This window comes from Eucalyptus grandis, chromosome 2, assembly GCF_016545825.1.
Source record: "Eucalyptus grandis isolate ANBG69807.140 chromosome 2, ASM1654582v1, whole genome shotgun sequence".
NCBI classification, from domain to species: Eukaryota; Viridiplantae; Streptophyta; class Magnoliopsida; order Myrtales; family Myrtaceae; genus Eucalyptus; species Eucalyptus grandis.
The window spans coordinates 20,026,233-20,098,321 of NC_052613.1; the positions used below are offsets into that span (position 1 = coordinate 20,026,233).

The 72,089-nt window shown below is 39.3% G+C and overlaps 1 protein-coding gene across 1 annotated transcript; it reads right to left on the reverse strand.

The window, feature by feature from the left end:
• Positions 1-12,933: 12,933 nt before the first annotated feature.
• Positions 12,934-38,009, reverse strand: LOC108957467. The gene is made up of 3 exons (XM_039306862.1): positions 37,628-38,009; positions 37,496-37,543; positions 12,934-13,614 (listed from the first exon to the last, which is right to left on the reverse strand). The coding sequence occupies exons 1-3, from the start codon at positions 37,967-37,969 to the stop codon at positions 12,934-12,936; spliced, it is 1,071 nt and encodes a 356-aa protein (XP_039162796.1). The 5' UTR covers positions 37,970-38,009.
• Between the last annotated feature and the right edge of the window lie 34,080 nt (positions 38,010-72,089).

The following is a 72,089-nucleotide window of genomic DNA, read 5'->3' on the forward strand; positions in this document are numbered from 1 at the left end:
CTGACATCTCTGCTAGTTTGTGCTTAGCCCGATCCACTAAAGGTCGAATCTCCCAACTCAGGGTATTTGAAGTGAAAACCCCATTTACCAGCGTACTACAATCGGAGTAGATATGCATCTCTTTTTCAGATCTATTCGGGGCTAGCTTCGAGGAAATAAAATCAAGGGTTTCGACCAGAGCTGTTGCCTCTGCTTGCTTAGCTGATCTTGCCTCTATATTTTTAGTAAATCCATCAACAACTCTACCAAGATCATCTCTGCAAATACAAGCTATAGATCGTGCAAGGGGAGGGGTCTCTATTGGGTGTGGGAAGAGTAGATGGCATTCTCGCAACCCAGATCTGGGTCCACGCTTTGCTCCTGGCCACCAGCCATCTTCCCTCTCCGCTGATCTCTACTTTCCCTTTGGTCGTCTGCTGAGTTTTTGGGCAAAGGACTCTGCTGTGGAGTTTCATTGTTGTAGCTGGGTGGGTCAATGCCGGTTGCATCCGCTCCTCTTTTTGAAATGCTGAAACGAACAGGTAAGTATATGTCCTATTCTTTATTTTTGAGCAAAATCTTTGGCATGAGTCTCTGCAGAGGCACTTTGTTGCTCCACTGTGGTGTGGGTATCGTTACAGGTGCCGAAACATCCCCCTACTTCCACTCTGTTTTGATTTGGGCTTTGAAGTTGATCACATCCTCCATCTGCTTCTCCTCTTCGCAGATCTGGTGATCCTCTGTGGCTGGTGTTGTGTTTGATTTGCGTCCATGGACTCGGTGAAGCTTGTTTGTCGTGTATGGTTCGATCAGGTTGGTTGGGCGACCATGGGAGCGTTAGCGAGGTTGAGGTGTTGTTGTCGTTGCAGACCTTCTCTCTAATGAGATCTGAGCCCGTGGGTAGATGTGGGTTGTTGGATGCCACTTCTTGTTGCAAATCTGTTACTGCTCTGTAACCTTCTCCCGATATGGTTGGCGTTGGAGAGGAGGCCGGGGATTGTGTGTTTTGGGTATAGTGGAGTTGTTGACTTGTTCCGTGCAGGTGAGGGCAACCGCGACTTCGAGGAGTGTACCCTGTGTCGTTGGTTCGATCGTCCTCAGCTTCACTCCAGTTTGGATCGGATCTTGGGGAAGTGGAATTTGGGGGATAGGTAGGCATGACTGGTAGCGCGTCGCTCGTTGACATTAGCTCCGTGGGTAAGTTTGAAAAACTATCGGTATTGTGCAATGTAGTCTGTCTGCTTGAGGTTGACGATGTATTGTGCATGAAGGCCGGCCCGAATGATGCATCTATGTTAATCTTGAGGACACCGGGCTGCGGGGGTTGCCATTTTTCAAGTAAGTTAGCGGCTTGCTTCTGTTTTTTCAATTTAGGATTCCATGTGGCAAAGCTGTCTTTTAAGTTGATGGCGCTAAACAGGGTGCAATGGAAATTGTGGGGGCTCATCCTAAAGATGAAATGATTTCTATCCTTCCATATGCACCATAATACATTTGCAATCAATTCAAATTTATGTGAGTTCTTTGATCTTGTGTGAATATTACCCAACCATTCATCAAATCTGGTTAACCCCACTCAATTTACTTGAACTTGCAGGCCTGGCTCATTCCAAAGTTGTGTTACCCAAGGGCAAAGAAGAAGTGTATGTTCAATTGTCTTTGGTTCGATGCTGCATAATGGACATATAGGTGCAAGTGCTACCCTTCTTCTGTACATATTATCCAAAGTAGGTAAGGCATTCTGACATGCACTCCAAAGAAAGAACTTTATTTTTGATTGGATAGCTACCTTCCAGATATGTTTCCATAAATCTGGGTTACACTAGTAGGATGTTGTTGGTATTTGATCTCTTGGGTTCATTATGCGCTTTCTATTCATCAGATATCCGCTCTTCATCGTATAATTTCCTGATTTATTGCTTATCCAAACCAATGTGTCTTCTGTAGTTGGTAGGCCGATAAGGGTTGCTAGAATTTCCGACAATATTTGATGATCAAACATTGAGCACAATAGATCCTCTTTCCATGTAGCATTTTCAAAGTCTATCAACTTCGCCACCTTGTGAGGTTCATTTCTTGATGTAGGTCCTCCAATAATTCCCATCTTAAGCCATTTATCTATTCTGATTGAAATTTTGTGTCCATTCCCCACTACCCACATAACTTGAGGGGCTATCGCTTCTCTCTTGGCCAACAAACTTTGCCATCCCCAAGATGGGCGCAATCCTTTTCCTGCTTGCCAAAAGTTACAGTTCGGGAAGTAGAGACCTTTCATAAGTTGGCTCCACAAAGTGTCCGGGTGCTGAGAAAGGCACCGGGCTTGCTTGCCTAACATAGCAACATTAAAGGTCAGGAGGTCCTTAAAACCAAGACCACCTTCCTCTTTTCTTAGCTTGAGAATGTCCCATTTTTTCCAATGTAGACCAATCGCTTTGTTATTGTTTCTCCACCAAAAGTTAGTGATTTTTTTTCTCAATAGCTTTGACAATAGAAACTGGGATTTTAAAAATGGACATTGCATACTGGGGTATGGCTTGCACTACCGACTTGAGAAATGTTTCCTTACCAGCTCTTGATAGCAAGTGTTCCTTCCAACTCTCTAGCTTCATGTTTATTCTAGTGAGAATCCAAGCGAACCCTTCTTTTTTGGAGGCACCCCAATCTGAAGGGATTCCTAGTTATTTCCCCATTTTCATAATTTCTGGAACTCATAGCTCAGATGCCATATTTTTTCATAAACTTTCCGGACAACCCTTGCTGAAAAATATCCCTAATTTGTTTAGATTTATCGCTTGACCTGATGCGTAACAAGACTGGTGTAGGATAGACGCCAAATTTTAACACTCCAATATTGTACCCTCAAGGATAAAGATTGAATTGTCTACAAAAAGTAGATGTGAAAGAGTGGGACAGTTTCGATTCAATCGAATATCGCGTAGTGTACCTGTTTGAAGGGTTTGCTTGATCATGTGGGAGAGGACATTAGCCACAATAATGAATAGATAAGGAGATAATGGATCGCCCTAGTGAATACCCCGAGTTGGCTTGAAGTATGGCAGAGAGACTCCATTGAACTTAATGCTATATGACACAGTTGTAACACACTGCATGACCCATTTTACCCATTCTTCACAGAAACCCATCTTTCTTAGGCATTCCTGAAGGAAGTCCCACTCTATCCTATCATATTCTTTCTGCATGTCTAATTTAAGGACTGCTTGGAACTTTTGATGATGGTCTCGAGTTCTTAATCTATGAAGGACTTCCTTAACAATAAGGATATTATCCTGTATTTGCTGGTCTCCAACAAAGGCGCTCTGTTCTGCTTCAATGATACTTGGTAACAGGGGTTTCAGTCTATTTGTAAGGATTTTGGATATAATTTTGTAGGCAAAGTTACACTGGCTTATTGGCTGATACTGTTCTATTTTTTTCCGGGTTTTGGGTTTTAGGAATGAGTATGATTTGTGTTTGGTTAAGGGTGGGGTTGAGGGTTCCAGTCTCGAAGAAATGTTGCACCTCTTGACATATATCTGCTCCTATGTCATGCCAATGATGCTGAAAAAATAAACCATTTAACCCGTCTCGAAGAAATGTTGCACCTCTTGACATATATCTGCTCCTATGTCATGCCAATGACGCTGAAAAAATAAACCATTTAACCCGTTCGGTCCAGGAGCTTTAGTAGGTCCTAGTTGGTGAGCAGCATCTTTAACTTCTTCCATGGTGATGGGTGCAATTAGAGATTGATTCATAGTTGTATCCACCAAAGTTGGGATATAATCTAGTACGGGCTGAAAGTTCCTTTGTCCTTCCGAAGTATAATGATGTCTGAAAAAGTTGACTATCAAGTCCTGAAGATTTTCTTCATTCCTAACCCACTCCCTATGTTCATTCAACAACATGGATATTCGGTTCCCGTTCCGTCATTGAATAGTTGTTGCATGGAAAAACTTTGTATTTTTGTCGCCCCATTTCAGCCATTTGGTTCGTGATCTCATGCCCTAGAACATCTCCTCTTGTCGCCACAGTGAGTCGATCTCTCTGTTAATGTACTGAACTCTTTGCTGGTCATATGGTATATCTTGGCTGTTCATTAAGGTCTGAAGTTCACTTTTCAGCCCATCTATCCTTTTATGTGCATTGGGAAACATTCTTTAAATCCACACAGCGAGTTGTACAGCCACTAACTTAAATTTGTCGATCATATTTTTGCCTTGAGAAGCTTCCCAAGATTGTTTAACAATTTTCCTACACTCATCATCTTCTACCCAATAGGCTTCATACTTGAAATCTCGAGGTTTGCGACCTGTTTTTGGAAAAAGTGACAGAAGAATAGGACTGTGATCTGAGCCTATCGCTGGTAGGGCTATGGCCTCTGCTGTTGGATAAGCTATCCGCCACTCCATGGTACATAAAGCTCTATCCAACCTTTCTTTAACATTGTATTCACCAGCCCTTCTATTTGTCCATGTGAATGCGCACCCCTTGGACTCTAAGTCCATTGAAGAACACGCATGTAAAAAGTCTCTAAAAGCATTAAGACGAAAATTTTTGGCCATCCTCTTACCTGCCTTTTCCCAATGGTACAAAACTTCATTAAAGTCTCCAATACACATCCAAGGTAGATGATCGATGAAGCTTTGTCGTTGTATATCCTCCTATAAAAGAACTTTGGTATTAAAATTATTTGGAGCATGGAGGAAGGTGATTTTCATGAGTTGCCTTTTGTCGTGAAGACAGCATTGCACATTGATAAGGCAATTTGAAGACGAATCCACTGTTATGGTAAGCGTTTCATCCCAAAAAAGAGCCAGACCCCCAGAAATACCATCTGGATTCACCAAAAACTATTCGGATACTTCATTCTTCTTCGCAAGTGCTGCACCATTTGCTCCTGGTTCTTAGTTTCCATTAAAAATATTAAGTTGGGCTGTTCTTGAGCCATTAGGGCTCGTAGAGCTCGAATTGTCAGGGGTGGGCCCAACCCCGACAATTCCAACTAAGTAGTTTCATGGCGGACCCGATGGCTTATTAGGGTTAGCACCAAAGCCCACTGAGTTGACTTCTCCTCCTCTATAACAAGAATGTCCACTAGCTGTAAATTATCATTTGATGAGGCCTTTGAGGATTGTGCGCCATATGGACAAAATCTCTTCCCTTTTTTCGAAGTAGGAAGTTTGGTACACCTGGATTTACCCTTGTTTAGGGCTCTTTCAGTAGCTGGATGATGCGCTCTGTTAAGTTCTTTTTCTTTAAGCTGTTCATTATAAAGAATCACCATAGATTCATCATCTAGGCAGCTGCCCCCCCTTTTCTGTGTTCCTCTTTCTTCCCTTATAGTGATGGCTAGAGAGTGTTGGAGAGGAGCCATTTTTGGATGCATATCCTCCTCAGAATAGTGTTGACTTTGGCATGCGACCAATTTCCAAAATTACCTGGTAAGTCCTCCTCCAGTCGTGTGGTTTCATAGGGAATTTCTTTGCATGCTGTGGCATAATGTCCAATTCGTCCACAGGAGTAGCAGTAGTGCAGGAGGCACTCGTACTTGAATTCTATCCACAATTTCTTTCTTCCTAAATTGATAACTACGCCTGTTTTGAGGGGGGATCCCAAGTGTATATTAACTCTGGCTTTGCCTACTTTATAGGTAGTATCTCCTTTTCCTTCCAACTTCACCTCAATAACTGCATCGATCTTAGAGGCTATATTTTTGACAATCTCCTTCGTCACTTGACCAAATGGGAGTCCATGTAATTTTTAACCCAAAAGGGACAGTGATCAAAGTCGTAACAAACTTCTGAGATATTTGGATCACATTGTTGGAGAACAAGGAGGTTGCTTCCAAAAGACCACGGGCCGGAGTCTAACACCCTCTGTTTTTCAGCTTCAGACTTGAAGGAGAAAGAGAAATCCTGGTTCAAGCGAGGTGCAGGATGCTTTCTCTGTCTTCCATGCTTTTTTCATAGTGTTGAGAAATGCCTGAAAGTTTACATTAGGTCGAGAATAAAGTTTACCAAACAAAGTTAACCGGCACTCTATTAATTTGTCTTCAGAAATTCCTTGTTGAACGTCTATCACATTATCATCGGACCATAGACTACCCAAGCTTCTGCACAGAGCTTCTACTCTACTATCATCAGAATTTTGTTCAGACATTATTACCTCCCTACTGAACAGATCCAAGTAAGAAAAGGGAGCAGCTTCAGCACGATTAAAAGGGCATACACTATAACCTTACAACGGGTCAGCATAACTTGCGCCCTTGCTGACGAGAATAGAGTATGGTTGGGAACTCTGAAAAGGTTGGAGACGCAGCTCTACTGCCTTCAACCATATTTGTTTTTACTCGACACTTTAATCCAAACAGGAGAGATATGGGGAAAGCGATGGTGGGCCAAGGTGGAGACAGCGAAGAGGCAGAAAACAAAATATAAAGGTAAGTTAAACTGAAACGGGCGGGTGGGTTTTAGAAGGTGGGATCATCGTTGCCTGGGGTTTTTGGATTGCCGACAAAATCAAAAGGGATTGTGATCGAGGGTGTGGAGCTCGACAAACAAAGACAATTTGGGGGTTTTCGTAGTCGATGATGTGGGTTGAGAGACACGGGCTCTTTGAAGAGGTTGTGGTGACTTTTGGAAGGGGCGATGCGGCTTACGAAGAAAAAGCAGGGCCACAAGAACGGAGAGAGTTGTGCGGGATGAGAAGGGGGTTGTAAAAGAGAAACGATGAGGGTCAAACTCAACTAGAACAACGAATCACCAGTACAGGGGAAGCTACCTCGCGGTAGGGAGAAACCCAGAGCGTCTGGGAGAGTACCTATGAAAAGCGTTAGCTTGATTGCACGCATGTCAATTAGATGGCCAACTTTTTGTGGACGATGTGCGACCTACCTTTCCATGAATCTATAGTATACGGTAGACGAACCCTTCTTAAAAGGAGGAATCATCTGATTCCGCTAATCGATTTCTTGCCCCTTTTTGACATATTCCATGAACCCCTTTTCCAACGTCGAGCGTCGAATGTTCAAGATATCACATACACTTGTTGTCTATTGGCTGGTGAAGGTTGGCTCAGAAATTTTAGTACATCAATACGTCATGCTAGTGAAAAAGCTCTCGCGGAGCTTATCCAATAGAGGCTGCGGTCAAATCCACGCTAATTAAAACAAAAAGTATTCTCAGTTGGGTCTTATTTACATGAGTGCCCATGCGCCAAACCCACTATAAGGGTACGCCCGAGGGGCATGACCATCATTTCGAAGGAGCTTGAACGCAAGAAACAACGGGAGGAAAGTTTAATTGGTGTACAGATTTTCTTGGTGGGCTGGAAATCAAAATGATTGCTCAGCAAGAAAAGGCTTTTTAATCCAGATTATATTAATTGGAGTATTCAGAATAGTGTTAGTTTATTCCCATTCGTTCTATCTTGGCTTAATATCTGCACATATATTCCTAATCGCTTGTTCAAGAAGGCAATAAAAGAAAAAGAGAAAATGATCTTGAACAACGACACCTCTCTTATGTCATGGTGGTTGGTGCTAATTTGTTGATCGGTCCACGTATGTGCAATGAAATGATGAGATCATACGAATGGAAAAAGATCTGATTAAGCATGGAAAAAGAAAAGTTTGGAAATCCACCCCGAAAATGATATATTTGACACGGCAGAACTCGTTGAATTTCCTACTTTGGTCCATTGTATGGGCCACAGATGTGGTGACGGCGGCATCGATGGGTGAAGGAGTGACAGTGACGGTCTTGTGGCGGTGATGAACTGGCGGAACACTCCAACCCCGGGGGGGGGTGTCAATGGGATTGGGGAGCAGGGGAGGAGGAAGAAGAACGGTAGTTACACTACAAATATGTGGGAATTTGGAAAGAACGAGGAAAAGAGAAAAAGGGGATAAACCTCAGCCATTTGAAGACGTTATATGCTTTTTAAAGATTCAGGAGCTCTTCTTAAACTAGCTTGACGTTTTTCAACGTGACGAACCACAATATAATTCCCTCACTACAGAGTTTCTTCAGCCGTCGTATAGCTCCTGGAAGTTGGAGTGGATACCAAGAGAGAGGAACAAAGCTGCTCATGAACTTCTTCACTGCCCTTTTCTTGATTCTTGCCCGGTTTGTTTGCCTGAAACTGTTTCTGAGATCATCAGGGAGGAGGCTCCCGCTGTATTGCTTAGAATAGGTTGTAATTTGAGTTTTCGGCAATAATAAGACGTAAATTTGCGCCCTTAATTTAGAGGATCTCGATTTTACATATGCTACAGGCAGTAGCGTGTACGTTTGGTGGTTATGCATGAAAAGAAAGTGTATAGTTTTGTTTTTCTCCGTGAGAAGAAAGTTGGTAGTTATTTCAAGGATGTGATGGTTTCATGGAAGTAACTACTCGTCAACAAACAAAAATAATCTAAATTCCAAAGTTTTATGAACCATATTTATGGTGTCTGAAGGCTAAAAGGGAATCCCTTATATAAGGCTGAGGTAGCCGTATATTTATGGGATAGCAAATCTGTCTCAAGAGGACAATTATGAAAAAAAGTCCTAAACATATTACACTTGTACTAATTTAGTTCTAAATATTTCAATTGTATCAATTGAGTATTAAACATTTTTACATTTTACTAATTGAGTCTATTAGGTCAATTTTGGATGGAAATTACTAACGTAGACTATGGCCATGCTATGTGATCCAGTCGGTGTTGACCTGGGTATTTTTTAATAATTTTTTTGCTCTCTTTTCTTTACTCATTTTTTTTTTAGAGTGAGGACCAACCAGCATTGGTTGAGGATCACAATGCCCTCATAGGTTGCTCTAGGTGAGGGCTCGTGGGCCCTTGCTGTGACATCCCGATTTTCCAATTCTATTTTCGATAAACTAAGACGGGCATTTCGTTGGCACGCAGATAGTTCATTTCCTTGAGTCGGCCACTCATGTGAAAGCTAGTTTATCAGGTGAAGCCGTTAAGAGATTCTAATGCATCAGACTCGAGAATTTGACCAGGAAACGACCTTTCGACCAAGCTAATTTGCAAGGGTCATTACGGCACAAATAAAAATCAATCAAAGACCGGAGATAGGTTGACTCGACAAAGGCATGTGATCAAGTGTGGGTGATTCCACCAGATCGCACAATTCTTATTGATCGGCACTAGACCGACCTTTTTGTCAATTGGGTACCCTGTGTCCGTATTTGAAACCTTGAAATTACCCCGGCAACCGAAAGTCACCAATGTGTCAAATATGTACATTGTGGTTTGAATTGATTAACCACAGGTCAAATGCATGAAAATTTCTAAAAGTTGCCCGGTAGATCAGGTCGTGCTAGTATCGTGCCATAGTGAAATTAACCATGAAATTGGGATCGAATTCTGAAATTGGAAGTCATGGTGTGTCACAAATCTTGTTAGGAACATTGGATTAATTTATGGACTTTAATTATACTCATTTGGAAGAGAATTGAATAGAATTGAAGAAATTAAGGTACAAGATTTTATGTCCCGGCGGAAAATGAAATTGGACCTATTGAAGATTGTTGTGGAGGATGGAGATAGTGGAAGATGATGTCATCCTAGGTCATGGTAATTGGGGCAAAGGAAGGAGGAGATGACAAGTGGAGGGTGGTGATCAAATCCCAAAAAGGTGGGATGTCACCTCCCCCTTATCTCCATCATCTTCTTCATTTGAACTTGGAGGAGAGAGAAGGAGCTGCACCATGCGACAGCCAGCCCAACGCCCCCCTTCCGCCTGTTCGTCGCAGCCATCACCATTCACCGGAGCGGTCACGGTTGTCGCCCATCCATGCAAGGAGGCCTGCTCGCCGCTCTGCCAGTCAGCTTGCCTGCTTGCCGCCTTCGTCCGCCCGTTCCAGCTCGTCGTTCGCCATCCCGCAGCTGCCCGACACCGCTCCACGTCGCCGGAGCTACCGCCAGTCATCGCCTGAGCAGCCGCCAGTCCTCCTCCACAGTTCCTTCGCCCGAACCGCCGCTAAACCACCTCCGTCCGACTCCAACAGCAACTCGTCGAGTGGGTTTTTACAGCCCGGTCGTGGCCCGTTTTGGCCAGCTTCCCGACCCCGAAAGCTCTGCCCGCCTTGAGGAAAGTCGTTCCCCTCGGCGTCTCCATCATTTTGGTCCGCTCGGCTCATCATTTGAGTGAGTTTATCTCACTAAACCTTGATTAGAGGGTTAATGATGCTTTAAGTGTGTTTAACTTAGGTTAATTGAGATTAGGTGGTTATATTAGTTTATTTTAGTTGTGGATTAGATTAAGGTGTTTAATTAAGTTAAAGTATGTTTAGTTTAAAGTTAACTAGGTTTATTTTAATATAAGCCTTGATGTGACTTAAAGGAATTTATTTTCGATTTAAATAAATGTTTGAAATTATTGGTTTATTTAATAATATATTAGATTCCGAAAATTATTCAAATATTATTATTTATAAAAAAAAATTTTGAAAAATTATTTTTGACCTCAATCGCTTTCGAGAATTTCGTGTTAATCACATTTGTGTATTTAGAATTTGAATTTGATGAGTGAATAATGCAAATTGAGTGTTGATTGTGAAAAAAATATGGATTTTATTTAGAAAATCCCAAATGTCGGGTTTGGCATCGAAATTGGATTTTTAAGGATTAATATTGTAATTGGAGTATGTAAGTGATATGCAAAGTGCCTTGTGTTGAGTATGATTGTAGTGTGATAATTAAGAGGAATTGTCTTGAGCTATTGAGCTGGATTTGCCCCTATATGGGATGCCCCATACAACGGATGCGAGTCACAGTTGGTTCTGGGCCCATGCTTTTTCGGGAATGCCGTCGACGTGCTGACGAAGCTGCGCTCCAAGGTGGGGAGGCAATGCTTGGCTATATGTCAGTAGATAGCCGAACTGCGAGTAGACTATGCCCTTGTGTGGCAGTGAATAATAATTGGAACGCTTGCTGTGATTGCGAATTATGTAAAATTGATTGTGCTCCAATGGTTTGAGTTCTTATTACTACTTGTGACTGAGTGATATGAATTGTACTAACATGTAGGAAGGAAATAAGACGAGGTAAGTCTTCTGTGCTATGTGGCTAGACCACTCTTGGGCGTATTTTCGTTCTAATAGGGGTTTAGGAGGGGTGAACTTGTTGAACAATGTCTCACCCCGTTGTGGGAAAATATTACAAGGCCGTAGATGGTAGGACCTCCGGAGAAAAATGGCATTCCAGTGTAGATTATCAAGCAGGTGCACAGTTTTCCTGACCCTGGGAGCCATTTGATCTATGAGCTGATCAGGACCACCGTATGGGTTCAGGAGACCGAGGATGTTAGGGTACCACATAGGTTTAAGGCATGGTTCCATTTTGGGGCCAATGGCTTTAGAATTGGTCCATTCGATAGTTTTGATATTTCACTTGCTATGGTGGATGTTATTTTGGGTGAAGGTGTAGCTGACCTTCCTGATGGTAGGGTCGACAACCCATCGTCTCCAGACCCAGTGCAGTCAGAAGTGGAAGATGTGGGATCGACGAACAAGTCCGACTAGTAGTCATAGGACTGTTCGCCTTTTTGGAGGACCAATCCATGTTGTGTAGACTGACCCTTTTTGATGCACATGAACTCTGGCCCATCTTTGGTGCATATAATCTCTGATTCTGTTGGTGTATGTAAACTCTGGAATGATGATATATGAAAGTATGTTGGTTTGATTTTGAATTGGTTTTTCCTGCTGTCCTATTTCGTAAGTTTTGTTAGGGGTTTCTTAATACGTTCCGCACGCGCATAATAATTGAATGGGGTCGGCGACACTACTTGGGAATGTCGCATTTACATGACCATGGCGGGTTATTCACGCATCTCGGGGTTCGGGGTGTGACACTTGCTATGGCCGACAAGGGTGTGGTGGCTATCGGTTGATGCCCTCTCCAGCCACAGTGAGGACACGTGGCCCCTTTCTTGTTGCTGGAAAAAGTTGGCCAATGACCATTGTTTGGCCCTTAGTCCAAAAAAAGAAAGTAAAGAAAAGAAAAGGAAAGAACAAATTAAAAAAATTAAAAAATGTCCATATCAGTGTTAGTTATGCGACATAAGAGTGTTAGCGACCATGTTAATGATTTTTGACCAAAATTGGCCATATAAATTCCATCGAAAAATGCAAAAAGGTTTATGACTTAAATGACACAATTGAAAATTCAGAATTGAATTTGTACAAGTGCAATAGATTTACTACTTTTTTGGTGATTTCCCCGTCTTTGGGATCCATGGTTCCTTCATGGTATTAGAAATTTTCTAATCCATAAAGTGGCAAGTGGAGAAGATACTCACATAACTAATTCATCTTGTCAAGCTAATAATACCACTTTTAAACTTCAGATATATGATGATGTTTTTCCAAAAAAAATTCAGTAGTTTATAACAAATGTTTGCCTCCTTATTCTGAATGAGTCTGAGGCTAGCTCTTTAGTATGAGTTTAACACTAGTGGTTTTAGACCAAACTAAGTGGAGGAACATCAAAACCATCGGCATAATTTTGGTTGAGATCTTATTGCTTTAATTTTGTTTAGTCGATAGATCTAAACACTAATTAAAAATGTGAAGCTCAATAGGGTGTTTCGGAACTTTCCTGTTCCAATTATGCCCTTCGCCATTTGCACCCTTTGATGTCCCGAAGATTGCGTCCTTTAATATCATGATAGAAAGTCTCTCTTAGTTCAAATATATCAATCAACATTCAAATCCTTTACATGTGAAACAACACAACTCTTACTCATATCCTCACACGTAAAGGAACACAACTCTTACAATCCAAATATATATTTTTCAAACTAAGCATGAAAGTAACATGTATCAGAATTTAAGAATCATAATTATTATGAAAGAAACAACTATTAGTATCCAAATATATTTATCAAACTAAGCATCAGTAACATGATTCATAATTAAAGAGTCATCATTGTATAATCCTCATGACGCTTTGGTCCGAAAGAATTTTGGACTGAAATTGAAGAAGTCCCACCCTCTTTTCTTCCTAGGCTTCAGTGTATGGTAGAGGCGAGGCCAATAGACGGATTTGACCATTTTTACGTACAAGGGAGACTGTATGTATAAGAAAAAACAAATAGGGATGGCAGCCAGCGCGGTCATTAGCATGTAAATCCATTTAAATCTTTCGCTGAGGATGATCGTAAGAGCAGAGCTAAACGCCACCAACGTAAAGGCCAAAGAGAGGAAGAGAGAAAAGATGCCCATTATCATCTTTCTTGGAAGCGAGTGGAGAATATCTTCGAATGTGTAGCATGGAGTAACAATGGTCAAGAACATCAGAGTGGCTGTAACAGAGGAGAAGAGAGCGAGAGTGTCTGCAAATGCGAATATCATGAGTGAGTCCTTCTTTAGAAAAATTGGGATCCCCGTATTGTTGTCGTAGCCCCCAGGAACTGTAAAAAGTGCAGTGATTGCTACTGTAATAATGAGAGTTGCAATGAGGCTACAAGATGATGATGTATTCTTAATCCACTCTCCTGCCTCTTTAAGCAAATCTTGACGCTGCTCTACAAAAATTTCCCAGTATGTTTTCCCTCCCCTTTCTTTCGTTTCTACCAATTTCAGACTTCTAAAAGAAGGATCACCCGTATCTTCCAGTACCTTCAGAAAAATAAAGGATGCCTATCAATGTAAACGTAAATTAAAAAGAACAAAAGTACGGCAATTAAATAAGGTGAACCGACCTTAAATTTCAGAGTTTTAAAAGAAGGATGACTCCTATCTTCCAGTGCCTTAAGAAAAATAACCAACACCTATCAATTTTATTTCAGATAAAAAGAGCACGAAAGGGTGACAAACAAATAAAATGATCAAACCTTGAAACCAAGTTCCTTCGCAAAAGAAAAGCTGCTCCAGAACATCTGCTAATACACATCTTGGTGACCATTCTACTACTGCCTCCATCAGTTCGCGGTTCGTAAAAATGTCATCACTCAGTTTTGGAATTCTGTTGTATGCGTTCACTAGTCTAAATAACTCAACTTGTCGTCCCTTCACAACTTCTTTCATCAATTCTTTTGGGAAATTGTTGTCCCACATTAACTCTGGAAAATAGTCGAGACATAATTCGACAATTTCACGGGTTCCGCGAGAGGCAGAGTCAAGGATAATGCCTGAAGTCAATAAAAACTTGACTTTTTCCGAGGAATTCATATTTTGATTGTTCAGAACAAGTTCTTCTGCAAACTCTCGTGAGCATTTGTGTCTAAACTTTGATTCTCCAATCCTTTTGATGAAAGGTACTGCATGTAACATCAGATAAACATTTTTTCCACAATGAGGAATCAAAAGGGTAAAGAGGCTATCGCATTTCAGCCAGGTTCTCATTTACATATAGTAGTTGAGAAGAAAATCGTGGATTCAAGAAAGCAAACTACATGCGGCTTAAAAATCAAAATGCATGCATTGTCGGATAGATGGATCTATCCACGAATGCACCCAATGTCATGAGAAAAAAAAGAGTTCCTTTCTTTCTTTATGAAAAATGGGTAGATTCAGCGATTGATCAATAAATCTGTTTTCGATTGATAATTTTACAGATTCACCTCATGAATACTTATTTTTAGACTTTGAATTAAATCAAGTTGTATGATAATATAAGAATCAAGAGCCGGTCGATATTAGTAAAACCATGATCTCATAGTAATATTCTGAAAATGTCAATTTTAAACTTTAAGTTTCGAGATCTCTAGCTATGGATAAAATAAGGCGCCTTTGATGTAGAAACCATGGCAGGTTTGAATACCTGGTTTAGTGGCATGATTCCAGTGATGTCCTGAACCACTTAAGAGCTGGTTAGACCACCACGAAGAGGAGAGAAGTGTTGGAGAAATCTTCGTGAAGTGTTTTGAAGTTGACAAAACGTTTCCATCAGTCTAGTCTGAAGGTCAGCAGACTCTGTTAGTTAAAGTCTGAAGACTTCCGGACTGCCAGACTCAAGACTCAAAGTCTATCCTCATTGACAGTCTCTAATCCGTTGAAGAAAGGTTATCCAGAATCGGATGTTTTGTTCAGGATTTAACCTTATCATATGGAGAAGATCTCGTGGTTGGAGAAGACGTATAAGAATCCTTTGATTGATCAAGATTGATTCAATGACTGAAGATTCGATGATTGTCTAAATATTATTGGAAGGTTCTACTTATGGAAACCAAGATCCTGATTGTATGGGCGAACACGATTGATTGATGAGCTATCAACACGTTCCTTTAATAGCTCGAACAATCTTCCTAATTGATTCCGTCCAACGGGTAGATTGGAGGAATTCCTTTGGTAAGTGCCAACGGGTATGATGGCATAAAGGAGTATATAAGGAAGATGTTCTTAGTTGTTCGAGGTATGCGCGATAGAAGAATTCCAAAGTCTGAAGCTCCTATTTGTTTAGATAAATCTCTTGAGCAAATACTTGTATACAAAAGAGAGTCTATATTTGTGAGAGACCTTGAGGAGGTGTGGTAAAACATCTACACTTTGTGGAATCAAGGCAAAGCTGTGCTGTAACTTCTCTTTTAATCATAGTGAAATCCAGCCGGTGGGCTGTCAGTGCGGAAGAGTGGACGTAGGCTTGGAATAAGCCGAACCACTATAAATCCTGTGTTCAATTTTCTCTTCCTCACTCTCTCTACCTCAATCGTATTTCATTTTGTTAATTAAGAGAGAATTTACTTTCCATCATATGTTAAAAATTGCTTTCGTATATCGATAAAGTGTTTAGGCACCTATTCACCCCCCTCTAGGTACTCATACTAGCAATATCAATTGGTATCAGAGCCCGTTTACTCACTTTGTTTGAAGTGTTTTACTTTAGAGTTAAAGATCCATGGCTAGTATGCTAGCACCGGGGCGATGGAAGGGCAAGCAATACCCAGACCACCCTACTTTGATGGAAAGGATTACAACATCCGGAAGAACAAGATGAAAGCTTTCCTTCGATCAAAGGATCCTCGGAATGGGACGTTGTAGAAAAGGAATTACTCCTACCACTGCATCAGTCTCGAAAGAGGAAAAGAAAGCGAAGAAACCAGCGGAATGTCTCGGGGAAGAAATAATCAAGAGACGACACTCGATGCAAAAGCAATTTACTCCTTATATTGTGCTTTATCACCAACTGAATATAATAGAATATCTTCTTGTGGTACAGCAAAAGAAGTTTGGGACAAATTGCATATCACCTATGAAGGAACAGTCGAGTGAAGGAAACAAGAATCAACATTCTTCTCGGTCAATATGAAGCCTTGAGAATGAAACCGGGAGAATCAATATCGACATGTTTAGTCGTTTTACGAGATATTGTGAATGGTCTTGAAAATCAAGGTCAACCAACTTCTGATCCCATGAAGGTAAACAAGCTACTGCGTGGACTCTCCGAGGATTGGAATCACATAAAGACTTCGATAAGAGAGACGCAGAGAATCATGCCACTATCCGTCGACGAGCCGATTGGAACTCTTCAGTCTATGAAGTGGAAAGGATCAATGAAGATGAAGATCCAAAAGGTAAGAAATCCATTGCATTAAAATCAAATGATGATTCGATGTTGCAGATTCTGAAGATGATATGGACGATGAGGAGCTTGCTCTCATGATAAGAAGATTCAGAAAACTGAATAGAAAAGGAAGAAGGTTCAACTCAAAGAAACAAAGCTTTCAAAGACAGAGACCAAGTCTATTGATGATGAGGAACCAAATAAAGATGTAGTCTGCTTTGAATGCAAGAAAAAGGGACACATCGGGCCTAACTGTCCTCTTCGAAGAAGAAGAGAGGAAAAGCTGAAAAATTTCGAAAAGCTCTCAAAGCCGAAACACGGGAGGTAACCGAGTGTGAAGAAAGTGATAATGAATATGCCAATCTATGTCTGATGGCACAATCAGACTCAGACTCTGGATCAGACTTAGGATCAGACTCAGACAGTGAATTTGAGGCAAGTGATTTTAAAATTCCTGTTAAAGTTTCTAAATATATTGATGAACTATGCTTTAGTCTTAAGACTTCTCTCAAAAGAATTTCCGAACTGAAAAAAGAAAACTCAGCTCTAAAACAAAAGGAAAATGTTTTAGCAGAAAGAGTTAAAAGTCTAGACTTGTCTGTTTCCAATCTTAAAGAAAATGAAGATAATCTTTTAAAAGAAAATGTTTTTTTAAAAAACAGACTTATCAAATATATCAAAGAAATTTTCTATAGGGTCTGAAAAACTTGAGAAAATTCTTTCAAAGACAAAGACCTTACTTCAATAAGTCCGGTCTAGGTATGACAGAAGAAACAATTCCCTTGATTGATTTTCCTAAAGTAAAAGAAAGAATTAAGAAAAGACTCTCGAGTGAGGTTTACAAAAATCACTTCAAGAAAGTTTTTGTAAAACCGTAGGTAGAAATGCTCTCGGATGTTCTAAGTGCTTGATCCGGATCACTTTGAAAAAGAGTGTCCTATGGTATGGAAAAACCTGTTAAGAAAGTATGGGCTAATATTGTTTATATTACTAACACCAAAGGACCCAAGAAAATTTGGGTACCAAAGAAAGCTTGAGACTTTATTTTAAATGCAGGTCTCCGTCAAGAAACAGGTAAAGTGGTATCTTGACAGTGGATGCTCAAGACACATGACAGGAGACTCAAATTGCTTCATAAAGCTTGTTCAAGTAAATGATGGAAAATTTTCATTTGGAGGAAACAGCAAAGGAAGTATTGTGGGATTTGGAACCGTGAAAATTGGAACTCTCACAATAAGTAATGTTTCCTTAGTGGAAGGACTCATTACAATCTTCTCAGCATTAGTCAATTGTGTGAGACTGGTTTCAAGATCTTCTTTCAAGAAGGAACATGTTCTGGAATCGGCAAAGACTCTACCAGTCTTTCATGGGTCGAAGACATGGAAATATCTATCTTCGGATGTGAAACCAAATGAATCGCAATGCCTTATCTCAATTCAAGACGAAGCAAGCTTATGGCACAAAAAGCTTGGTCATGTCAACATGAAGCAATTAGCCAAAATCTCTTCAAAATAGCTTGTTCGAGGATTACCCAGATTGCCATACCAAAAGACTGATTCATGCACTCCATGTATTCTGGGAAAGCAAGTAAGAAATTCTTTTAAGCCAATTAATTATGTCTCTACTAATCATGTACTACGGTTGCTGCATATGGATCTCTTCGGACCAACCAGAACTCAAAGTATTGGGGGTAAGAAGTATTGCCTAGTAATTGTTGATGATTACTCCCGTTTACTTGGGTATATTTCCTTGCAAGTAAGTCTGAAACCTTTTCATATTTTGAAAAATTTGCTAAAATGGTTCAAAATGAAAAAGGATGTGTTATATCTAGTATAAGAACAGATCATGGAGGTGAATTTGAAAATCAAGATTTTACAAAATTCTGTGATGAATCGGGCCGTAAGCATGTGTTTTCCTCTCCATATACTCCTCAGCAAAATGGAGTTGTGGAAAGAAAGAACAGATCTCTTCAAGAAATGGCTAGAACTCTTTTAATTGAAAGTAAAATTTCTTCTCGATTTTAAATCGTTTGTTTCAACAGCATGCTATATCATCAATAGAGTCTTCTTAAGATCTATTCTTCAGAAAACCCCTTATGAGTTATTCAAAGAAAAGAAGCCTATTATTTCATACTTTCATGTATTCGGTTGCAAATGTTTTATATTGAAAAATGCAAAAGATCAAGTTGGTAAGTTTGAAGAAAGATCGGATGAAGGTATCTTCCTTGGATATTCTACATCAAGCAAAGCCTACAGAGTCTATAATAAGAAGAGCCGCATTTGTGGAGGAGTCAATGAATGTCAAATTTCAAGACTCAACACAAGATGAATCAAGTCGACTCATCAAGAAGAGTCCGAACCCGCTCCCCACCCTCCAAAGTCTACAACTCAAGAAGCATCTCGGACTGAAAACGGAAAACCGGCTTCAAGATGTTCGTGAAGATCCAAACAAAGAAAGAGATCATCAACCGGACAGATCAACGAGTAACTGGAAGCATAAGTCCAGTCATCCCAAAGATCTTATAATCGGCGAAATTAATGAAGGAATTCGCACCATATCCAAAAGGCGAGAAGAGTCTAGTGCTATGGCACTCGTTTCTGAAACTGAACCAAAGAGCATAGAAGAAGCTTTATCTGATGAAAGTTGGATTGAAGCTATGCAAGAAGAGCTCAGACAGTTCAGCATAAATGATGTCTGGGAATTGACATCCAAACCAAAAGGTAAAACTGCTATTGGAGCTAAATGGGTTTTCAAAAACAAGATGAACGAGAAAGGAAAAGTCGTACCAAATAAAGCAAGACTCGTGGCCAAGGGATATACGCAAGAAGAAGGAATAGACTATGATGAGACTTATGCTCCAGTGGCAAGGTTAGAAGCTATTCGACTATTACTTGCGTTTGCTTGTTATAAGAATTTCAGGTTATTCCAAATGGACGTTAAAAGCGCCTTCCTAAATGGATTTATCCATGAGGAAGTTTATGTGGAACAACCACCTGGGTTTGAAGACCCAAAGAAGCCAGACTCGGTCTTGGATCGAAAAAGGCTTTGTATGGTTTAAAGTAAGCACCTCGGGCTTGGTACGACAGATTAAGTAAGTTCCTAATACAAAATGGTTTTGTCAAAGGTAAAGTAGATACGACTTTATTTATCAAGAAGGAAAACAAAAGTTTCTTACTTGTTCAAATATATGTGGATGACATTATTTTCGGATCCTCTAATGAGAATCAGGCAAGAAATTTTCTAAGTCTATGCGGGATGAATTTGAAATGAGTATGATGGGAGAACTAACATTCTTTCTTGGTCTTCAAGTAAAACAATTGGAGGAAGGAACTTTTATTTATCAAGAAAAATATGCTAATGATCTTGTCAAAAAGTTTGACGGAAAAGTGCAAAAAGGTCGACATTCCAATGTCAAGTTCTTTAAAGATAGACAAAGATGAAGAAGGGAAGAAAGTTGATCAAAAGCTGTACAGAGCATTATTGGATCTCTTCTTTATCTTCGCCTCGTAGACCTGATATTTTGTTGAGTGTTTGCATCTGTGCTAGGTTTCAATCAAATCCTAGAGAATCTCATCTCAGTGCTACGAAACGTATCATTAAATATGTGGCTTCATCATCAAGCATCGGCCTTTGGTATCCTAAGAAGGGAGACTTTAATCTTCGGGGATAGACGCAGATCCGGCCGGTTGCGAGTTGATAGAAAGAGCACTTCGGGGAACTTGCCAATTGCTTGGAAGCAGTGAGTGTCTTGGTTTTCAAGGAAACAAAGCGCCGTGTCTCTTTCAACAACGAAGCGAGTATGTAGCTCTTGGAAGCTACCGTTCGCAAATTCTATGGATAAAACAACAGCTAAGAGACTTTGAAATTGAAGACTCATGCACGGAGATTAATTGCGACAACACTAGCGCTATCAACCTCACCAAAATCCAATTCTCCACTCAAGAGCAAAGCATATAGAGATTCGACATCACTTTATAAGAGACCATGTTCAAAATGGGGATGTTTCAATTCAATTTGTTGACTCAAAAGAATCAACGGCGGATATATTCACAAAGCCTTTGGAGAAAAATCAATTTGAGTCTATACGCTCCAGACTCAACATTTTGAGGTATGAGGATATCAAAGTCTAAAGACTTTCAGACTCAGGCTTACAAGACTTTATCTACAGTCTTGGCTCGACCGTCAGACTGTAAGTCTTTCTCTCTCCAATCTTATCTTGAAAAGGTACGATCATCAGGCTATGTTTAAATTGTTGCTATATTTAATTAACGTAAATATTGCATCGATTCATTTTCAAAAGGGAAGTTATTTTTGAAATAACTATATTTGCGGATAAAGACAGTTATTTTGAAAAGGCATATTTTTATTTCCTTTGTGACGGTTCGTTTACTCTTCTTTTTAACCGATTGTGCACTGTTGATTTCTCTTCATTTTTCTATTCACTTTTCTCTCAAAAACCCTAGAAAGCATTGATCCTCAATTCCCGTTTGTCTTCTTCGCTCAATCTTCAAAAAGTTGTCATCTTTTTCTGGGAAAGTCAAGCAAGGAATCTTCCAAACACTGAGAAATATGTCATCTTCACGAAAGTCCTCAAGAATCGCAAGCAGGGGACCACAAAGAATGAGTGAGGGGCCTACGCACTTCGATCTTACTGAAGATGAAGTTACTCCAGATCAGCAACCGAGCCCACAACATTCTCAGCAGCGTCAGTCTTCTCCATCTAGTCCTCAAGGCGGTGTTCATCAGCATCAAGAAGAAATCATCGAGGATGCAGACCCCGTAAGAGTTCAAAAGCCCGCTTTTATTTACAAGCTATATCGTGCCTTAAAAGGAATTCGCACTCCTTTGAACTATGTTGATGAGTTTCTTAGAGACAAAGGATATAGGAACGAATATATCTTTCTACGAAAAATGGAAAGTTTGGGAATCGCTCGTAAAGGGGTGGCTGAGGAAACCCTTGCGAATATCCCAAGTGATCCTTGTGACTGGGGACCGAATCCTGTAGATGGGAATGACGATGACAATTTGTTTAGTCTATTTCAATCGAAAATGGGTATTGCGGCTGAAATTCAAGGAAAAAGGGGAGATTTGTTCAGATCAAAGGAACAAAAGGATCTGCGTACTCAAAATTGCTGAAGCGTGGGGTAATAAACCTAGGAGTGTGGACTTTGATTTTCTAGATGATGTGAAAGTGAACTTGAGGGAAAAGTTCAGTTATCTTCAACTTGAAAAGTTTTGCTCTAACTCAACTGAGGCTTATGCTGAATTGACTGCATATTTCTATTCAAATCTTAGCTTTTTGGATGCGAATAGATTCTCCTTGATGTTAAAGAACAAGACTATGTTGTGGATATGAATATCTTTGGCGAGATGTGTTAGAAGTTGAGAGGCGAGATATCAACCAATCAAAGTTTCCATTGCTGGGGCCACACTTGAACGGTGAAGGACAGGAGAACGGATGAAAAGATCACCTACTCACGGATGAATGCATTCAACATCTTGCTTCACAAGATTGTGATCAATTGCCTTCGGCCGAAATCAACTTCCAAGCGATGTTTCAAGCTCGAGGCAAAGTTGATGTATGCCATCCTCTGGTGGTAAGTTTTCTCTTCCTCATACTGTTATGTTTCACATGTATAGAGCTGATGAAGGACGAGAGGTCAACTCCCTTACCCAAGCCTTGTTACGAAGTTATTCGGACATCGAATATTCAGCCTCCGCAAATCTTTTGTGTTCGATCATGCGATCATATGGTGGTAGGACTGAAAATGGTGACCAAAATGCGTCTGAAGGAACTGAGCAATGAATTGGAGAAATTCAAGGAGAAGACTCCTGCCAAATCTCATCAACTCTCTTCTGCTGCTAAGAGAAAAAGGGAAGGAGCCCATGGCTACTTCATCAAAGAGAAGAAGAGCTCTCCTCGTTGAGGATGAAGATGATGACGAAGACATCACCATCTCTGCAATGGCCTTGAAGAATTTAGGTCGTCTGTTCCACGAAAGAATCGGAACAAAAGACGAAAGAAGCGAGAGGAGAAGGAAGAAGAAGAAAGAGAAGCGAGAGGAGAAGGAAGAAGAAGAAAGAGAAGCGAGCAAGAAGCGAGAGGAAGAAAGACTCGAAGAAGAAAGAAGAGAAGAAGGAGAACCCGAGGAAATCTCTTCTCCACTCGTAGGCATGGAAACGGGGGAGATCGGGAGAAAGGAATGACGTCTTGATATCCTGATGCAAGTGAAGGAGTCAGTCGCTCGCCTGCAGACCCAAAAGATGTTTATGCATCTCAATTTCCAGAGGAAGGTCATGAAGTGTCATCGCCAAATCTGCAAGATTATGCTGATCTTCCATCTTCTACAGATCGAGCTGAAGCAAGTACTCAGACTGACAATGGAGCAAATTTTCGCAGAATCATGGATACTCTCTTGGAGATGAAAGGTCAGATTTATGCCTTGGGATGTGAGGTTCAAAGTTTGAAGACTGAAAGTCAAGCTTCTTCCTATTCATTGAATGATAAGATGCAAGCCCTCTCTATTCAGAATCAGGCCAATGCCAAGAGTGAGGAGGTTGTACAATTTGAAGGAAGACTTTAAAAGGTGGAAGGCATCGTTCGAGTCTATGGAAGATTTCAGCTTGTCTACGCATTCCCAAGACTTCATCTCATCCTTTTTAATGATGACAAAAAGGGGGAGAGATGCATGATTTGATCAAAAACTTTCAATCATTTTTTAACTGTTTGTTGGATTGTGTTGTTGTTTAACTGTTTTTGACAAACTGTTTTTGACAGACTTTGACTTTGTTTTGTGTCTGGATGAGATCTGAACTAGACTTGGACTTGACTGCTTCTATTAACAAGTATTGATATCTTATGGATGGTTTTATTATATACTAGACTAACCTATTTTCTGTGGTTGCAGATTCTAGTGTTAATCTTTTAGCCATTCATCTCTATAAGATATGCATATGTGTTTGAGAAATGTTTTGCGGAGTCAAAGTTATCCAAATCTGCAGGAAGGTTTTGTCACCATCAAAAAGTGGGAGATTGTTGGAGAAATCTTCGTGAAGTGTTTTGAAGTTGACAAAACGTTTCCATCGAGTCTAGTCGAAGGTCGGCGGACTCGTTAGTTAAAGTTTGAAGACTTCCGGACTGCCGGACTCAAGACTCAAAGTCTATCCTCATTGTGAGTCTCTAATCCGTTGAAGAAAGGTTATCGAGAACCGGATGTTTTGTTGATTTAACCTTATCATATGGAGAAGATCTCGTGGTTGGAGAAGACGTATAAGAATCCTTTGATTGATCAAGATTGATTCAATGACTGAAGATTCGATGATTGTCTAAATATTATTGGAAGGTTCTACTTATGGAAACCAAGATCCGATTGTATGGGCGAACAGGATTGATGGGCTATCAACACGTTCCTTTAATAGCTCGAACAATCTTCCTAATTGATTCCGTCCAACGGGTAGATTGGAGGAATTCCTTTGGTAAGTGCCAACGGGTATGATGGCATAAAGGAGTATATAAGGAAGATGTTCTTAGTTGTTCGAGTGTGCGCGATAGAAGAATTCCAAAGTCGAAGCTCCTATTTGTTTAGATAAATCTCTTGAGCAAATACTTGTATACAAAAGAGAGTCTATATTTGTGAGAGACCTTGAGGAGGTGTGGTAAAACATCTACACTGTGGAATCAAGGCAAAGCTGTGCTGTAACTTCTCTTTTAATCATAGTGAAATCCAGCCGGTGGGGCTGTCGGTGCGAAGAGTGGACGTAGGCTTGGAATAAGCCGAACCACTATAAATCCTGTGTTCAATTTTCTCTTCCTCACTCTCTCTACCTCAATCGTATTTCATTTTGTTAATTAAGAGAGAATTTACTTTCCATCATATGTTAAGAATTGCTTTCGTATATCGATAAAGTGTTTAGGCACCTATTCACCCCCCTCTAGGTACTCATACTAGCAATATCAGTAAGTACCGAGACAGAACAGAGATGAGTTATGTTGTGTTTAAGGTAATAAAATATTGAATTCAAGGTTGCATTTGAGAAGACTTGGAGAAAGTCTTTAGAAAAATATAAAGAATTTGGAGTAAAGGTGTTTTTCAAAATGTAAACTGTTTTTGATAAATTGTATTTTAAAGGCTCTTTATGAACTACTTTAAGTAAAATGGTGTTTGAAAAATTACATTTACAAAGAAGTTTTATAGTAAAAAAATTATCAAAAGAAAAATTAAAAAAATTGACCGGCAAGGGCAGCGGCTGCCGGCAACCTCCAGCGACCTTGGATCTGAGGCGGCAAGGTCGCGCGACGCCATCTCGACCTCCAACTACCTCGGATCGGGCGGCGAGGTCGCATGCATTGCGCGACAACGCCTCGACCTCTAGCAACCTAGATCTAGGGCATCGAGGTCGCGGGAGGACCTCGCCGCCCTGGATCTAGGTCGCGGTGGGGTTGTGCGACTGCACCACCCCCGGATCTGGGTCGCGGCGGCATCGCGCGACCTTGCAACCTAATCTGTGTTTCGATGAGAGAGAGAAGCGAGTGCGTTGGAGGTGGCATTTTGGTGGACCGGCCGCGTCGGTGCCGCTTGATCTAGTCGCCGCAACCCTCACTGCGCTATCACGCGACCCACCGCGCCGCGGAGGTCATCGACACCCACATTTTGGTTGCCACGACCCAGATCCGCAAGACCAGATCTGCACGTAATCTGGGTTGCTGGCGTCCTCCGCACAGTGACCCTTGTCAAAGGGTCGTGGGACCCTAGTCGGACCACCTGTCCTTCGCTGCACTGCTTGCCTTTCACCGAACCCCCTACACTTCACCGACAACTGCGCGTAGATGCTAGTCACGCAGATCTGCAGAGAGAAGCAAAAGACGAAGATGATGAACAATGGTCGGGGTAAAACCGGAAAAACATAAAATTAACGAGGACAATTTCGGAAGAAAATTTTTACTAACCCTCCAAGCCAACATGCCGAAAAAGCCCAAGGCAACCCCCAACTTACCTTAGGCTTTCAGCTTTGAGAAGTGTCTTAAAGGCGAGGGCACTCCGTTGGAGGTCGAGATGGCGTCGCGCGACCTCGCCGCCCCCGGATCCGAGGTAGTTGGAGGTCGAGATGAAATCGCGCGACCATGCTGCCTCGGATCCAGGTTGGAGGTTGCCGGCGGCCGCTGCCCTTGCCGGTCAATTTTTTAATTTTTCTTTTGATAATTTTTTTACTATAAAACTTCTTTGTAAATGTAATTTTTCAAACACCATTTTACTTAAAGTAGTTCATAAAGAGCCTTTAAAATACAATTTATCAAAAACAGTTTACATTTTGGAAAACACCTTTAACTCCAAATTCTTTATATTTTTCTAAAGACTTTCTCCAAGTCTTCTCAAATGCAACCTTGACTTCAATATGTTATTCTGACAACCCCCTCCAAGCCAGCATGCCGAAAAAGCCCAAGGCAACCCCCAACTTACTTTCTTCAATGTTAACAAAGTATAAATAGCAATTCGAACTTTCCGACATACGACCATCGCCCAAACTGAGTATCTCAAATACCTGCGCTCTCAAAAGGCCTTAGAAATAGGAGCCAAAAGACAACTCAAGAAAATACTGAAAAGAAAAAACTGCAGAATTACACAAGTCCGTCTGGTGCGGTGAAATCCCCACGCACCCCTTAGCGAGTTTGGCCTGGCTCTTTGCTTCCACTACAGACTGATTTCACAAAAAATTCTCAATCATGAATTAACTTTGTCAGATTACAATACTAGATCACAATAGCATCTTGGTATTTTCAAAAGGAATTATGCGGATGTAGCCTATCCTTAACAACTTCGCTTGCCATGGCCACATGGCAGAAACAAAACCTATAGTCACATGAGTTATATGGGTCAACCTCAAACTACACCATCTTCAGCACTTTTTTTTATGCAAAATCGATTGTTACGGTTGAAAGCACATTTGCTCTACACACTCCCATGTTTAGATTTGGAATTACCTGACCCAAGCTAGAAATTAGACGCAAACTAGGAATGTACATCGATAATTTTTTGCTTGTTCGTGCGTCAAACCAACAAATCCTATTTTCAACAAAACCAATGTCTCATTATGCAAGCCAAGCCACGAAAGAATATAATTAGAGACAATATAGCCCTCCTTTTGGATGGCAGAATTTCAAGATTGTGAACCACAATAATTATGTTTTAGAGATGCATAAGCAACAGGAGGCAATAGGTGTCATAGGTCTAACAAAGGGTGTCAAAAATATCTGATTCGAATCGAATACATTTTTTGGGTCTTTTGGATTCTGGTATTATATGATTTAGGCAATAAGTAAAGGAATTAGATAGTTTGATGGTTCGATTTGGTTCGGTTCGGGTCAAATTTCAGTTTCATCTTATTTTTTACTTGGGATACGGACGATTGGAACCCACATTTAGCTCCCTCCATTGACGCCAACAATTGCTCAAAACGTCATCATTGCCTAATCATCCACAAGGGATCATGGAGGACTCCTCGTTCTTCAATCTCGTCAATTTCATGAGGAACCCGTATATGACCGAGACATTCGTCGGCGTCTTGCTATGCGCAGTCCTGATTTGGCTCGCCGTCTTGATCGGCCTCCTCATCAGCTGGTGGGCTCCCCCGCTGGAACGGCCTTGTCTACCTCGGCCTCCGCAGCAAGTTCCTGTTCCTCCGGACCGCCCCTCCCTGCTTTGCCGCTTTGCTAGTGGGCTAATGTATGTTTGTGTAGAAGAGTTGGATTTTATGCCCGCATTTGAGCAGCTTGGGAAGGCTCGAAAAGCTGAATCGGAGTGTTGCTTGTTCAAAAGCGAACCCTCTATGTCAGGAATGAGGAAATATCGCCAAAGATGTTTTTTTTTTTTTTTGGAGCTGTTGCTGCTGTGACAAAAGGTGGGAAGGGAAGAAGGAGGAGGGAAAAAAAGAAAGAGATAAGTGTATTAAAAGTCCTAAAATTTATCATAAAAGTGCAATTGTCGCGAAAATTTTCAAATATTGCAATCAAACCATAAAACTCGTTAGCATTTTTTATTTGTTAAGTTGGATGGAGTTAATGGAAGGATTGCATTTTTTGAAAGTTTGCTCAGTTGCATTTTCGTGATAAATTTGAAGACTTAATTGCACTTTTGAAGGTTTAAAGACTCAATTACGCTTTTATGACAAATTGTAGGACCTCCATTATCAAAACATGCACACATCCCATTTGGTTCACTTCAGTTTTGGTATTATGAAAACCTGAACCAAATTGTTGACACCACTTAACAACTCATGTATGTCATTTCCCTGTTATTTATTTATTTAGTGGTCGAAAATTTCCCTTTTAGTTAATGAGCACTTTTAATGATGACAAATCGGTTATCTACAATTGATAGAAATGATCAATTGGACCTCACAGTTAATTCTGACAATAAATTTGGTACATTAACTCTCATGTCCACGAAAATCGTTTGCGGAATTGTGATTCAGCATTGGGTATCAATGTATCATACATTAACGTGGTGTCAAGTTCAGAAAAAAATATTATAGGTTTGACAAATTGCAATTTATCATCGTTAATTCCACATCACAATTTATCAGTCCCTGCTTATACTTGCTACTTTATTTTGGTCCCAAGACTACGAGCATATGGGACTTTCCCTTTTTTCCCCGTCATTGACGTTTAGATTAAGATGAGTTGGGACCCAAAATTACGTCGATGATAGAGGGTGCGAGTTCCATTATAGGAGAAACGTAACTCCGATGGCATTGGAGTTGAGCTCTTTGTGATTATTATTTTATTTTCACGATGGCTCACTTAGGACGCTATCCAGCCACTGTGATGATGATACGAATATGGAAGAAAGCATACAAGCCTAAAATAAAGATTTGTGATTTTGTCAGTTGGAGTTATTAATAACAGAGGTTTGATCTTGAATTTCGAACAAAAATGAGGAGCCACCGTGAGGCGCCATGGAGGCGCCTCATAACATTCTTAACCAAAACATGGCTACTTAAAGTATCAAAATTAGTCAATAAGAGTACAAACAAACTACGTGTTTAAAAATCTATTTCATAACTCATTTTCCGATAACACGAATATTGATCCACACATTCAACACGTGCTAAACCTAAACCAAATCAGAATGATTTCGGTAACAACCGCACATGATAGATTTGATGCCAAGTTGCTTTTATTTTTTATTTGATCTTATAATATAAGTTAATTGAATTGTTTTTAAACTTTGTTTATTAAAAGCATCAGGAAAAATTTCACCCTCATTTTTTCAAATAAAGGCCCAAAGTAAACATTATATCAAATAAGGATTTAAAGTAGTCAAATCATCTCAAATGAGAACTTTTGGCTAGCCAATGACTATTCCGACCATCGGAGAAGTGGTATTTTAGTAAAAAAATTATGTTATTTTTTTTCCTTTGTTTGTTTTTTCTTTTTTTCTTTTTCCTCTTCCCTCCCCCGGCCATTACCATGCCTCATCAATGGCCGGCGAATCACCAGCCTTAGGTGAGGGATGCCCTTGCCAACGCTGACAAGGGCAACCCTTGCCTGAGTTTAATGACCTCTGCCATAGTTAGCAAAGGGAAGAGGGGAAAATAAAATAAAAGGAAAAGACAACAATGCCCTTTGGCCAACAAGGTTAGGCCTTTCTATGATATTTATATGATTACTTCAAGCTTTTATTTAAAACAAGTTTTACTTCATGTCTTTATTTGAGAAAACGATGACATTTCGGGTCCTTATTTGAAATAATGTCTACTTTATATCCTTATTTGAGAAATGAGAGTACTCTAGGCCCTTATTTGGAATTTTTTTCAAAGAATCATGAATCATTATTTCTCTTGTATATATATCTGGACCTCTACCAATGAATGCCATCAAATTCTTTTCTGCTGTCGTTTGTCTATATAGTATCAAAACTCGATAAGAGCACGCAGAACTCTTCCCTACAGGCTACGCCAATGGTTGCTGCTGCCAAATATCCTTTTCCCTTAAATCTCAACGGGTAAAGTTTGTCATATTAAAGCTAATGACAACAACTATCTTCTCTGGGAGACTCGAGTATTGTCCCTAGTTGAAACTCAACATATTCAAGGTTTCCTACTAGCAAAGAGCTGCTCCTCCACCAAAACTTGATCGAGAGAACGGCTGATCTTGCCGAATCTTAGGTCATCATTAGCCTCTGTGAAGAAGTTCTTGGACTTGTGGTAGGGCTTAAGACAGCTTCATAGGTATGGAAGGCTCTAGCGGAGCATTACACTCAAAACTCTATCGCTCTGGAATTTGACCTCCTTGCAGAATTGCAACTTATTGAAAGAGGGACTAAATCCTTAGCTGTCTATCTTAGAGGATTCAAGATCATCTGTAATCAGTTTAAGTGCCGTTGGTCAACCTATTTTAGATGCAAATGAAGTTTTCAGTTTGCTCGAAAGGCCTTGGAAACAACCACGCGCCTTTTGTAACACCCTGGGTCTCTACTGTACACATATTGTCCGCTTTGGACACTAAGTCCTCATAGTTTTGTTTTTCTCAGGGCAGCCCATAATACCCCAAGAAAATGCGTATTGCAGGGGCAGAGGCGTGGACGCACCACCATCTCTCTCCCAAGCCAATATATTGTCCTCTTTGGTACATACGCTCTCCATAAGAGTCGCAAAACCTCCCTCAAGGTTTTGTTTCCTCCTCCCACAGGCTCAGAACGTGTATGTACCAAAGAGGACAATATATTGGCTTGGGAGAGGGATGGCGGTGTGTCCACACCTCTATCCTTGCAATATGCGTTTTCTTGGGGTAGTATGGGCTGTCCTGAGAGAAATAAAACCGTGAGGACTTAGTGTCCAAAGTAGACAATATGTGTACAGTGGAGACCCAGGGTATTACAAGTGGTATCAGAGCTGACTCCCGACCGCATGTGGGGCTACAGCGAGGACGCTGTGCTTCTAAGGGGTGGAGAATGTGACGACCCAGACCCGGGGCAGTACGGAGGGATAGACTAAGATCGCCTCGGTAGTACGCGGGTGAGGAGAGTGTGATGGCCCGAGCAGTGGTGCGTGGGGAGGAGGGATGGCAGTACATTCGCGCCTCACGTGCGCAAGGAAGGGGTCCATCTCTTATCCCACATCGCCTAGAGAGGGAGGTCTGGGCTACCTTATAAGGCAATGAGCTCTCTAATTGTACATACGCGTTTTCTTGGGGTAGTATGGGCTGCCCTAAGAGGAATAAAACCGTGAGAGCTTCAAAGCTATAAGCAACGTGGCAACGTGAAAACAGAAGCATGACAGACGAGGTCTTCCTATTGGATTGTAATCACGCACCATAAAAAACAATGTTATATCTATCAACAAACAATGTTATTTCTGTCAAATTAGAAAAAGCGCTATATTGTCATTTCATTCCTCTGATTTCAATGTTCCCATTTTTTGGACAAGATACATTGTAATATATGGGGACCAACCCAGTTTCTTTGTCACAAGACTTTTGGTATTATGTGGTGTTTATTGATGATTTTTCACCAATTTTGTTGGTTATACCCACTGAAGAGGAAAATTTGATTGTTTTAAAATATTTTGTCATTTCCAAAATTTGTGGAAAATCAGTTCGAGCGAAAAAATCAAGATTTATAAATCAGGTGGAGGCAGAGAATTTCTAGTTGTAGTCTACTTGAATACACTTGATAGATGCAGCCAAAGTTAGAGACCCGAGGTCAACATAAATAATTCTCTGTCTTGACAAGAAAAGGTACGCTCCACGTACCATTCTTAAACAAAAGATGGTTGCTTAAAATCATAACAAGCAAGCGCCAGCCAGAGAATGTTTTTGAAGGAACTGTAGAATACCTTGTGTGTAATTCTCAGTAATCTTCAGGAAAGATTCTTGGGTCAAGAATAGAAGCACTACACTTGTGTCTACGAGGGCTATTACAGAAATGAGTTTATCATATTTGGAACGTATGGCTTGATCAAGACGTTTCTTGAACTACCACTTCGGATACTCTGGGTGTTTGGATCTTTTTGGGATTCTTGGATATTCTGGGATTCGTGAGAGAAGAAATAGAGACCATCACTTGGTTCTTCTAAATCATCGGGTTGATTAGACTCAACATCATTATTTCCGAGAATGTTTCGATGATGCAGATGGTTTTATCAATGGTCCATCTTCAAGAGAGAAAATAGATTCAAGGTCGCCTTCTTCAAGAGAGATGACCGTCCTTTTTTCAACAGCATTCACAAGATTCATTCTGCTCTTCTTTGCCTAATGGCAATTTTCCTATTGGCAATTTTTGGTGAAATGCCCTTTGCGTCAACAAATAAGAGATTTGACTTCTTCTCTTTTTTTTCCCCTGTTGCTGCTACTTCTTTCTTACTTACTCTTCCTGAGAAATTTTCATTCGCCTCTTTTCTCCATTTAGAAGAGTACTTCTTCAAATCTCTCTTTCTTATTTAAGCAATCACAAGACAAATTCTTATGACCACATATGATTTCAAGCCCAACTTTTTGCAAGCTTTATCAAGAGCTTTGTTGTTTTCTATAAATTCTTTTAATGCCTTCTTACGTAGGTGTTGCTCATCAAGAGCAGCATGAACACCTTGTTGGATTTCCCCATGTGATGCTTCAAGGGTTCTTCTAATTTAGCTCTGGAAGAATTTGTCTACCAAATTAGCAATTTGCTTTGATAGGAAGACAAGAAACCGGGTTTCAAAGCTATATCTCCGCCTAGAGCATAGTAAAGCTTCATTTCTTTAAAGTGCCTGTCAAAGTCCTTCCTTTTAATTCGAGCAGCAATTTCTTTCGAAGAACTACGTTCTCTTTTGTTCTAGGAGGTCTTCTGAGCTGCCCATGAAATATAGATAAAGAATCTGTTTAACTTGGTTAAAATCCTAGGCCGGAAAAGTATTCTGGTCAACTAGTGGAAGGTTCATCCATCAATCTAGTAGACTACCCATAAATCTGCTAACAAATTCCAAAAGTATGTCAAAAGTGATTGATTTCTAGATTTAACAATAAGGCATTCATCCAGGCACAGAACTCTTGCAATGATCCAAGCCATTAGTGATATGGAAGACATCAAGGGCCAATGAAAGCATAGAGGTGATGGGGCCACCGAAATTGGACTGTGTTGGTTATGGATCATTTCTTCCTTGCAGATCTTCATCTTCTTCCCTCATCATGAAACTGATTGGGAGGATAGCTTCTGCTTCTGAGTGTTATAATTATGGTTAATAGATTAACAAAAACCAACAAATTAAGATACGTCTTTTCTGTTCACATATCTATTGAATTCATGAATTTCCTAGATTCATATATCTTTTAATTCATATATTTATTGAATTTATGTGTCTCTAGATTCATGAATCTCTTGGATTCATTGGATTCACGTATCTCTTGATTCATGAATTTCTTAGATACATGCGTCTATTCATGTATCTCTTCTGTTCATGAACTTTAAAACTCTATAAATAGATAAGAGCATAGAGCTTCAACAGAAGGTTTTTCGTTAGAACAATTCGAGACTACGATTCCAAAAGAGATGAAATACTACTCTACTCTTCTTATTTTTTTTGGATGTGCTGGTTCAATTGAACGATTTGACTGAGTCATGTTTGCATAGTGTTAATCCAAACAGGTTCGATGTGTTGTATCTTGGGAGGCATAATTTGTGAATCTGCGGAACACTATTGGTAGGAACTAATCCCCTTAAAGAGATTTAGATATCCATACATCATCTCCAATTTTATGTTATTTTTCTAGTGATATCTTATTTTCTTCATCTCCAAGGTTTGTAAGTTTACATAAAAAGAAAGATATTATAAAGCTATTATTGTCTTCTTTACATTGATGTTCTAATTGCAACAAACAGTTTGCTTTCTTTGGATTATATTCCAATAGTCTTAAGGCGATTAGTTCGCTCATTGTTTGTTGTTCTTGTCAGATTATTAAGATGGCTGAAAATAGTCAAGTGCTCTTCAATGTCCAGAATGCTTCAGGAGATGTTCCTATGGTCGAATCGACCGTTGCTATGGAAGATGTTCAACCCTCAAGGTTTGAATTTGTACAACCAATGCTACGGGCCCTTAGGCCAACACCAATTTTGGTGGTGCGGGTACAAGTCATATGATTTGTATGCCCGGACTGTTTTTCAGAACAATATAGACCAAATGGCTTTTGGCTCAATTTCTAGAAGGATAGTTCAACGAACCTTGTCTAATACCTCTAGTTATAGCTAATGAGAAACATGAGAAATTCACCGGAGTGGACTTTAAACAGTGGCATCAGAAGATGTTCTTCTATCTGACCATGCTAAATCTAACGAAGTATTTATCAGAGGTGTGCCCAATAATTAGTCTAGCTGAGCACGATGTCATGACGTTCAGTGCATTGGAGGCTTGGAAGCATGGGGACTTCTTATACTGAAATTATATTATTAACTGTTTAGTGAATTCTCTATATAATGCTTATTGTAATTTGAATTTGCTAAATAGTTATTGGAGTCCTAATTGCTCGTTCAAGAAGGCAATAAAAGAAAAAGAGAAAATGATCTTGAACAACGACACCTCTCTTATGTCATGGTGGTTGGTGCTAATTTGTTGATCAGTCCACGTATGTGCAATGAAATGATGAGATCATACAAATGGAAAAAGATCTGATTAAGCATGGAAAAAGAAAAGTTTGGAAATCCACCCCGAAAATGATACATTTGACACGGCAGAACTCGTTGAATTTCCTACTTTGGTCCACTGTATGGGCCACAGATGTTGGTCCTTTTCACGTAAAATATGTATGGCCCAAGCAAGATTGAAGTTGGTCATTTTGTGTAAGCGTGGCCCAAATAAGATCTGGAGATAATCCATCTTTGGTAGCACTTTCGCTCAAACACGCCTAAAATTACATTCTAATGTCAATCCAAATTACGGCCATGGAGGCCGTTGGCCTCGCGCTACAACAGAGACCTTCATGCACACGAACGGCCACCTTGATCTCCATGGCCTAGGGCATGAGAGAGAGAGAGAGAGAGAGAGAGAGATGAGCGGAGTGGAGGAGATCAAGTGGCCAGGATGTTGGCGACCACGACAGCTTGTGGTGGTGACAGACGAGCAGAACAACTCTAATGGCCGGGACATTTGGGTCGGGGAGGAGGAAGAAGAAGAAGTACGGCAGTTACACCACAGATGTATGGGAACTTGGGAAGAACGAGGAAAATAAAATTAGATGATAAATCTCAGTCATGTGAACAAGTTATATGCTTTTAAAAGATTCAGGAGCTCTTCTAAAACCAGTTTGACGTTTTTCAACGTGACGAACCACATTATAATTCCTGCACTACGGAGTTTCTTCCGCCGTCGTTAGCTCCTGGAAGTTGGAGTGGATACCAAGAGAGAGGAACAAAGCTGCTCATGAACTTCTTCACTGCCCTTTTCTTGATTCTTGCCCGGTTTGTTTGCCTGAAACTGTTTCTGAGACCATCAGGAGGAGGCTCCCGCTGTATTCCTTAGAATAGGTTGTAATTTGAGTTTTCGGCAATGGCATTATGTCTTTGTTATTCTGGTAAATAAGACGTAAATTTGCGCCCTTAATGTAGAGGATCTCGATTCTACATATGCTACAGGTAGTAGCGTGTACGTTTGGTGGTTATGCATGGGAAGAAAGTGTATAGTTTTGTTTTTCTCCGTGAGAAGAAAGTTGGTAGTTATTTCGAGGATGTGAGGGTTTCATGGAAGTAACTACTCGTCAACAAACAAAAATAATCTAAATTCCAAAGTTTTATGAACTGGATTTATGGTGTTTGAAGGCTAAAAGGCAATCCCTTATATAAGGCTGAGGTAGCCGTATATTTATGGGATAGCAAATCTGTCTCAAGGGGACAATTATGAAAAAAGTCCTAAACACATTACACTTGTACTAATTTAGTTCTAAATAGTTCAATTGTATCAATTGAGTGCTAAACCTTTTTACATTTTACTAATTAAGTCTATTAGGTCAATTTTGGATGGAAATTACTAATATAAATGATGGCCATGCTATGTGATCCAGTCGGTGGTGAGCTGGGTATTTTTTAATAATTTTTTTGTTCTCTTTTCTCTACTCTTTTTTTTTTTAGAGTGAGGACCAACTAGCATTCATTGAGGATCGCAATGCCCTCATAGGCTGCTCTAGGTGAGGGCTCATGGGCCCTCGCTATGGCCGGCGAGGGTGTGGTGGCCCTCGCTTGATGCCCTCTCTAGCCATGGTGAGGGCACATGGCCCCTCTCTTGTGGCTGGCAAAAGTTGGTCAATGACCTTTGTTTGGCCCTTAATCCAAAAAAAGAAAGTAAAGAAAAGAAAAGGAAAGAACAAATAAAAAATTATTAAATAATAGTTATGCAAGATAAGAGGGCTAGTGGCCATGTTAATGATTTTTGACCAAAATTTGCCATATAAATTCCATTGAAAAAATGCAAAAATGTTTAGAACTTAAATGACACAACTGAAAATTCAAAATTGAATTGATACAAGTGCAATAAATTGACAACTTTTTTGGTGATTTCCCCGTCTCTGGGATCCATGGTTCCTTCATGGTATTAGAAATTTTCTATTCCATAAAGTGGCAAGTGGAGAAGATACTCACATAACTAGTTCATCTTGTCAAGCTAATAATACCACTCTTAAACTTCAGATATATGATGATGTTTTTCCAAGAAAAAATCAGTAGTTTATAACGAATGTTCGCCTCCTTATTCAGAATGAGTTTGAGGCTAGCTCTTTTGTATGAGTTTAACACTAGTGGTTTTAGATGAAACTAAGTGGAGGAATATCAAAACCATCAGCATAATATTGGTTGAGATCTTATTGCTTTAATTTTGTTTGTCGATAGATCTAAACACTAATTAAAAATGTGAAGCTCAAGAGGGTGTTTCGGAACTTTCCTGTTCCAATTATGCCCTTCGCCATTTGCACCCTTTGATATCCCGAAGATTGTTTCCTTTAATGTCATGGTAGAAAGTCTCTCGTAGTTCAAATATATCAATCAAAATTCAAGTCCTTTACATGTGAAACAACACAACTCTTACTCATATCTTCACACGTAAAGGAACATAACTATTACTATCCAAATATATTTTTCAAACTAAGCACGAAAGTAACATGCATCAGAACTTAAGAATCATAATTATTATGAAAGAAACAACTATTACTATCCAAATATATTTATCAAACTAAGCATCAGTAACATGATCGAAAATTAAAGTCATCATTGCATAATCCTCATGACGCTTTGATCCGAAAGAATTTTGGACTGAAATTGAAGAAGTCCCACCCTCTTTTCTTCCTAGGCTTCAGTGGATGGTAGAGGCGAGGCCGATAAATGGATTCGACCATTTCCAAGTACAAGGGAAACTGTACGTATAATAAAAAACAAACAGGGATGGTAACCAGCTAGGTTATTAGGATGTAAATCCATTTAAATCTTTCGCTGAGGATGATCGTAAGACCAGAGCCGAACGCCACCAACGTAAAGGCCAAAGAGAGGAAGAGAGACGTGATGCCCATTATCATCTTTTTTGGAAGTGAGAAGAGAATATCTTCGAATGTGTAGCATGGAATAACAATGGCCAAGAACATCACAGTGGCAGTGACAGAGGAGAAGAAAGCGAGAGCGTCTGTAATTGTGAATATCATGAATGAGTCATTCTTTAGAAAAATTGGGATCCCCGTACTGTTGTCGTAGCCCCCAGGAACTGTAAAAGCTGCTGTGATTGCTACCGTAATAATGAGAGCTGCAATGAGGCTACAAGATGATGATGTATTCTTCATCCACTTTCCTGCCTCTTTAAGCAAATCTTGACGCTGCTCTACAAAAATTTCCCAGTATGTTTTCCCTCCCCTTTCTTTCGTTTCTTCCAATTTCAGACTTCTAAAAGAAGGATCACCCCCATTTTCCGGTACCTTCAGAAAAATAAAGGATGCCTATCAATGTAAACGTAAATTAAAAAGAACAAAAGTACGGCAATTAAATAAGGTGAACCGACCTTAAATTTCAGAGTTTTAAAGGAATGATCACTCCTATCTTCCAGTGCCTTAAGAAAAATAACCAACACCTGTCAATTTAATTTCAGATAAAAAGAGCACAAAAGGGTGACAAACAAAAAAAATGATCAAACCTTGAACCACTGAAGTTCGTTCTGCAAAAGAAAAGCTGCTCCAGGAACATCTGCTGATACGCATCTAGGTGACCATTCTACTACTGCCTCCATCAGTTCGCGGTTCATAAAAATGTCATCACTCAGTTTTGGAATTCTGTTGTATGCGTTCACTAGTCTAAATAACTCAACTTGTCGTCCCTTCACAACTTCTCTCATCAATTCTTTTGGGAAATCGTTGTCCCACATTAACTCTGGATAATTGTCAAGACATAATTTGACAATTTCATGGGTTCCGCGAGATGCAGAGTCAAGGATAATGCCTGAAGTCAATAAAAACTCGACTCTTTTCGAGGATTTCATATTTTCTTTTTTTTGAACAAGTTCTTCTGCAAACTCTAGTGAGCATTCGTGTCTGAACTTTGATTCTCCAATCCTTTTGATGAAAGGTACTGCATGTAACATTAGATAAACATTTTTCCCACAATGAGGAATCAAAAGGTCTATCACATTTCAGCCAGGTTCTCATGTATCTATAGTAGTTGAGAAGAAAATCGTGGATTCAAGAAAGCAAACTACATGCGGCTTAAAAATCAAAATGCCTGCATTGTAGGATAGATGGATCTATCCACGAATGCACCCAATGTCATGAGAAAAAAATAGTTCCTTTCTTTCTTTATGAAAAATGGGTAGATTCAGCGATTGATCAATAAATCTGTTTTTGATTCATAATTTTTACAGATTCACCTAATGAATACTTATTGTTTAGACTTTGAATTGAATCAAGTTGTATCATAATATATGAATCAAGAGCCGGTCGATATTGGTAAAACAATGATCTCATAGTAATATTCTGAAAATGTCAATTTTAAACTTTGAGTTTCGAGATCTCTAGCTATGGATAAATAAGGTGCCTTTTATGTAGAAACCATGGCAGGTTTGAGTACCTGGTTTAGTGGCATGATTCCAGAGTGATGTCTTGAACCACTTATGTGCTAGTTGGACCATCACGAAGAGGAGAGAAGAATCATATCAGGAAATCAGGAATTGAAGGCGAACAAAAAGATACATATGACACTCATGAATGAAGATTTCACGTGTAACTAGATATAATAATGCTTAAATTTGTTAGAGAACAACTTGGATCAATCCACCTCTATGATCTTAAATCCAAATCTACAATTCTTGATAATTCTACTTGGCAATGTGACATAGAGTAAGACTTCTCAACTAACTTCACAAATGTTATAGTAGATATTAGTCGTGGCATACATCATGGTTTAGATAATAATTTCTATACATAGGTGTAATCATTGTCTCTCAATTTAGATATTATGTAGATTAATAGAAATACCTCGAGTCATCTTTGTATCTTCGGGGTTGTCAAATGATGTATCGACCAGACATAGAGGGATACCTAAAAATGAGAATAGATAGAGTGAACACCGTGTGAAAAGGATGCTCAAATTCTACATATCTATATGTGCAAGAAGTACCTACATTTGTAAATACACTTTTCCCAAAAATTGAGTCTATCTCCACTACGGAAGTAAGACTTCATCTTCGCCAAGTCTCCCAACAAGCTACGGTTTTTGTTATCTTTGGATGTCACTTCTCCGGGGTATTTGCGAGCTAAAAACAAGCCTATCTCTATTGAGACACAAAAATGAAAAAAGTAATTTAATTAAACAGTCAAGGAAGTGAGATAAGATGAGGGAAAAATTACCCAATCACTCTTAAACCTTTTATATGGATGCTAATTTAATCTTAAACTTTTTAAGTTTATCAATTTAGTTAAAACCTTTACACGAATTTCCAATAAGTCCTTCAAGTTAATTTTTGCTAGAAATTGTCAATGCTACGATGAATGTCCTAAGTGCCACACTGCCACTTTAGCTTTAGGCAAAAATTGGAAGGAAGGACTACATTGAAATTTCGGCAAAAGTTTATAACTATGTTGGCAAAATAGAAATTTAAAAACTGAATTAGCATATGTATAATAAGTTTAGGATTGATATACAGTTTCTTTTAAGATGAGTGAGTGTGAAATCATACCCAAATGGCCGGCTAGAATAAGGCAGCTCATGGTGTTAAAATCTGGGGCGGATGTTGTTTGTTTGGCGAGGTACCAGATAACCTCCTTTTGCATAGGAGCATTTGAAATAGCATACGACAGGGCATTGGGTACAATATTACATTCGGAACCAGCTTTGTTTACTATTGCCTTTACCATCATTATGCTTCCTCTTCGGGCAGCATCGTAGAGGGCACTCCTAAAAATGGATTCTTTGTATGTTGGACCCAAGAGGTTGACGACCTTCTCGACCAATGGATAGTCATCTTGTGCGGCCATAACCGCAAGTTCAAGCACACTAACGGATTCATTTCCTACAGTCATGACATTGTCCATCATTACTTCGAGATTTTGATCAAGGATTTCCTCAGCAGCTTTCCATTGACCTTTCACTACGTCTTGAAACCATGATCGATGCTTTTCATTGATCTCTGGTGTTGGCATAGCTGAAAAAATTACACATTAAAAGTCCTCAAACTTTCGCACTTCTTGTTTTTTCGGTCAAGTGTAACCACTGCACCTATTCAATGTTCCAATGAAAGGTGGATGCAAGCAAAGGGGTGTTGTTTGCTCAACATACCTTCTTCTATGAGTGCCTTCGTTTACACTTTGGAAGTAAAAACTACCTTTTTGGCTTTCTCGATTATAATTCAATATATTATTTAGATTTTAAAAGTTTAGAGATTATATTTGAATTTAAATGCCAGCTTTTGTAAGCAGTGAAGTTCAAAGTATTTCAGATTAAATAATGTCAAAATGCATGAAACGCAACATATATGAAAAATGAAAATTATAAGTTCAAAATGACAAACCTTCAATAGGCGGAAACTGCCTTGGGAAGCTTTATCAGATGTTGTGATTTCTGAAGTCATATTTACAAGAATCTCTTTGTTACCAAAAACAGAAATGAACATAAATAACCTTAGAAACATTTATTACACTTTGTATCCTTTAGATCATCCATACATGACTAGTATCGGGATCAATCATTTCATAAAATATTTTTTTTAATATACTTAGATTGTAAACTCTTAAAAAGAATTTTTAACATTAACCTTTAGTTTTTGATCGATCTGTGATCGTCATGCACACTTCAAACAAAGTTGGTTTGCGACCATCTTAGGAAGCTTTTTCAGCTGCTGTGCCTTCTGAACTTACTTCTACGTGAATCTCTTTGTTAACAAAAGAGAAAAGAACATAAATAACCATCTTAAAATGTTTCAAAGTGAAAAAGCCAAAATGCATGGAACACATTGAATTATAAAGAACATAAATTAAAAGTTCGAAGTGACAAACTTTTAGTTTTTGATTGATCCGTGGTGCTCTTGTTGTCTTGAAATGGAATTGAAATGTGACTGTTTTGGGAAGCTTTATCAGTTGATGTGCCTTCTAACCTCAAGTCTATGTGAATCTCTTTGTTATCAAGAAGAAAAATGAACATAAATAAACTTAGATAAATGAATTACACTTTGTATGCTTTAGATGATCTATAAATGACTAGCATGAGGCTCATTCATCGCATGGAATTTTCTGTAATAAACATAGATGGTAAATTTCAAACAAACAAAATTGACGTTAAATTAATTAAATAATTATAAAGTACTACCTTCTTAACTTACTTCTACATGAATCTCTTTGTTACCAAAAAAGAAAAGAACATAAATAACCATCTTAAAATGTTTGAGAAGTGAAAAAAAGCCAAAATGCATGGAGCACATTGATTTATAAAAAACGTAAATTAAAAGTTCGAAGTGACAAACCTTTAGTTTTGATTGATCCGTGCTGCTCATGTTGTCCGGAAATGAAATTGAAATGTGACCGTTTTGGGAAGCTTTATCAATTGATATGCCTTCTAACCTCACGTCTATGTGAATATCTTTGTTATCAAAAAGAAAAATGAACATAAATGATTTTAGATAAATGGATTACACTTTGTATGCTTTAGATGATCTATAAATGACTAGCATGAGGCTCATTCATCGCATGGAGTTTTCTGTAATAAACATAGATGGTAAATTTCGAACAAAAAAAAAATGACGTTGAAATAATGAAATAATTATAAAGTGCTACCTTCTTAACTTACTCCTATGCGAATCTCTTTGTTACCAAAAAGAGAAAAGAACATAAATAACCATCTTAAAATGTTTCGAAGTGAAAAAAGCCAAAATGCATGGAGCACATTGATTTGTAAAAAACGTAAATTAAAAGTTCGAAGTGACAAACCTTTAGTTTTTGATTGATTCGTGCTGCTCATGTTGTCTGGAAATGAAATTGAAATGTGACCGTTTTGGGAAGCTTCATCAGTTGATATGCCTTCTAACCTCTTGTCTATGCGAGTCTCTTTGTTATCAAAAAGAAAAATGAACATAAATGAACTTAGATAAATGGATTACACTTTGTATGCTTTAGATGATCTATAAATTACTAGCATGAGGCTCATTCATCGCATGGAATTTTCTGTAATAAACATAGATGGTAAATTTCGAACAAAAGAAAAATGACGTTGAATTAATGAAATAATTATAAAGTAATACCTTCTTAACTTACTTCTACGTGAATCTCTTTGTTAACAAAAAGAGAAAAGAGCATAAATAACCATCTTAAAATGTTTCGAAGTGAAAAAAGCCAAAATGCATGGAGCACATTTATTTATAAAAAACGTAAATTAAAAAGTTCAAGTGACAAACCTTTAGTTTTTGATTGATCCGTGGTGCTCTTGTTGTCTTGAAATGGAATTGAAATGTGACCGTTTTGGGAAGCTTTATCAGTTGATGTGCCTTCTAACCTCGAGTCTATGCGAATCTCTTTGTTATCAAAAAGAAAAATGAACATAAATAAACTTAGATAAATGAATTACACTCTGCATGCTTTAGATGATCTATAACTGACTAGCATGAGGCTCATTCATCGCATGGAATTTTCTGTAACAAACATAGATGGTAAATTTTAAAAAAAAAAAAATTGACGTTTTTTTTTGGTCGGTTAATAAACATAGATGGTAAATTTCAAACAAAAAAGATGGACGTTAAATTAATGAAATAATTATAAAGTACTTCTACACACAATTATCTATAAAAAAATCCAACACAAAAAAAATATAAATTAAATTAATCACATTGATTTCATCAATTAGTACGATTAATTTAAAAGTCATAATTCATATAGGATACACGTTTATGACATTTATTGCTGCTATCGTATTGATGCATTGCATGGATTTTTTGTTGCATAAAAGTGTATCGATTCAACTTCATAGATTGCCTTACCGGTTGGAAAAAAGATTTCATCCAACGTTTCTTAGAAAATACATATTATTTTCTTTTCTTTTGTGGCAAGAACATTCCACCATCCATGTATATTGGAGAATGTGTTTGTTAGTGAATTTTCTTCTTTAATGTTATAGTAACAGCCATTTATCTAGACAAGTTATTTTTGGGCTCATTATAACATTATATGATTTCTTTTATGCGGATGACTATAGTGAATTGACTAGTTCATGGATCATGCGTTACTGAAGGATTAGTCTCATGCATTCTCTTAATAAGAAGTAATTAACTATTCAGTACCCAATTGGTTTGCCGTTTGCTCTTGATGAAACTACTTTGTAGGACAACCGGCTGAAATTTAAATAGGATATTAAGTAAATATAGAAAATGATTAGTCCTCACCAGGTGATTGTTTGGTCAAAACTCTCTGATAATTTTAATTAACTGGTCATTGAGTGCTTGTACGTAATGGTATTAGGACCGACAAAAGCTGTAATTCATTGTGCGTGTTTACTGTTTACTCGAAAATAATTGAAGTAACTGTACTTGTGGGGCCACACGTTGCTTTTGCATTTTCAGCTCGGGGAAATTAGAATTTTCGGTCACAATAGGTTGGCAAAACTCGCTTTAATCACTATTTTGTTTGATTATAATTCCAGTCCTCATACTACTATGTCGTGACAATTAAGTCACTTTGTCGTAAATACGGGAACAAAAAGTGTTATTTGCCTAAATAAATATAAAGCAAGTTAGTTTTTTTTTTTTTTTTTTTTTTTTTCAAAAAGAATAAATTTAATTTCTAATGATTTAGAAATTTTTTTTTTTTTTTTGTGACCAAGAAACTACCGGAGCCCCTTTTCACTTATGCTAATCGGGGTCACACGACCCTCCGTTGTTCAATAGCATCGTCTGATCTCGCCGCAAGCTGTTATTTAGACATAAAACCTCGGAAGAGACTAGCTTAGTATCTCACCGCCAGAGCCCCCCACTTAAATCACGATAGCAACGCGGGGATTCGGACTCTTGATCGCAACGTTGCAAAAGAGAACGAACACTAACACGGCTGCCCACGGGTGGGTTCTAATGATTTAGTTGGACTTTGAATATTATTTAGTTTTCAATTTTGGTCAATTTTCTATTTTAAATTTTAAATTTTGAAAACACGGCAACCAGAATATCCACTAAAAAGTACTTTCATTAAGAATTTTGGAAATTGGATTTTTTTTTTTAACCAAACATGCCCTCATGTTCTGCACAAATAATTCTGTGATCAAGCTCTCCCTTTTTTATAAGGATTTTGTGAACAGTGTTTGGAAACTTGTGAAGCAATAAATAAAGAAATCTGCAATTTTCAATTCATTATCTATTCATAGTATCAGTGATGGTATTACTTATATTATTCGAAATTGACACACAAAGGATCAAATCAGAACAACAAAGGAACGGAGGGACCGTACCTGCCAACGGTTCCAAAACCGAACTGTCTTGGGTATCCATCAATGGTTCTTTGCCTTCTTGTCTTTCATGTCGTTCTGCAAAAGAATGACAATAAGTATTATTTGCCTGAATAAACTTAAAGCAATTTTTTTCAAAAAGAAAATTTTTAATTTCTAATGATTTAGTTGGACTTTGAATATTATTAAGTTTTCAATTTTGGTCAATTTTCAGTTTTAAGGTTTAAATTTTGAAAACTTGGCAACCGGAATATCTACTAAAAAGTATTTTCATTAAAAATTTGGTAAGAAAAATAGGAAATTGGAAAATTTCTTTTACCAAACATGCCCTCTCATTCTACACAAATTATTCTGTTATCACACTCTCCCTTTTTTAATAAGGATTTTGTAAAGAGTGTCTAGAAACTTGTTAAGCAATATACAAAGAAATGTGCAACTTACAATTCATGATCTATCGATAGTATTGGCTGTGATATTACTTCTATTACTTTGAAACTAACACACAAAGGGAAAATTTTTCACATTCTCCATCTGCGGGATCAAATCAGGAAAAGAAAAAGGAAAGGAGGGACTGTAACTGCCAATGGTGCCACAATCGAACTGTCTTGGGAATCCATGGATGATTCTTCGCCGTTGCGTCTTTCATGTTGCTCTGTAAAAGAACAACAAAAAGTGATATATACCTGAATAAACTTAAAGCAAATTTTTTACAAAATGAATAATTTTAATTTCTAATAATTTAGTTGGAATTTGAATATTATTTAGTTTTCTATTCTGGTCAATTTTCAGTATTAAGATTCAAATTTTGATAACTTGGCAACCAGAATATCTACTAAAAAGTATTTTCATTAAGAATTTTGGAAAGGAGAAATAGTAAATTGGAAAATTTTCTCTTACCAACTATGCCCTTGCGTTCTACACAAATTATTCCGTTATCACAATCTCCTTTTTTTTATAAGAATTTTGTAGAGAGTGTCTTAAACTCGTTAAGCTATAAATAAGGAAATGTGCAACTTTCAATTGATGATCTATCCATAGTATTGGTTATGGTATTAATTATATTACTTTAAAATTAACACACAAAGGGAAAATTTCCAAATCTCCATCTGTGGGATCAAATCAGAACAACAATGGAAAGGAGGGACTTACCTGCCAATGGTTCCGAAAACGAACTGTCTTGGGTATCCATGGCTGGTTCTTTGCCTTTGCGTCTCTCATGTCGCTCTGCAAAAGAACGACAAAAAGTGTTATATGCCTGAATAAAACTTAAAGCGAGTTTTTTTTTTCAAAAAGAATAATTTTAATTTCTAATGATTTAGTTGGACTTTGAATATTATTTGGTTTTCAATTGTAGTCAATTTTCAGGTTTATAATTCAAAATTTGAAAACTTGGCAGCCAGAATATCTACTAAAAAGTATTTTCAGTAAGAATTTAGGAAAGGAAAATAGGAAATTGGAGAATTTTCTTTTATTGAACATGCCCTTGCGTTCTAACCAAATTATTATGTTATCACACCCTCCCTTCTTATAAGGATTTTGTAAAGAGTGTCTGGAAACTTGCTAAGCAATAAATAAAGAAATGTGCAACTTTCAATTCATGATCTATCCATAGTTTCGGTTACAGTATTACTTATATAACTTCGAAATTAACAGACAATGGTTCCGAAACCGAACTGTCTTGCGACATGGATGATTCTTTGCCGTTGCGTCTTTCTTGTCGTTCTGCAAATTAAAGATTAATAATAATTGAAGGAAGTTACCGGATACCACGAATACAAATTAGAGCAGTTTTATCATTTGGCGCCATACACCGCCCAGCGAGTTGAGGCAAAAAGTGAAGTGAACAAATTCACTAGTGGCACCCAATGCTACAGTCTATACTGTATAGTATGTTACTTGGCTAGACACATTTGGTTCCGAAATCCATATATTCAAGCAGAAAATAGACACATGGTTTGTTTGTGGCCTCGTTCTTGGAATTTTTAAATTGAATGAATCAACTTAATGATATTGAATTCATCGATCAATGCTATATATTTATAAGTTACAATTCATATAGAATACAAAGCTTATTAACATTCATCGTGCCAATTTATTTCATGGATTTTTTTTCTTCAATAAAGTATATTGATTATACTTATTGATAGACTTGAAAGCTGCAAGAAGGAACTAATGTAATTTTTCACACAGTGTCCATATTTTTCTTTTCTTTGTTGCAGAAACATTTCGCCATCCATGTATCTTGGTCAATGGGTTTGATATTGGGTTTTCTTCTTTAATGTAATCTTTACACTTCTTATAATATGATAAACATATCTATTGACAGGTTATTTTTGGCTTAGAACAACATTACATGGTTTCTTTTTTGGGGATGACTACAGTGATTTGACTAGTTCGAGGCTCATGTGTTTAGAGAATTAGTCTCATGTCGTCTCAAAATGATAAGTAATCGACCATTCAGAACCCATTTGTTTTGCCCTTTGCTCTTAATGAAATTACTTTGTAGGGCAATCAGCCGCAAATTCCCTTTGCATATTTGCATATTAACTAAACATAGCAAATAATTAGTCCTCACAGTGTGATTGTTTGGACAAAAATCTCTTGTAAGAGGAAACTTTCTGGAATACTTTTAAGAACTCGGACTGCCAAAAAGAAGTTGGTCATTGAATGCTTGCGAGTAATGAACCAGGATTGACAAAAAGCAATTGCATCATCATCCATAACTATAAGGGACAGGGAACTTGCGGAGCCAAGTCGTACAAAATTAGGAGATGTGACCGTTTTTTCGGTCGAATAGGAGACGTGACTTTGAGTAATAAGAGCGTTTACTGTTTACTTGAGAGGAATAGTCATGTCCTTGGCGCCGAGAAAATGCATCAATGAGCGGTATTTGGTGGTGACACGTACATGGGATCAAATCAGAACAAAGAAGGAAAGAACGGAAATACCTGGCGATGTCGAACTGCGTTGGGTAGCCATGGAGGATTCTTCGCCGTGCCGTCTCCCAAGCATGTAAGGATGAAAGCAGACAAGTAATTTTTACGTTGTTGAAACGGAAATTATTTTCTGGTCTCATGGATCTTCTCTATTTATACATCGACTTGGAGGTGGAGCCAAGGCTCCAGCTGAGATGTCATATTTAAAACTTAAAAACGGAACGTCTTTCATTTGTACCGACGGACGAGGAGATACGAGGAATCAATAATTCACATTTAGACAAAAACAATTCATTACGCAAATGCTAAGTTGTATTATTCTTAACCAAAAGATGCCTAATTAAAATATCAAAATCAGTCAATGGGGACAAGCATTTAAAAAACTATATCATCACTCATTTTCTGTGAACACGATGAGTCGAATACGCATATGATCATAACATATTCTTGGCTACTAAAAAGATTCCTCATAAGTTAAGATTAACATGTGAATGAGTAAATGCCATCCATAGAAGATAAAATATTGGAATGAAACTCGTTAAAATTAGGTTGAGAATGAGACAGAGATATTCAATCAAATGTTTTCGCAGTCTCCCCCTTGACAGTCGCCTAAGAACATCATAGAAATTGAGCATATGATGTGAATGACTCTTCTGTATTGGTGCGCTTATGATGTACTATGATACATGTTAAGTATTGGTAGTAGCGTTGATCTTGGAACAACGTTGGACCGGCCCAACCGATCTAGTCCGATTCCTAGGGAATTGATTGGTCCATGGTCCTAAGGTGGTTAAAATATATACTATGCAGGTTAGTCCCTAGTAGGGGTGTGCATGGTCCGAGCAGGCGGTTCCCAACCTTGAACCGGAAACCGTCCACTAAGGACCGGTTCTGAAAAATTGGAACCAAAATCCACCAATTTATTGCATAGATCTACCCGGGAACCGGACCGCCGGTCCGGTCCGGTTACCAAGTGGATTTATGGAACCGGTCTCACAATAATAATAATATCACTTTCTAAATCTCACAATGAGAACTCTTTATATCGATTAATATACTAAAAAGTTTCTAGTAAACTCATGGTCTAAGGAAAAGAAATCACTAAATGTGGTTAACTTGGAGGAGGATGAAAGTGACATTTTGCCTCTTAGTGGAATTAGGGGAAAGAAGAACCACCGGAGGGAGGATTCAGAATTTGAAGATGAGAGGAGTAACAAGCAGACAGCAGTGTATGTTGATGACATCGACATCGAGCTATTTGAGATGATGGATACAATGCTACTCTTTAAAATTAAAGGCAGGAGTCGAGATTCGAATGCTGATGAATCCTCTGAAAAAGAAGTAAATGAATCGTTACAGCAGAGTAGACAGACACATGCTGCTGATGGTGGAAAGTTTCATGATAACACACCAACCCCAACCAGCAATGTGACAGAGATGGTGGATCTTAGAATTTTGTTGATCCTTTTGATAATGGGTTTGTTAATTAGTAATTTCAATTTTTTTTAATATTAAAAATTAATCGATTTGGTTTGGGTGGGCGGGTGGACGGATCCGCCCATGGAACCAGGAACTAGACCGGTACCCACCGGTTCCCTCAAGAACCACCGGTTCTGGGTGGTTTCGGTCTGGTTCCGAGCGGATCCCGGTTCTTTTGCACACCCCTAGTCCTTAGTCCCGAAGCTTTAGGGTTGGTCCAACCCAAATCAAACTAATAATTATTTTTGTTTCTTTGTTTTTTTTGGGTCCAAACCCTAATATATAACTATAAATGCGCCTCCTCTTCTTGCGTTGTTTTCCTCTCTCACAATCTCACTCTCTCCCTAAATCTCAAAGTATTGTCGAAATCATCCGCATCTATCTCTTTGGAGGTAGTTCTTTCATCATCTCTCTACTCACCTTCCTTTTGCGCTTTTGCCTCCGATTGCCTTTCCCTCCCATTTGCGATTCTCTATTTTTTATTGTTTAAATAATTTTATGTGTTCGTCCTCTAAAGTTTTTTGTTTTTGGCAAGTGGAGATTTATGTTGTTGCCTTATGTTAGATTTCTATTTGATTTGTACTAGTGCTCATCGTTTGGTTACTACATATCACATTGTCAATGAATATGTGATTTCAAAGAATACATATGTCCTTTCAAGGAATACAAAATTGAAGCAAAAAAAAAAAAAAAAAAAAACCAGAATTGGTTTGTCCTAAATTGACCTTAGAACTGGACTAGATCCATAGGGTTGGTTCAGTCCGTGGTCCTAGGCTCAATAGGGTCAATCCCTGGTTCGAAAAATTGGGGACTGGCATTATGCAAGTTGGTTTCTAGATTAGGTATTGTACCACCCCAACTCAGACTATGTTTAACCCTATTTGGTAGCTTTTCGTTATCATGTGCATGTGGAATCAAGGTCAAATCAAGCGGGGTCTCTAGCCATAGAGCAATCAATACAGAAAATACTTTTTGTTATTGTTTATGCCCAGGGATCATCGATCACCATGCTCATGCTCATGCTCATGTGATCACGAACCACCAACGACGGCGACGAGCAAGGAATGAAAAATGTTGAAGTCAACATATCAACCCCATGACTTGAGGCATAAGAAAACGAAGGTACCAACCACGTGCTAGTTGTTATTCCATTAACAATTTTTCTTCAATGTAAGAATGTTAACTAAGGACAAGTAACAATTCGAACTTCCGACATACAATCATCTCCAAACTGAGTCTCTCAACTAAAACCTTGCGCTATCAAAAGGCCTTAAAACAGAAGCTAAGATACAACACAAGAGGATTGCATGATTCAGCTTAAAGCTTACGTTCTTGAGTAAATCATAAGACCAAAGATTCAAAATTTTGTTTAAACATTTATTTTATGTCTCGTGAACAGACACGATGGTGTCTAGTGTTGTATGCGTTCATATATTTCGATGGAATTATTAAAAGTAGCTGTAGAATGACATAATCATTTACGATAGAAACTGATCTTTATAGGACAGCAGAGAAGCTGGCACCCATCTGGGGTTGTTAGAATAACATATCAATTATTTATTGACGTGACATGTGGTAAGTACCGAGACAGAACAGAGATGAGTTATGTTTTGCTCGAGGTAATAAAATATTAATGTCAACATAATAACCCCATGACATGAGGCATAAGAAAACGAACGTGCGAACCAGTGGTTACCAACAACTTGCTATTTCATCAAATAATTTTCTCCGACATACAACCATCACCCAAACTGAGTATCTCAAATACCTGCGCTCTCAGAAGGCCTTAGAAATAGGAGCCAAAAGACAACTTAAGAAAATACTGAAAAGAAAAAACTGCAAAATTACACAAGTCTGTCTGGTGCGGTGAAATCCCCACGCACCCTTTAGCGAGTTTGGCCTGGCTCTTTGCTTCCACCACAGACAGATTTCACAAAAAATTCTCAATCATGAATTAACTTTGTCAGATTACAATACTTGATCACAAATCTTCCACCCCAACAATTGTACCAGAAAACCTATTGGAACAAGATACACAAGACATATAAAACACAAGGAAAAAAAAATTGAATCACAAGGATCTTAAAAGAACAGTCATTCTTATATTCCAATACCTTCTCTCTGGAGAATCCTCACCCTCAAATCTCATCTTGAATCTCATTCCAACTGTGAATTTATTGCATCTTGGTATTTTCAAAAGGAATTATGCGGATGTAGCGTATCCTTTAAACATGGCAGAAACAAAACCTATAGTCACATGAGTTATATGGGTCAACCTCAAACTACACCATCTTCAGCACTTTTTTATGCAAAATCGATTGTTACGGTTGAAAGCACATTTGCTTTACACACTCCCATATTTAGATTTGGAATTACCTGACCCAAGCTAGAAATTAGACGCAAACTAGGAATGTACATCGATAATTTTTTGCTTCTTAGTGCGTCATGTAAGAGTTTTTTTAATTGTGGACTACATTAATTGATATTGTAATTTACCGTTTAATGTTTACTGTTTTACGGGGTTTGGTCTAAGATGAGATAGAAGGTTTTTTAATTAGTCTAATATGAGCTGGCTAGTGTGGGCCGAGTTGAGCCTAGCCCGTAATGAGGGGGATTGGCTGAAAACTCTATAAATAGTGCTCAAGTCTCTCATCTAATCCTAATTCTCACATGTATCATCACCTAAGGGGCGTTTATGTAACGCTACACGTGAGGAGGCTGCCTCATTGAGCCAGTGATACGGAGGGCAGTAGAGGAGAAGGACTTGCGCGTGGAATATTGTGTTTCCGCTTCGCTTCAAGAACAATGGATCCCAAAACAGGTGCGTTAATCTTTCTTCTCAATTATGCATGTTCTTGTTATAGTTATAGAGATCTTGGGGTTATACAATTTGTGTCTAACATGTGGTATCATAGCTTCCATAACCCTAGAACACGAACGCAAAAGATTTTGCCCTAATTTGAGATTTTCGAGATTTTTCGTTTAATAAAAATTAAATTAAATTATATATTCGGATTGGGCTTGACGAGACGAAGAAAGCCACAGGCGGCACGTCGCTAGAGGAGGCCGCAAGCGCCCCCACGCGTGGCCACGCGCCACCACAGGCGTCGAACATCGCCGCGCACTCGGGCGGCGGGTGCGGGCGTGTGGAGGCTTTGATTCGCGCGTGGCCGGTGGCGATGGACTCATATGATTATTCCTTACGTCATGTTGTATTTATTTTGCATGTTTGATGATTTTATGGATGTGAAAATACATGCAAAGCCCTCAATACGTGAATTTTTAGTGTATTTTTGCGTATTTTTCTTGTATTCTCTGTGTTTTTGGAAATACATGTGTTGGGTTACTTATATGTTATCACATAAACATTACAAAAGTGTGATTCATTAATAAAAATTAAAATTTATTGTATTTTATTAATGAATAAGACAGTGTAATTAGCATAGCATGTGATTTGAGTGATATGATGCCCCTATCACTAAAGTTAAATCACATGTATATGGTGTATGTGAGATGTAAATGTTATATCCCTAGTATGAGAGAATTTCAAGGATTCAATTGAGTTGTGACCGCCAAAGTAGCACACTTGATTGGGTTTGAGAAATTTTGATCTCGTATATTGATTGGGATGTCTCCTGCTCTAATGCATAGTTATACTCCCAAAGGAGGTGATTGTGTATTAGTTCATGGAGGATATATGATAGTGTGGTGGAGGACTGACCGATCCTAATGGTTCATATGCCCAAAGGTGATGAATTCACGAAGATTGGAATATATTCTCATAACCCTTATTATGTGGGGAGTGTACAATTGCATGTCATGTATTCTGCCCAAAGGTGATTATGTGATTTTGCATGTAACTCTCTGGATGTGTACTTGTACGTCAAGTTACACAATGCTCACATGATGCTAATTATATATACTGCTTGTTTTTCAGTCACATTTTTTGTAAATGGTAACTCCATCACCATTGAGGTTCTTGCTTGTTCGAATTTTAAGAGATGGAGAGAAGATTTTCTATTTGTTATGGAGATGACAGATGTTCATATGGCTCTTACTACTGATCGTCCGGCAGATTTGACTACCGAGAGTACAGAGGCTCAAAAAGCAAATTTTGCTGCATGAGAAAAGAGCAATAGAATTTGCTTGCTGTCTATAAAGCGTTCCATTCAGGAACACTTGAAAAGTGGTTTGCCTGCAGACTGCAATGCTAGGCAGATGATGGAAGCTTTGATGGCTAGAAACCGTGTCTTACCTAATGCTGAGATAGGAACACACATGCAAACACTTTTTACTATGACGTATGATGGTTCTGGTGGAGTTAGAGATTATGTTCGAGGATGGTTGATTTACGAGACAAAGCTTCGGGCTCTCAATGTTGAAATTCCTCTGCTTGCATTGTCCATCAAGCTCTAAATACTCTTCCTCCTGATTTTGAGATTATCAAGACCAATTATAGTTTCCAAGATGAAACCTGGTTTGTTAATGACCTGATTGCAAGGTTGGTGGCAAAGGAAGAGAAATTGAAGAAAGATAAATGACATATTGCTCTTTATGCTTCTAGTTTTGCTAGTGACAATGGTAAGAAGTTGAAGAACTATACCCACAAAGGCAATTCAGAAGTTGCTGGTCCTTCCAACAACAAAGGAAATTGTGAAGGTGCATGTCCTTCTAACACTCTGGGTCCTAAGAAAGCATTCATCAAGAAGGATGGTGTTTTTTGCTACTTTTGTAGGGAGAGAGGACACGTGAAGAAACGTTGCAGCGAGTTTAAGGTTTGGTTGTCTAAGAGAAATAAGAGAGAGCCTAAAGGTAATGATTCTTTGGCATTTGTTTATGAATCCAATCTATCTGAAGTTCCGACTAATTCTTGGTGGCTAGATAGTGGTGCAACTAATCATGTTGCATTTACAATTCAGGGGTTCATAAACCGAAGGACACCAAATCAGGATGAATCAAAGCTCACTGTTGGAAACAGCATTGGAGTTGACGTTGAGTTCGTGGGAGATGTTATTTTGATTTTAGATTATGGTTTTCAGATGGTGTTAAGAAACACTTTTTACATACCTTCTTTTAGGCGGAATTTAGTTTATGTGTCTTGTTTGGACATGTGTGGATACTCTTTTGAAATAAAGAGTAATACTATTTCCATGTTTTATGATTCAAATAAGATTGGGTGTTACAATTTATCCGATGGATTATATCGATTGAGCTTATCTCCCAACGGTATATACGTTGTTTATTCCACTGAAAAGGTTATTTCCAAAAGGCCTCTACCTAAGGAACAATCTTATGCATTGTGGCATAAACATTTTGGTGACATCTCTAAAGATAGAGTATAAAGGTTTATAAAGGCTGATATCTTGCCTACTCTTAAAGATGATCAAGAGATTTGCGTAGACTGTTGCAGAGGTAAGATGACTAAGATAAAGAAGAAATCTGCTGTACGAAGTTCAGACTTGTTGGAGGTTATTCACACTGATATTAGTGGACCATACACGGCTACTTTGTGCAAATTTTTTTATTTCATCACATTTATTGACGACTATTCCTGATATGGATACTTATACTTGATTAAAGAAAAGTCCAAGTCTCTTGATAAATTCAAGATTTTTCGGACTGAAGTGGAGAAATAGTTGGGAAAAGTTACTTTGTGTTAGTAAGCTGGATTCCAAAACTACTCGGTGTTACTTCGTGTCTTACCCAGATCATTCAAAGGGGTATCGGTTTTATAACCCCAATGGAGGTACAAGAATTGTGGAATCTCAGATTGCAAAATTTCTAGAATTTGATGTAGCTGAAAAGGGTAGCTGCTCACAAGCTATTGAAGATGATAGTATGGTGGGGATTACTGGATCCCTATCTCATCCTGTGCAGACAATTATGGAGCCTCTTGCGCCACAAACTGAGCTTGTTGTGGCACATGATCCTATTGTTGAGACAGTTCCTAATGAAATTCCTCAAGCCCCTCAAATTCAGAATGAGGTTGAAGTAGCTCAACTCAGAAGATCAACTAGAGAAAGACATTTAGCTATACCACCAGACTATCTAGTCTACCTGGGAGAGAATGATTATGATATAGGTTGTGTTGTTGATCCCGTGACTTATACTGATGCCATCTCATGTCCTCAATCAGATTTGTGGTTAGATGCGATGAAAGATGAGATGCAATCTATGAAACATAATGGTGTTTGGGAGCTTGTTGAATTGCCTGAAGATTGTAAACTTATTGGTTGCAAATGGGTATTCAAGACTAAAAGGGATTCCAAAGGAAAGATTGAAAAGTTTAAAGCCAGACTGGTAGCTAAGGGTTTCACTCAAAGAGAAGGAATAGATTATGAAGCAACATTTTCTCCAGTTTCTTCTAAAGATTCTTTTAGAGTGATCTTGGCATTGGTAGCTTATTACGATATGGAGTTACACCAGATGGATGTTAAGACTGCTTTTCTAAATGGAGACCTTGATGAGGAGGTTTATATGGTGCAGCCTGAAGGTTTTGTAGCAGATGACTTAGGTAAGCTTGTTTGTAGATTGAAAAGTCTATTTATGGCCTTAAGCAAGCTTCTAGACAGTGGTATTTCAAGTTTCATAGTGTTGTTACTTCATTCGGATTTATTGAGAACAAAGTAGATCAGTGTATATACACCAAGGTCAGTGGGAGGAAATATATTTTTCTCATACTTTATGTAGATGATATCTTGCTTGCTAGTAGTGACATTGGTTTACTACATGAGACAAAGCGGATGTTATCGAAAATTTTTGATATGAAAGACCTTGGTGAGGCGTCTTTTGTTCTTGGCATTGAGATCCATAGGAATCGCTCACGCCGTTCATTGGGTTTATCTCAGAGGGCGTATATTGATCGCGTTTTAGAAAGATTCAATATGCAGGATTGCAAACTAGGAATTGCTCCTGTTATTAAGGGTGATAAATTGAGTCTTTCACAATGCCCTAATTTAGATTTTGAGAAAGCTCAAATGAAGGATGTACCTTATGCTAGTGTGCTTGGAAGCATCATGTATGCTCAAGTTTGCACTAGGCTATATATTGCTTTTGCAACAGGGCTTCTAGGCAGATATCGGTCAAATCCAGGACACGATCACTGGGTTGCTGCCAAGAAGGTTTTAAGGTACTTAAAGAGAACAAAAGATTATATGCTGATGTATAGACATGTTCCAGACTTGCAACTAGCAGGCTATTCAGATGCAGATTTTGCTAGTTGTCAATATGATAAGAAGTCAACGACATGATACATATTTATGTTGGCAGGAGGTGTGTCGCAACCTAATTTTTTTCGGGTTTCAACCACCTAGGGTTTGGCTAATGGATTGTTAAGCCTAGACTTAACTCGGGCTCTCCCAAGCCCATACCAATTCGCGACTTAGGTTCAAGTTCTTAACATGCAAATGATATTTCAATCATGAGTCGCTACTAATCTATTTTTGGTGGGTCGATTAGAAACCCAAGTAAAATAATGGGAGAATTACTTTACTCCTACGAACCAGAGATTAAGAGTACGGGGACTTGATTACATTAGATTTCTCTAATGCCCTTTTGGTACCATTCTTTTTATTTTAAAAAATGTTTGGTAATTGAATTGATTTTAAACTATCTCCCTAACATGTGAGGTGATCATATGAGTGTGCAAACCACCAATTTACACCCAAGAAAGCAATTAAATAATGTAGAATTTACCTAAAAGCAACGAAAGCAAGCATCTGCAGTGTTAAATTAAAATCCACATCAACAACCCTAGATATGGTTTCTAATTAACAAGCAATTACTCAATTTTTGTTTTCACTTTATTTAATGAGAATCATGCGATGCATGCTAATAATCTAATATGACATGGCAACATGACCTAAACTATATGACATGAAGAAATGCAATAATTAAATGCGATCTAAATGACCTAATTCTAATGACATGCAATGCGATGCAATGACATACAAAATTATTTAACCTAAAATGACATGCAGCATACAATTTAGTATACGAGCTATATGTCACGCGACATTTATTAAATGACATAATCTAATGACGGGCAATTTCTAATTAGAAATGAACCTAACAATAATCACTAAAATAACGTGCATTTCATGGACTTAATTCTATATAACGTGCACATGATTTTTTCTATTCTAAAAATGCAATCTATTCCTGGAAATTGCAACTAGTTTATCCTAAGACAAATTTTATGAAATTCGAAATTTAAAAATGCAAAAGTGATCTAGCTAGATTAAGATTCTATCTAATTTGAACTAGGGATTAAGTCATATTAAATCCTAATTTAAACTAAGACATTATCTAAATCTAAGATGCAATTTATCTAAAAAGATGATCTAAATTTAAAATGAAACATGCAATTCTAATCTAAAATGCACAATGATTTTCTTGTATTTTTCTTTAAGAAATTCGAAATTAAAACTTCACATAATTAAACATGCAATTCAAATAAAAAACTAACAACCTAAATGAATCACTTTCTTTTTTTGGATTTTTTATTTTTTTAAATTCGGAATAAAATCCATATTCTAGATATGCAAGATAACAAGAAATATTCCAAAACAAACTAAATCCTAATTCAAATATTTTTAGATTTTTTTAGTGGTTTTTTCAAAACAATGCAATTACCAACTAAACATTAAATCTAAACTAATCAAGGCATCCAATCAAATAAAGAATTACAATGATCGAAAAAATAACTTTGTCATCTCACGAGTCAAATTAACGATTACTATAATCCGAATGTCACGACAAAAAGATCAAAATAACTAAAAATCTGATCCGAATTCTTACGGATCAAATTAATAGTTATATTGATTCAACATTTAAAATACTATCAACAAACCCCAAGAATTAATACAATTAAAAAAATGACCCGACATCTTACGGGTCAAATTAATAATTACAATAATCATAGGGATAACTCCCGCGATAATGCCTACAATATCCAATGTCACTAAAGAAATGCTACCAAACGGAATAACCAAAAAATTACCTAAGAAATAAAAAGAGTAAAATAAATTAAACTATAAGTAAAGTAAAAAGTAAAAAGTAAAAAAAAAAAAAAAAACTACCTAAGGTAAGTAATAGAGATGGGGGTGACGCCGGGGAAACGAATCGCAAGCGGAGGCGGTGCGGAGGCGCGACGTCGGCGAGGTCAGGAGCGGCGGGCTTCGGCCGCCGAGCGAGTAGGAGGCAAGGGCGATGTTCAGCAGAGGCAGAGGCGCTCGGGTGCTCGCGGGCCTGTGGAGGCTCGGTAGTCGGATTGCTCGGGCGTTTGATGCCGTTGGTGAGGGCGAGGGTGCAGCGGTGGCGCGCAGCGCTCGAGCGATTGTAGGTCAGCAGTGCAGAGCTCGCCGGCGGGAGGAGGTTTGCTGCAATGGTCGCGCTCGGGGCGTCGTGGCAGGTGGCGCTCAACGCTCAGGCAATCACAGGTCGCCGGATCGGGGCTCGGGCTTGCTGTGGTCGCGGGTTGGCGCGGCGATTCGGCGACGGCTTTGCAGATGGCAATCGGTGGGCGCTCGGGGAGTGAACACGAGCGGAGCAGGGGTAGGGCTCGGCGCGGCACGGTGGGCTCGAGTGGAGGAAGACTCGGGCGTCGGGGACTCGGGCGGCGCGGCGGTGGCGCGACCGAGGTGGAGCGACGGGGGTCTAGTACTCGGGTGGTCGAGGCGCAGCGACAGCGGAGGTGCAAATGGGCCGGTTCGGAATTGGCGTGTCGCGGGTTGCGGGCGCGGCGGTGTCGGGCTCCGGCGGTGCTACCGGGCATCGGCGTTGGGTCGCGGGCGTCGCTCATGAAGGGGCTCGGCAGCAACGAACGGGGCGGGAGCAATGCCGGGTCTTCGAATGCGATCTTTTGGAGTTGTGCTGGTGGAGACACGGGTGGAGCGGCGGGTGGTCAGCGGCTCGGCCGGCGTTGGGTGGCGCGGGCACGGTGGAGGCCGGCTTGCGGGCAACACGGGACACCGGCGGAAAGGCCTTGCGAAAAGGATTGTTCTTTCCTTTTTCCTTTGCTTTTTCTTCCTTTTTCCTCTCTCTCCGCCTGCCACACATCCACCTCAAGTCTCTTCGCCTCAGCCTTTGCTCTGCAGAAGCTGCTTGACTTTTCTCCTTTTTCTCCTTTTCACTTGACCTTTTTGTGTTTTCTTTTCGACGAAGAGAAGCCCCGAAAGCAAAAACTGAACCCCTTTAATTTCTTGCACGCACGGCCTTTTATAAGGAAAGGAATTGGATTTTCAAATTCTTCCTCGAATCAATCTTCGCAAATCTTTTTCATAAAATTCATCCCATATTGATAAGGATTCGAGATCAAGATGAAATTTTTCTAAATCCAAATCTTTTAAAGACAAATCGCAATATTTTTTACCCATGTGCCCTATCTAAAAAAATTTCATATCCCGATTGAAATTTCAAAATTAATTTCCCCAAGAGATAATTTTCGATCATTAAAAATATGGGCTTGGGCCGACTTGCTCTCTTCATGGGCTTAGTCCGACCTGTCAATTTAAAACTCAAAAACACCAATTCGACTCATCCACCACCGATCTAGTAAATAAAAATGCAAAATATGCAAACTAAATGTAGCTATGCAATTAATATTTTTTTTTAGGGATAAAATTAACCCCTAATTTTTTATGCAATAAATGACTAAATGGATCGCCAAAATTTAGGTGTCAACAAAGTGCAATATCATAGAAGAGCGAAAATCAGAAATCTATATATTCTTCTACTATGCAAGCGGAGTTTGTAGTATGTTTTTCAACTACTACTCAAGCTATTTGGCTCCGAAACCTCATTAGGAAGTTATCAGTTTTTGATTTTGTGGATAGACTCATACAGTTATATTGTGACAATAACTATGCAGTGTTGTTTATTAATAACAATAGAAGTCTCAAGGGGTCTAAACACATGGAGGTCAAGTTTTTGACTATAAAGGAATCAGTGTGGAATGGTGATGTTGCGGTAGATTATATTCCTACAGATGATATGATTGCAGATTCACTAACTAAAGGTCTACGCCCGTGTGTTTTTGATCGACATATCATTAGTATGGGCCTAGGAGCATCTTGGGATGCTGTTATTTAGTGGGAGCTGTGTTTTATTTTTCATTGAATACAGTTTACATCTGTTTTGTTATAATTTATTAATACTTTGATATATATATGTCAACTTTTGCATTCAATAAAATATTTTTGAATGGATTGTTATTATGTTGAATATATATATTGTTGAAAGTCTCAGAGGTATTGCTTAAACCTTGAGTGAAGGCTAGGGGTATCCGGGCATCCAGTTATTAGCCTTGTGCATATGTCTTGTGATACATAAAGAAATGTTAACCGTAAGGACAAGACATATATCGGTTCATTGGAACCATAAAGCATTTTCTAGTGGCATAAGTTTTTGTGACGCCTAAAGTTAAGAGAATATTGATTGACAAATGGGATCTCTCTATGAGAGATGTTATCCATTTGCCACACTACCATATTGAATCAATATCAATAAAGTTGAGAACATTCGTGACCATGGAAGGCTCTGTGTGTATACATGCAGTTACCGATTCGGTGTTTAAGACTTTATGAGATAGGATTGACTATTAAGAATTATCTCTAGACCAATGTGCGCACGTACAGTACGATTTCAATTAATATGGTCCAAGTGGGAGAATGTAAGAGTTTTTCTAATTGTGGACTACATTAATTGATATTGTAATTTACCGTTTAACGTTTACCGTTTTGCGGAGTTTGGTCTAAGGTGAGATAGAAGGTTTCTTAATTAGTCTAATATGGGCTAGCTAGTGTGGGCCGAGTTGAGCCTAGCCCATAATGAGGAAGATTGGCTGGAAACTCTATAAATAGTGCTCAAGTCTCTCATCTAACCCTAATTCTCACATGTATCCTCACCTAAGGGGCATTTATCTAACGCTACACATGAGGGGGCCGCCTCATTGAGTCAGTGATACGGAGGGCAATAGAGGAGAATGACTTGCACGTGGAACATTGTGTTTCCGCTTCCGCTTTAAGAACAATGAATCCCAAAACAGGTGCGTTAATCTTTCTTCTCAATTATGTATGTTCTTGTTCTAGTTATGGAGATCTTGGGGTTACGCAATTTGCGTCTAACACATCAAACCAACAAATCCTATTTTCAACAAAACGAATGTCTCATCATGCAAGCCAAGCCACGAAAGAATATAATTAGAGACAATATAGCCCTCCTTTTGGATGGCAGAATTTCAAGATTGTGAACCACAATAATTATGTTTTAGAGATGCATAAGCAACAAGAGGCAATAGGCGTCATAGGTCTAACAAAGGGTGTCAAAAATATCTAAATCGAATCGAATAAATTTTTTTGGGTCTTTTGGATTATGGTATTATACGATTTAGGTAATAATAAAGGAATTAGATAGTTTGATGGTTCGAATTGATTTCGGTTTCCTCTTATTTTCTTACTTGGGACACGGACGATTGGATGTAGCTCCCTCCATTGACGCCAACAATTGCTCAAAACGTTATCATTGCCTAATCATCCACAAGGGATCATGGAGGACACCTCATTCTCCAATCTCGTCGATTTCATGAGGAAGCCGTATATGACCGAGACATTTGTTGGCGTCTTGCTATGCGCAGTCCTGATTTGGCTCGCCGTCTTGATCGGCCTCCTCATCAGCTGGTGCTGGCTCCCCCGCTGGAATGGCCTTGTCTACCTCGGCCTCCGCAGCAAGTTCCGGTTCCTCTGGACCGTCCATCCCTGTTTTGGCGCCCAGCAGCTCTGGTTCACGTTCACAGCATTCTCGGCCCTCTGCGCCATTTGGTTCAACTTCAGGAACAAGGGGAAGTCTGCCGGCAAGGGCGGCCTCACCGGAGGGGTCCAACTACGTGGAGAGAAGCTGCGACCCCATCATGTAAGTTTGGAACTATTGAATTATGTCTCAAGTTTGAATCCATTATACGATACCCAATACGCACAAAACATTTTCACGTTGAAACGAGGAAGAATGTCAGCGAAGCATTTAATTAAAATTAAGGAGCGTGCGATAGGAACCGAAAAGATCCAACCCTTGGCGTTGGAATTAAAGTCTTCAATCCATGGGATTCTTCTCATTTGTCAGCATAAAATCTGAAGGGGTGATCGTCCAAATTCTTCTACGTCATTAAATGCATGCACATGGCCATGTGCATGCATGCTTGTAGAAGAATCGATTGGTCAACACTTGCTGCTTCTGAAGCTATCTCGTAGGCGCCCAATTTTCTTCTCTTCCTGGTCATCTTTGTGGACTTCTTTCGTCTTGTTGCGGATAAAGAAGGAGAGAAGGCAGAAGCTCTTCTACGTGTGTCAGTACATTCTGCTCAGCTCACACGCTAACATTAAATGCATGGAGGCACATGCTTTGAAGATCGGTGCATTCTGACAACTCTGGAGTACAATTTTGATTTGTTTTCTTCCAGGCACCGATAAAAGGAGCGAGAGCTTCGGAGGACCAGTGCAAGCTACGAAAGAAAAGAGCTTCACAGTGAGCGAGTGAAAAGAGCTCGAGAGAGAGAGAGAGTGCGAGGCTTGAGCTCCGAGAGGATTTTGTGCTGAAGTCGAGTCCAGTGAGTGAGTTAAACACCGTGGGTATCGGGTATAAAGTAGGGCTGGGAAACACTTGAGTGCATATGTGATTGTAATCCTGTAATTCTCCGATTTATAGTGGATTGATTTGCTGGCTCTCCCCGTGGACGTAGGTTCCGACATTCGGACCGAACCACGTAAATTTCCGGTGTCCTTTTCTTTTATTGTTCCTAATTTTATTTCGATCGATTTCTATAGCTCCCGACATAATTGCAAAATTACGATCCGCTTCCGCTGCGACGCCGATTTACAACAATTGGTATCAGAGCCAGGTTTGCAATTATGTCTGGAGCAAAAGTAGAGATTGAGAAATTTAACGGGAGGAACAACTTCGGGTTGTGGAGCGTCAAGATGAAGGCGCTATTAACAACTCAAGGATTAGCCAAGGCATTGGAGGGCAAGGCTCAGTTGCCCGAAACAATGCGAGATGCCGAAAAGGACGAACTAATGGAGAAGGCCAAGAGCATCATCCTGTTGAACTTATCGGATGAAGTGCTAATAGAGGTGGCCAAGGAGGAGGATGCCGCAGCGTTATGGGCTAAACTTCAGGCCCTCTATGTAAAGAAGGGTTTGAACAATCGCTTATATATGCTAAAGAGAATGTTCCAGTTCCGATATACTGAAGGTACGTCCATTAGATCCCACTTAGATGAGTTTAATAAACTCATGATGGACTTGAAGAATGTTGGCAAGATTTTAGATGATGAAGAACAAGGCATGATGTTGTTGGCGTCTCTACCGGAGTCATGGGAGCACTTTACCGACTCCTTGTTATAGGGGCGTACTACTATTACCTCAGAGGAGGTAAAATCTGCCCTGTTTTCAAAGGAGTGGCAGAGAAAGTTGCGTGATGACAGTCTAACGCAAGATGTAGCGCGTGGACTGGTGATTCGAGGTAGAGACCAACATCGGAGGCCCAGCAACAGAAGCCAAAGCAAAAGCAGGTCGAAGTCGCGACATAGAAAATCAAAAGGCCGCGTGAAGTGCTTTGAATGTCACGAGGAAGGGCACATAAGGAGAAATTGTCCAAAGCTAAGAAATAAAGGCGTTTGGCAAAATGCCACAAGCAGTGTGGCGAATGTTGCCAAGGAGAGTACCAGTGATGCCGAAGCTGTCCGATGTGTATCTACGAGTTCGTCAGGAGACGAATGGGTGCTAGATTCTGGATGTTCCTATCACATGACTCCTCACAAGAACTAGTTCACTACCTACCAGACTGCAGATGGTGGTAGAGTTCTTTTGGGGAATAATGCAGCCTGCGAGGTTGTCGGGATAGGAACAGTTCGGATTTGAATGCACAATGGCGTAGAACGGACGTTGACAGATGTAAGGCATGTACCGAAGCTCAAGAAGAGCCTTGTTTCTTTGGGAACACTCGATGACCTCGGGTGCAAATACACAGCTGAAGGTGGAGTGCTAAAGATTTCTCGAGGTGCCCTGACAGTGATGAAAGGGAAGAAGGCGAATTCTCTCTATCATTTCTTTGGGAGAAACCGTGACTCGGAGTTGCTGCGGTTTAATCAGGTGAGTCAGATTCAAATTTGACTCAGTTATGGCATATGCGATTGGGACACATGAGTGAGGCAGGTATGACAATGCTGAGTGAGAAGGGGTTGCTGAAAGGTCGGAAAGACGGGAAAGCTGGACTGTGTGAGCACCTTTGCATCTTCGGGCGGCGTCGTGTTAAATTCGGTACAGCTCTACATTCGACCAAGCAACCAGTCGAATACATTCATTCAGATGTTTGGGGACCGTCTCCAGTTCCATCGAAAGGAGGTGCCAGATATATGCTAACATTCATCGACGATTACTCAAGGAAGGTATGGGTGTACTTCCTGAAGCACAAATCTGAGGTATTTGATCGGTTCAAGAATTTTAAGGCGTTGATTGAGAAGGAGTCAAGTAAACAAATCAAGTGCCTGAGAACTGATAATGGCATGGAGTTCTGTGGTAAGGACTTTACTGAGTTCTGCCAAAAGGAAGGGATTGTGAGACATCGCACAGTTCCCGAGACACCACAGCAGAATGGCGTAGAGAACGGAAGAATAGAACTCTACTCGAGCGAGCTCGGTGCATGCTTTCGCATGCAGGATTGGGCAAGGAATTTTGGGCCGAAGCAATAAATATGGCGTGTTACCCGGTTAATCGATCTCCATCTTCGCTATCGAGTGGAAGACTCCGAAGAAGTATGGTCGGGAAACCCGTTGATTACTCCGGATTATGAATATTCGGATGTCTGCGTATGCTCATGTAAGAGATGGTAAGCTTGAGCCGAGGGCGAAGAAGTGCATATTTCTGGGTTATGCACGAGGGGTGAAAGGCTACCGGCTGTGGTGCACTGATCCCAGATCACCTGGTTTTCTAATCAGCAGAGACGTGATCTTCGATGAGACTGCAATGCTTCAAAAGAGGAGTCTTGAGACTCAACCAGCAGAACAAACGGATCATGGTGTCAGAAGTGAGGTGGAGATTCAGGCGGAGTCTCCAAAGACCTTAGAAGTAATAGAGGAAGAGATTGCGGATGAGGCCACAATTCCTGAAGACGGTGATACTGAACAACCAGCAGAGCCACAACACAACATAGCCACGGGCAGACAAAGAAGACAAATTAAACCACTGGTACGTTATGGTTATTCTGATATTGCCTATGCATTAACTGTAGGTGATGAGGTGGAGATGGATGAGCCTTCATCCTATTTTGAGGCGATGGCTAGTGCTAAGTCATCACAGTGGCTAGAAGCTATGAGTGAAGAAATAGAATCACTCTATCGGAATCAGACATGGGAGTTGGTCAAAGTACCCAAAAGTCAGAAAATTGTCGGATGCAAATGGGTCTACAAACGGAAAGAAGGCATTCCTGGTGTAGAGGCAGCCGGGTTCAAGGCGAGACTTGTTGCGAGGGGGGTATACTCAACGAGAGGGCATCGACTACAATGAAGTGTTCTCTCATGTGGTAAGGCATACCTCTATTCGTATTTTACTTGCCTTAGTTTGCACAAGATCTTGAGCTGGAGCGGCTAGATGTGAAAACGGCATTTCTTCATGGTGAATTGGAGGAACAAATTTACATGAAGCAACCCGAGGATTTGCTATTCCAGGTAAGGAAGACCATGTTTGCTTATTGAAGAAATCCTTGTATGGATTGAAACAATCTCCTAGACAATGGTATAAGCGTTTTGATGCTTTCATGACTAGTCAAGATTATTCGAAAAGTCAATTTGATAGTTGTGTTTATTTTAGGAGATTGGAGGATGGGTCTTTGATTTATTTGCTGTTATATGTTGATGATATGTTAATAGCAGCTAAACATATGTCGATATTGATGTGTTGAAGCGGCGGTTGAGTGCTGAGTTTGAAATGAAAGAATTAGGTGCTGCTAAGAAAATATTGGGTATGGAAATTTTGCGTGACAAAGTTGCAGGAATGTTGCGTTTGTCTCAAAAGAAATACATTGAGAAGATCGTGGCACGTTTCAATATGCAGTCAGCAAAATCTGTAAGTACCCCTTTAGCCGCACATTTTAAACTTTCTGATAGGTTATCACCGCAAACTGAGGAGGAGGAGGAACATATGTCCCGTGTTCCTTATTCTAGTGCAGTTGGTAGTATTATGTATGCCATGGTATGTACTAGACCTGACATTTCAAAGGCCGTAAGTGTTGTCAGCCGTTACATGAAGCACCCAGGTAAGACACATTGGGAAGCCGTGAAATGGATCCTCAGATATCTAAAGGGGACATCAGACGTCAGCATTATGTATCGGAGGAACATCAATGGCAATGAGACCACAGGGTATGTGGATTCAGATCACGCCGGTAACTTGGATGATCGCAGATCGTTAGCAGGATACGTGTTTACGCTAGCAGGTGGTGCAATAAGTTGGAAAGCTTCTTTACAAGATGATGTTGCATTGTCTTCGACTGAGGCGGAGTACATGGCACTAACCTTTGTTGCAAAGGAATCGATATGGCTAAGGGGTTTGCTCTTGGACCTTGGACTGGAGCAGAAAAGTGTCACCATACACTGTGACAATCAAGGTGCGATATATTTGGCTTACAATCCAATATATCACGAGTGAACAAAACATATCGACATCAGGTATCATTTCATCCGAGATGTCATAGCAAAGGGTAAAATTGTTGTGAAGAAAATAGCAACAGCGGAGAACCCGGCAGATATGATGACGAAGCATGTTCCTTCAGCAAAGCTCGAGCTCTGTATGAGCTCGATTGGCGTCTGTAGAGTATGAGCGCCCATCGGGGCGTTGGGAGAGCCGAGCATGGAAAATAATCACTATAACTTGGCTTCAAACGTTGAGCCAAGGTGGAGAATTGTTGAATTATGTCTCAAGTTTGAATCCATTATACGATACCCGATATGCACAAAACATTTTCATGTTGAAACGAGGAAGAATGTCAGCGAAGCATTTAATTAAAATTAAGGAGCGTGCGATAGGAACCGAAAAAGATCCAACCCTTGGCGTTGGAAATAAAGTCTTCAATCCATGGGATTCTTCTCATTTGTCAGCATAAAATCTGAAGGGGTGATCGTCCAAATTCTTCTACGTTATTAAATGCATGCACATGGCCATGTGCATGCATGCTTGTAGAAGAATTGGTTGGTCAACACTTGCTGCTTCTGAAGCTATCTCGTAGGCGCCCAATTTTCTTCTCTTCTTGGTCATCTTTGTGGACTTCTTTCGTCTTGTTGCGGATAAAGAAGGAGAGAAGGCAGAAGCTCTTCTACGTGTGTCAGTACATGCTGCTCAGCTCGCACGCTAACATTAAATGCATGGAGGCACATGCTTTGAAGATCGGTGCATTTTGACAACTCTGGAGTACAATTTTGATTTGTTTCTTCCAGGCACCGATAAAAGGAGCGAGACCTTCGGAGGACCAAGCAAGCTGCAAAAGAAAAGAGCTTCGTAGTGAGCGAGAGAAAAGAGCTCGAGAGAGAGAGAGTGCGAGGCTTGAGCTCAGAGAGGTTTTGTGCGGAAGTTGAGTCCATTGATTTGTTTTGTTAAACACCGTGGGTATCGGGTATAAAGTAGGGCTGGGAAACGCTTGAGTGCATATGTGATTGTAATCCTGTAATTCTCCAATTTATAGTGGATTGATTTGCTGGCTCTCCCCGTGGACGTAGGTTCCGACATTCGAACCGAACCACGTAAATTTCCGGTGTCCTTTTCTTTTATTGTTCCTCATTTTATTTCGATCGATTTCTATAGCTCCCGACATAATTGCAAAATTACGATCTGCTTCCGCTGCGACGCCGATTTGAGAAAATGATGACACTTCGGGCAATGACTTGAAATAATGCCTACTGTATGTCCTTATTTGAGAAATGAGAGTACTCCAGGCCCTTATTTAGAATTTTTTCAAAGAATCATGGATCATTAGTTCTCTTGTATATATATCTGGACCTCTACCCATGAATGTCATCAAATTCTTTTCTGCTGTCATTTGTCTATATAGTATCAAAACTCGATAAGAGCACGCAGAACTCTTCCCTACAGGCTACACCAATGGTTGCTGCTCCCAAATATCCTTTTCCCTTAAATCTCAACGGGTAAAGTTTGTCATATTAAAGCTAATGACAACAACTATCTTCTCTGGGAGACTCGAGTCTTGTCCCTAGTTGAAACTCAACATATTCAAGGTTTCCTACTAGCAAAGAGCTGCTCCTCCACCAAAACTTGATCAAGAGAACGGCTGATCTTGCCGAATCTTAGGTCATCATTAGCCTCTGTGAAGTTCTTGGACTTGTGGTAGGGCTTAAGACAGCTTCACAGGTATGGAAGGCTCTAGCGGAGCATTACGCTCAAAGCTCTATCGCTCTGGAATTTGACCTCCTTGCAGAATTGCAACTTTTTGAAAAGAGGACTAAATCCTTAGCTGTCTATCTTAGAGGATTCAAGACCATCTGTAATCAGTTTAAGTGCTGTTGGTCAACCTATTTTAGATGCAAATGAAGTTTTCAGGTTGCTCGAAAGGCCTTGGAAACAACCACGCGCCTTTCAAGACCACCATGCTTCGACCAACCCTTCCGTCGTATGCAAAAATTGTTCCACAGCTTCAAAGCTATGAGCAACGTGAAAACAGAAGCATGACAGACGAGGTCTTCCTATCGGATTGTAATCACGCAGGTTGTATACCATAAAAAACAATGTTATATCTATCGACAAACAATGTTATTTCTGTCAAATTAGAAAAAGCGCTATATTGTCATTTCATTCCTCTGATTTTCAATGTTCCCATTTTTTGGACAAGATACATTGTAATATATGGGGACCAACCCAGTTTCTTTGTCACAAGAGTTTTGGTATTATGTAGTGTCAATTGATGATTTTTTTCCAATTTTGTTGGTTATATCCACTGAAGAGGAAAATTTGACTGTTTTAAAATATTTTTGTCATTTCCAAAATTTGTGGAAAATCAGTTCGAGCGAAAAAATCAAGATTTATAAATCAGGTGGAGAAGGAGAATTTCTAGTTGTAGTCTACTTGAATACACTTGATAGATGCAGCCAAAGTTAGAGACCCGAGGTCAACATAAATAATTCTCTGTCTTGACAAGAAAAAGGGACGCTCCCACGTACCATTCTTAAACAAAAGATGGTTGCTTAAAATCATAACAAGCAAGCGCCAGCCAGAGAATGTTTCTGAAGCAACTGTAGTATACCTTGTGTGTAATTCTCAGTAATCTTCAGGAAAGATTCTTGGGTCAAGAATAGAAGCACTACACCTGTGTCTACGAGGGCTATTACAGAAATGAGTTTATCATATTTGGAACGTACGGCTTGATCAAGACGTTTCTCGAACTAGCACTTCGGATACTCTGGGTGTTTGGATCTTTTTGGGATTCATGGATATTCTGGGATTCGTGAGAGAAGAAGTAGAGACCATCACTTGGTTCTTCTAAATCATCGGGTTCATTAGACTCAACATCATTATTTTGGAGAATGTTTCGATGATGCAGATGGTTTTATCAATGGTCCATCTTCAAGAGAGAAAATAGATTCAAGGTCGCCATCTTCAAGAGAGTTGACCGTCCTTTTTTCAACAGCATTCACAAGATTCATTCTGCTCTTCTTTGCCTAATGGCAATTTTTGGCGAAATTCCTTTGCGTCAACAAATAAGAGATTTGTCTTCTTCTTTTTTTTCCCTGTTGCTTCTACTTCTTTCTTACTTACTCTTCCTGAGAAATTTTCATTTGCCTCTTTTTCTCCATTTAGAAGAGTACTTCTTCAAATCTCTCTTTCTTATTTAAGCAATCACAAGACAAATTCTTATGACCACATATGATTTCAAGCCCAACTTTTTGCAAGCTTTATCAAGAGCTTTGTTGTTTTCTATAAATTCTTTTAATGCCTTCTTACGTAGGTGTTGCTCATCAAGAGCAGCATGAACACCTTGTTGGATTTCCCCAAGTGAGGCTTCAAGGGTTCTTCTAATTTAGCTCTGGAAGAATTTGTCTACCAAAGTAGCAATTTGCTTTGATAGGAAGACAAGAAACCGGGTTTCAAAGCTATATCTCCGCCTAGAGCATAGTAAAGCTTCATTTCTTTAAAGTGCCCGTCAAAGTCCTTCCTTTTAATTCGAGCAGCAATTTCTTTCAAAGAACTACGTTCTCTTTTGTTCAAGGAGGTCTTCTGAGCTGCCCATGAAATATAGATAAAGAATCTGTATAACTTGGTTAAAATCCTAGGCCGGAAAAGTATTATGGTCAACTAGTGGAAGGTTCATCCATCAATCTAGTATACTACCCATAAAATCTGCTAACAAATTCCAAAAGTATGTCAAAGTGATTGATTTCTAGATTGTTGACACCTAATTTTGAAAAATAAAATTGCATTTTGAACAAATAAAATGAAAAATGAAAAAAAAATGGATGAAATCGATTTGATTGATTATGCATGGAAATTTGAAATTCTGATGAATATTCAGATTTTAATAAATGCATAAATAATTAAAAATCAGGTGAACAAAGAGTAAGAATTTTTATAAAACGGAATAAATCGGAGCAAATCGAGCTGATTGCGAAATCACGCTCTGATTTGCAGCTTTGATTTAATACGACAGAAGATGGAAACTCGGAAAATACCATTCAAAGCGGCTGTTTGGAATTAGTATAAAAGAGAGCTTCATTTTTCGTAACTTGGGGGAAAAGAATTCAGAAAAATTTTCAAAGCAAAAGTGAGAGTGGTTTCTTCATTTTGTTAGAGTTCGAAATTAGAAAAAGGGAGGTTCTTTCGTCTTTTTCTTTTCCAGAAAAAGTCAAGGTCAAAAAAGAGTTCTAAAAAAGTCAGCAGAGAAGTGACGTGAGAAAAAAAAAAAGAAAGAGGAAACGCTACAGTGTCGTCTTCCACGAAGGGGCCTCCCGATCGCTCTAGGTGTGACCGTGCCATCCAAGCCACGCCGACACGCCTCGCCGATCGCTACCGCGCCTCCGCCACCGCCGCTTCGCCGGTCTCCCCGCGAAGCTCACCGCTACAACTCGACGCTGCGCCTTCCTCACCGACGCTCCGCAACCCGCCGATCCACTACCGCAGCTGCAGCCCGCAGCAGCCGCGACCGATCTCTCGCATTGCGAGGCTGCCGACCACCACGCCTTCCGCCCGAGATCCAGCCACACCACCGCGACCCTCCTGCCCCGACGTCCAGCAGATCTGCTGCCCGATCTTTGGCTGTTCAGCCCCTCGCCGATCTGCTGCCCCGCCGGCACGCCGCGCCGCGCCCTTGCTCCACCGATCTCCGCTGCCCGAGCTCGAGCTGCCGCCGTCCGCTTGCAGCCGCTCCCGCCGAAGCCTCGATGACTACCCAGCGCCGTCCACCGTCGGTTTACTCCCCCTTAGGTAGTTTTGTTCTTTTTTATTTTATTTTGTTTTACTTTTATAGTTTAGTTTATTTTACTGTCTTTATTTTTATGTTATTTTACTGTTTATTTTATTTGATAGCATTCTTTTAGTTTAATTGTTTGAATTGTAACATTGAATGTTAATATTTGCGCATTTTGTAGGCATTATCCGCTAGGATTTTGTCCGGAATTATTGTAATTATTAACTTAATCTGAGAGACATCGGGTTATTTTTTTAATTATATTAAGTTTTGGGCTTTTGGTAGAATTTTAATTGATAAATCATTATAATTATTAATTTGATCCGTAAGACTTCAGATCAAATTTTTAATTATTTTGATCTCTTTGTCGTGATAATTAGGGTTAAGATAATCGTTAATTTGACCTGTGAGACAACAAGTTATTTTTTCGATTATTTTAATCCTTTATTTTGTTGATAGCTTAGATTAAATATTTATTTAATAATTACTTATCTCTTTAAAAAAACTAAAAAAAAATCAAAATTCTACATGAGCATATAGGTTTAGTAAATCAGACATGTAGGTTTAGTAAATTAGAATTTCTTAGGATTACATTTTTAGGGTTGCATTTTTAGAATAAGTTAGGGTTGGACCTAAATTAATTCTTTTAGATAATGTTCGCACATTTTAATTATCTCATTTTCAAAAAATAGTTTTCTAAGATAAGATAGGGTTTAAGTCAAATTAATCCCTAGAATATATTAGAAAATTATCCATTTTTAGATAGATTAAGTAGGGTTTTCATAAATTTTGAACTTCAATAAAAAAAATACAAAAATA

Excerpts from the sequence above, each read along its gene's own strand:
- LOC108957467 (XM_039306862.1), bottom strand. The coding sequence starts at position 37,969 with ATGAAATCCTCGAAAAGAGTCGAGTTTTTATTGACTTCAGGCATTATC. Across the intron at positions 37,544-37,627 it reads ACGAACTTCAGTGGTTCAAG|GCACTGGAAGATAGGAGTGA; the intron begins GTTTGATCATTT and ends ATTTTTCTTAAG. Across the intron at positions 13,615-37,495 it reads TTAAAACTCTGAAATTTAAG|GTACTGGAAGATACGGGTGA; the intron begins GTCGGTTCACCT and ends ATTTTTCTGAAG.